This window comes from Convolutriloba macropyga, chromosome 12 (genome assembly GCF_964194025.1).
Source record: "Convolutriloba macropyga chromosome 12, txConMacr16.3, whole genome shotgun sequence".
NCBI classification, from domain to species: domain Eukaryota; kingdom Metazoa; phylum Xenacoelomorpha; order Acoela; family Convolutidae; genus Convolutriloba; species Convolutriloba macropyga.
The window spans coordinates 40141135-40213223 of NC_134479.1; the positions used below are offsets into that span (position 1 = coordinate 40141135).

General features: G+C 36.3%; 2 protein-coding genes across 3 annotated transcripts in view; one reads left to right on the top strand and one right to left on the bottom strand.

The window, feature by feature from the left end:
* LOC142351247 (uncharacterized) overlaps positions 1-2586 on the top strand; it is a 75504-nt gene extending 72918 nt beyond the window's left edge. The window contains exons 11-12 of one of the 2 annotated variants that reach the window (XM_075403392.1): positions 1434-1549; positions 2112-2586. In XM_075403392.1, coding sequence (XP_075259507.1) covers positions 1434-1549; positions 2112-2498 — 503 coding nt within the window. In that variant the 3' untranslated portion in view covers positions 2499-2586. The remainder of the gene's footprint in view (positions 1-1433; positions 1550-2111) is intronic. The other variant, XM_075403393.1, reaches the window with a different exon arrangement.
* Positions 2587-15770: 13184 nt separating this feature from the next.
* On the bottom strand, positions 15771-44659 carry LOC142351150 (protein phosphatase 1A-like). Its single transcript, XM_075403266.1, has 7 exons — positions 44482-44659; positions 43980-44364; positions 39156-39386; positions 34818-34948; positions 30980-31100; positions 21508-21667; positions 15771-17201 (listed from the first exon to the last, which is right to left on the bottom strand). The coding sequence occupies exons 1-7, from the start codon at positions 44632-44634 to the stop codon at positions 17063-17065; spliced, it is 1320 nt and encodes a 439-aa protein (XP_075259381.1). The 5' UTR covers positions 44635-44659; the 3' UTR covers positions 15771-17062.
* Positions 44660-72089: the final 27430 nt, after the last annotated feature.

A 72089-nucleotide genomic window follows, 5' to 3' on the forward strand; every position in this document is an offset into this window, starting at 1 on the left:
CTGTCATATTTTCTGCATAGAAATCATACATTTATACCACACATAGTCTCTTGACTATTGAGTTTCAAGTTCTGTCAGATAAATTTTCAAATAAGATTGCCGATAAATATAACCGTGGAGTTACTAGTGATTAATCAAAAGAAGAATGCGCGTGTTCAGGAGAATTGGATGTTTTTAGTTAAAATGAGAGTATAGCATGAGGTCATCTTGTTTTAACGTTTTATTCAGCTGCTCGACAAAATTGGGGTTCCTGTCGATTTGAATAACAAGGTATCTGCAGCACTGTTTTTGTTGTCAGAAACTCGTTTTTATAAGGAAACGATAATCTCAAAGCAGAATTTTTGGATGAGTTCGTTTTTGTGTGTTTTCAGGGTTTGCTTGTTCATCTCTACAAATTCGTCTGTCTTGTTTAAGACTTCCTTGACTGTCTCATGTAAACTACTTTCCATTCTAAAACAGACAAAATTTAAGTCATCTGCTAACTGAATTTTCCATTGTAGTTAGACTAAATTAAATATCGTTCACTTATAAAAACAAAAAGAGGACCTAAAACAGTCTTTGCGGCACACCGTGATGTACACTTTGACAATCACAAAAGTGAATATGTTTTGCATTTTGTCTGCGTTTAGCAAGAAACGAAGAAAACATTTTTTTTCGCTTCCTGGGAAAAACCATAAAAGTCAATTTTTTAAGGGAAGTTCTATGCGAAATGGAATTAAAAATTTTTGCAAGATCTAGAATAATGGCAACAATTTCTTCGTTTTGGCATTTTGGCAAAACTGTTCAAAAAGATTACATCCATTGTTGACTTTTTTCCGAAATCCGAATTGCTTTTTTTCAATTAATTTTGAGCCGATCATTGAAAAACGTCATCTGAGTCAGAAGGAGGCGCTCAAGTTTTTGCGAAACTCTGAGTTTCAAAAATGGGACGATAGTTTGTACTATCCAATTTATCACCTTTTTTTAAAAAAAAAATGATTTAACTTAGGCTAGTTTCATTTTAGTTGGGAAAATTTTTCCTTAATTCGTTTTTTCACTCATTTAAAGCGAACTGTAGTTGTACGCCTATACCCATTTTTCATGACTTTATGAGAGCAACTGTAATTTCTATTGTTCTCATAAACTCAGGTTAAATCCTAATTAATTTGTTACATTTTGATCAGAAAACTTGGAAAAGCAAAAAACATTTTTTGAGCTTTTCATTTGTATCCCTGCAGACTTGATCACATCTAATCCTTAAGGAGTACATAATGTTAGGTTTTCTATAGCGATATCATTTTGTTCTACAATGGCAAATTTAGAGCCATCTTAATAGTACTTGGGGACTTATTCAACACCCTAGCTTTCATAAAACTTGCATCACTATTGTTGGAAATAAAGTTTGTCGAAAAATTACATCATTTTTGTCAGCGGTGAGTTTGATTTTGTTGAAGGCGACCGGTGTGAGACGAACATAGATGAATGTGTGGATAATGAGTGCAAATCAGAGTCAACTTGTGTTGACGGCATAGATGGGTACACCTGCGACTGTGCCCAAACGGGCTTCAAGGTTGGTAGGTGTTTATCCCATATGTAATTGTTATTGCCAGATTTTGCAAAAAAAAAAATGTCGAACGAAATCTTTCGTTGTGCAGTATCAGATTAATAAAATTATTTTGCAAGGTTCTCATAATACTTTATGTCCTTTTTGGGTCTGCCCCAATAGCTCGAAAGAAGCATGCATTTAATTTTTGGCAAAAGAAATTCTATCTTATTCGATCAAGTAAAGTGATGATTGAATAATATACAATTTTTTGCATAACATAGTAGGTTATAGAGTAATTGGCGTCTTGGGTGAAACATTATACCGCATTGTCAACTAGTAAACTATTTCAAAGAACATTAAATCACAACATTGGGTAATTGAACAAAGCAATAACTAATTTTTCTGGGTTTTCTTCGGACTGAAATAGTTCAGTCATTTGATAAAAGTCGCTGAAATTCGTGAGACTATTATCTTCATAACCAATTATTTGTCTCTAAAGACCTTATTCGAAATACATTTAAACCTTACAAATCAATTTTTGTCGTTGCAACAAAAAATTTTAATTAAATTGTTATGCTGTTTTCAGGGTACATTTTGCGATGAAGAATGTTTCAACGCTTCTGCATGCTCAAACAGCGGTTCTTGTCTTTTCAACTCAACTTTGGACGAATTCTACTGCGATTGCGACTCTGCATTCGGCGGGTCCCTTTGCACCGACGAATTGTCGGTCCCCGATGACGACGATAACTCACTTTCGACTGCAGGAGCCGCTTTACTAGCAATATTCATAATTATTGTAGTAATACTGCTAATACTAGCTGTAATACTCACTGTCAAATATTTCAACAATACTAAAATTTCGTCCGGGTCATTTAGCCCCAAAAAGGAGGAAAATGCCGATAACATGCGAGCCAAACCGTCGGATTTTCCCGAGTTCCATATTCCGAGGGCGAAGCTGGAGAGATTAATTTGAAGGATGTTCGAACAGCGTTATCGAAAAAGTTTGCCATGGTGGGTTTTCTTATCAAAAACTCGAAAAATGCTTTTATTTAAGTTGTAAATTAGTTTTTTGTAAAATGTGCGGCAATTTTTTTGTAGTTTTTGATGTTAATTTCAGTATTTAACCCGTATCTTGGCTAACCATGAAAACCCATGATGAGGTCCGCGACCCCAGACAGGTATTGACAAGACCCACATGGGTCGCGGGCAGTGGGGCTCCATACCGACCACACCCAAAAATAGGTATTACAGACGTTGGCCACCATTGGTTAACATAAGTTTCATTTTAGCCAGAAAAAAGCAGGATATGCGCTAACATGACTGTGGATATGCCAGTTCCGACACCGATCATTGCATGGAAAAAGTAAAACAATTTTAATTTCCTAAAAAAATTGGGAAGAGCTTTGAAAAATAAGAAATGTGATTAAACTGAAACAATTTTTGCAACACCACACTGAACTGCAAGTCAAGATCAGTACTGTGCACGTCAAATTGCAAGTCTACAAGCATATATCAGTACTGTGCACGTCTAAAAACAAGTCTGCAAGTCTGACAAGTCTTTGCCAAGACTTGGAGTACACTTGCAAGATGATTCCATGGTCAAAACCAACTTTGAATTCCAAAAATTTTCGCAACGTGCCACGATTTTTGCATTTTCTCATGTGCACTTTCTCGGGGTGCCTGCCTTTTGATACCAGCTGATACCAAATGAGCCAGGGCAACCCGGGAAGAAGACAGGGCAACCAGAGGCCATATGGGGCCGTTTTCAGGTTTTTCTGGGCAGTTTTCAGCTATTTCGAGCCCAATTTTAGCAGAAAATTGACAATTCTTGATTTTTCAGATTTGTTGAACATTGCTATCATGTCAAATTTTCCTATCCGAGGGAAGATTGTGAAGAGAAACACTGCAGTCAGGGTCCCCTTGCTGGCCCGAGGCCTAATTAGTAGACATCAAGCCGCAATTGAACCCATTTAGGCACAAAGTTTTTGGTCATTTCTGACGGTTTTTTAGCTATTTTTTGACGTGTTCTAGACGTGCCAAGTCTTGGCCAAGACTTGCATTTAGACGTGCACATCTTTGCCACTACTTGCATTTAGACGTGCACGTGTTGGCCAAAATCTGCATTTAGACTTGCACGTCTACTCCAAGACTTGCATTTAGACTTGCACATCTTGGCCAAGACTTGCATTTAGACTTGTACGTCTAGGCCAAGATTTGCATTTAAACTTGCACGTCTAGGCCAAGAATTGCATTTAGACTTGCACGTCTAGGCCATGACTTGCATTTATAATGAAAAGTGTAAAAAGTGACATGATCATAGCTCTGCATCAGTACTGATAAAATACTTGCAATTTGACGTGCCTAGTACTGATCTTGACTTGCAGTTCAGTCCGGGACTGGCTCAAATTGAAAAGGCACCCGGACTAAACTGCAAGTCAAGATCAGTACTGGGCGCGTCAAATTGTAAGTCTTATCAGTACCGATCCAGAGCTATGATCATGTCACTTTTTACCCTTGTCAGTATAAATGCAAGTCTTGGTCTAGACGTGCAAGTCTAAATGCAAGTCTTGGCTCACATGTGCAAGTCGAAATGCAAGTCTTGGCCTAGACGTGCAAGTCTAAATGCAAGTCTTGCAAAATGTAGAGCCGCCTCAATAGAACATGGGGACTTGTTCAACACCCTAGCTTTCACAAAACTTGCATCACTATTGTTGGAAATAAAGTTTGTCGAAAAATTACATCATTTTTGTCAGCGGTGAGTTTGATTTTGTTGAAGGCGACCGGTGTGAGACGAACATAGATGAATGTGTGGGTAATGAGTGCGAATCGGAGTCAAGTTGTGTTAATAGCATGAATGGCTACACCTGCGACTGTGCCCAAACGGGCTTCAAGGTTGGTAGGTGTTTATCCCATATGTAGTTTTTATTGCCAGATTTTGCAAAAAAAAATGTCGAACGAGATTTTTCGTTGTGCAGTATCAGATTAATAAAGTTATTTTGCAAAGTTCTCATAATACTTGAAGTCCTTTTTGGGTCTGCCCCAATAGCTCTAAAGAAGCATACACTTAATTTTTTTGCAAAAATAATTATACAATTGATAAAAATAATATACAATTTTTTGTATTACATAGTAGAGGTTATAGAGTAATTGGCGTCTTGGATGAAACATTATACCGTATTGTCAACTAATAAATTATTTCAAAGAACATTAAATCACAACATTGGGTAATTGAACAACGCAACAACTAATTTTTCTGGGTTTTCTTTGGACTGAAATAGTTCAGTCACTTGATAAAAGTGGCTGAAATTCGTTAGACTATTATCTTCATAACCAATTATTTGTCTCTAAAGACCTTATTCGAAATACATTTAATCCTTAAAAATAAATTTTTGTCGTTGCAACAAAAAATTTTAATTAAATTGTTATGCTGTTTTCAGGGTACATTTTGCGATGAAGAATGTTTCAACGCTTCTGCATGCTCAAACAGCGGTTCTTGTCTTTTCAACTCAACTTTGGACGAATTCTACTGCGATTGCGACTCTGCATTCGGCGGGTCCCTTTGCACCGACGATTTGTCGTTCCCCGATGACGACCATAACTCACTTTCGACTGCAGGAGCCGCTTTAGTAGCAATATTCATAATTATTGTGATAATACTGCTAATACTAGCTGTAATACTCACTGTCAAATATTTCAACAATACTAGAATTTCGTCCGGGTCTTTTAGCCCCAAAAAGGAGGAAAATGCCGATAACATGCGAGTCAAACCGTCGGATTTTCCCGAGTTCCATATTCCGAGGGCGAAGCTGAAGAGATTAATTTGAGGGATTTTCGAACAGCGTTATCGAAAAAGTTTGCCATGGTGGGTTTTCTTAACAAAAAATCGAAAAATGCTTTTATTTAAGTTGTAAATTAGTTTTTTGTAAAATGTGCGGCAATTTTTTTGTAGTTTTTGATGTTAATTTCAGTATTTAACCCGTATCTTGGCTAACCATGAAAACCCATGATGAGGTCCGCAACCCCAGACAGGTATTGACAAGACCCACATGGGTCGCGGGCAATGGGGCTCGATACCGACCACAACCAAAAATAGGTATTACAGACGTTGGCCACCATTGGTTAACATAAGTTTCATTTTAGCCAGAAAAAAGCAGGATATGCGCTAACATGACTGTGGATATGCCAGTTCCGACACCGATCATTGCATGGAAAAAGTAAAACAATTTTAATTTCCTAAAAAAATTGGGAAGAGCTTTGAAAAATAAGAAATGTGATTAAACTGAAACAATTTTCGCAACACCACACTGAACTGCAAGTCAAGATCAGTACTGTGCACGTCGAATTGCAAGTCTACAAGCATATATCAGTACTGTGCACGTCTAAAAACAAGTCTGCAAGTCTGACAAGTCTTTGCCAAGACTTGGATTACACTTGCAAGATGATTCCACGGTCAAAACCAACTTTTCAAAAAATTTCAAGTGAAAATTTTGAATTCCAAAAATTTTCGCAACGTGCCACGATTTTTGCATTTTCTCATGTGCACTTTCTCGGGGCGCCTGACTGTTGATACCAGCTGATACCAAATGAGCCAGGGCAACTCGGGAAGAAGACAGGGCAACCAGAGGCCATATGGGGCCGTTTTCAGGTTTTTCTGGGCAGTTTTCAGCTATTTCGAGCCCAATTTTAGCAGAAAATTGACAATTCTTGATTTTTCAGATTTGTTGAACATTGCTATCATGTCAAACTTTCCTATCCGAGGGAAGATTGTGAAGAGAAACACTGCAGTCAGGGTCCCCTTGCTGGCCCGAGGCCTAATTAGCAGACATCAAGCTGCAATTGAACCCATTTAGGCACAACGTTTTTGGCCATTTCTGACGGTTTTTTAGCTATTTTTTGACGTGTTTTAGACGTGCCAAGTCTTGGCCAAGACTTGCATTTAGACGTGCACATCTTTGCCACTACTTGCATTTAGACGTGCACGTGTTGGCCAAAATTTGCATTTAGACTTGCACGTCTACGCCAAGACTTGCATTTAGACTTGCACATCTTGGCCAAGACTTGCATTTAGACTTGTACGTCTAGGCCAAGATTTGCATTTAAACTTGCACGTCTAGGCCAAGAATTGCATTTAGACTTGCACGTCTGGGCCATGACTTGCATTTATAATGAAAAGTGTAAAAAGTGACATGATCATAGCTCTGCATCAGTACTGATAAAATACTTGCAATTTGACGTGCCTAGTACTGATCTTGACTTGCAGTTCAGTCCGGGACTGGCTCAAATTGAAAAGGCACCCGGACTAAACTGCAAGTCAAGATCAGTACTGGGCGCGTCAAATTGTAAGTCTTATCAGTACCGATCCAGAGCTATGATCATGTCACTTTTTACCCTTGTCAGTGTAAATGCAAGTCTTGGTCAACACGTGCACGTCTAAATGCAAGTCTTGGCAAAAACGTGCACGTCTAAATGCAAATCTTGGCCAAGACTTGGCACGTCTAAAACACGTCAAAAATAGCCGAAAATTTGTCAAAAATGGCCGAAAAAACTTCAAAAATAGGTTCCAAACCATCAAAAATAGCCGAAAAAAAACATCAGAAATGGCCGAATAAACGTCCAAAATAGGTCCCAAAAACGTCAAAAATAGCTAAAAAGAACCGTCAGAAATGGTCAGAAACATTGTGCCAAAATGGGGTCAATTGCTGCTTGATGTCTGATAATTAGGCCTCGGGCCAGCAAGGGGACCCTGACTGCAGTGTTTCTCTTCACAATCTTCCCTCGGATAGGAAAATTTGACATGATAGCAATGTTCAACAAATCTGAAAAATCAAGAATTGTCAATTTTCTGCTAAAATTGGGCTCGAAATAGCTGAAAACGGCCTAGAAAAACCTGAAAACGGCCCCATATGGCCTCTGGTTTCCCTGTCTTCTTCCCGGGTTGCCCTGGCTCATTTGGTATCAGCTGGTATCAAATGTCAGGCGCCCCGAGAAACTGCACATGAGAAAATGCAAAAATCGTGGCACGTTGGGAAATTTTTTGGAATTCAAAATTTTCACTTAAAATTTTTTGAAAAGTTGGTTTTGACCGTGGAATCATCTTGTAAGTGTAATCCAAGTCTTGGCAAAGACTTGTCAGACTTGCAGACTTGTTTTTAGACGTGCACAGTACTGATATATGCTTGTAGACTTGCAATTTAACGTGGCCAGTACTGATCTTGACTTGCACTTCACTCCGGGCATCGATTTCAAATTTGGATGTTTCTTCTGTCTTTGGTTAAAATGATGTCGGAATAACTTTGATCAAGAATAACCGAGACTCAAGTACCTTTCCAGTGCATGAAACTTAGCTTCGAAGCGTTTCCTTTTAGTCTCGGGAAATTGGAAGAATAGAAAAGGTTTTGATTCAATACAAGTAATAAAAACACAAACTCAATTTTTATAGAAGTATTTTGTTTACTAAAGTTTCAGTTCATTATTCAAAAAACATTTATTATGGGCGGACAATTTTTATGCTGCCGAGGTGTGCGTAACTTAATGGTTATTCAGTATTTTTCACTCTGATACTATACTAGATTTACTTTTGGACAACCGATTCATTCTGGACGTTAGTATACCCTATGTCTTTCTTGGCTGATTTCAACTTTCACCAGCGTAACTTGTTTGTCTTTTTTATAGAGAATCATCTTCTCACCAGCTAAATATAATGTACAAATTTCGTTCTTCAATTAGTTTCCAAAAATCCCATATGGAAACAAGGATGTGCGTCTGTAGAGTGAGCAAGAGAAACTAACTCTGTGTACCCTGCAAACCTGATCTTGTTCAGGCGCTTCGTTCCTCAGTTATTTCCCTCTCAAACCAATCGCAATAAATGTAAGCTGTTTAAACATAACCGAATAATGTCGGGCAAATTTTTCTCAAACGACCGGCAAGCGGTTGGCTTCGGTAGTAGCCAGTCGGGACTTAGGGGTGCTAGCATTAAGAGAGGGGTAGCCGGAGTGTGTGTGGGAGGGGGTTGAAGCGATGAGGGTAGGGTTGTGAAGGCTAGATGAGAGGGGGTTCAATTCGCCAGTTGGAGGAGGATTGACAATGAGATTGTTGAAGGGGTGTAATGGGGGGGGGTGAGGCTGATGGAGAGGGGGTGTGACCGAGGAAGTCCAATTTTCAGATTAAGAACCGATATTCACACCATGAAATTTTTGAGACGAAAAACAAACTTAGCCAGAATATTGTTGTCTAATATTATTGCTTTAAACGTTTGAGAGCAATTAGTCAACAAATTGGACTGTTTCTTCATATTATACTGTTTATCCACAAGACAAAGTAATATGTAATTTTTGAGTTGAAATGGGCTTAATAAGTACCCTATGTCAGTTTATAGCTTTAAAAATGTTTTGAAATATGAGCAAGGACTATAGTTACTTTTTAAAGGGCTCTACTTCTTTTCACTCCTATTCATTTAACCCTTCTATCATTTCACCCCTTTATCAGTTCATCCCGCCAATTAGCAGTCGACATTAAGTGTTTTGTCATAATTAAGTGGACAAATTAATCCCACGTTCGGTTGTGATAGTTTCATATCAAGTCCCACGGGCCGCTGAGGCATGACAAAACAATTATATTGCTAATTTAATAATCTTTATTTTATAGAAAGACTAAAATCGGGGTGAAATGATAGAAGGGTTAAAAGATAGAGGGGTTTAATGATACAGGGGTGAATAAATCGGGGTTAAATGATAGGGGGTTAAATAAATAGGGGTGAAAAAGCAGGACACATTTTTAAAGAGCGCTGAGCAAGTCAGTCTTTCGATTGTGCATCATGGTTTTGTACTGTTACCTCTTCAATGTAGTTTTGATGTCAACGTATGGTCGCTCACCGTGTAAAACTTTTTTCGAAATTTACTGGTAAAACATCAGGAAGGAACCAAATCCAATAATAATGTTGATTCCACATTTGGGCTCTTTTCTGTCCTCTACAGATTTAGTGGAAATTGAGTTTTTTGATGCAAGATACTCATTATTATTAAAAGTAAACAGTAGATAGTGCGTATCAAAGCATGAGCCAATCAATTTGTAATCATGTGTTCTGTATGAGTCAACTCGACCTACAAATTGCTTGTTTAACAAAAGCAACTCTAACATCACCAGCCCTGTTTTAAGTTTTGTCATAACTTTTGGATGTTTTCTAGAGCCACCAAGTCTTGACCAAGATTTAGACTTGCACGTCTTGGCCAAGATTTGCATTGAGACGTGCACTTCTTAGCAAATACTTTTATTTAGACGTGCACGTTTCAGCTAATTTTTGCATTTTGACGTGCACGTCGTGTTTAAGACTTGCAATTAGACTGGCAAAAGTCAAAAAGTGACATCATCTGAGCTCTGAATCAATACTGATATAAAACTTGCAATTAAACGTGCCCAGTACAATGGACTCGGCGTTACGTCCGTTCAATCTCATTGTTTTGAAGCGATAATCGTTATTGATCGTTTGTGGAAACTAATCTTTGCACAGATTTCAGCAGACTTAAGAGCATTGTCAGATCCCGTGACGATCTGAAAAGGTGGATCAAACTAGCATAATCCAATTTTTCGTAAACAGTCAACCATATTAGGTTGTTTGTTCAAAAACTATGAATCCTATTTCTTTGCCGTTTTTGTCTATAAACTTTTGCAAATTCTTTTCCAACTAAGTTCTCATTCACTTCAATTTCCTAGAAGACCTCTTGGATTCTTTGGGAGATAAACCAAACAATCTTCTTGCGCAGTGCGACGCAGTTAAGGGAATTATCTTCAAATTCATTTGCACTGGATCTGTTTGGTTGCAAATGTCAGCTCAATGGTACAAACTGTTTTAATCAGGTCCTCTGTAATTAATCGGCTCCCCAATCAGGACTAAATTGATTTCTCGAAACTTCGTACCATCAGGTATGATACTCTTTCAAAGAGAGGTGACGCAGGTCTGTTGAATTTTCAAGTGACTCATTGTTGATTCAGTTGTTTTTCCATCTTCTCTCTAATCGATGATACTTTCTACACAGCAAATTCGCCTTCAGTGCTATCGAAAATTATTCCGTCGTCTTTGGGTATTGCAGCTGATTTTCCTATTCGCAGAAATCAAATTATTGCATATAGTAAAGCATTCGTATTAAACGTGGCTTTCTCTGCTGTTGACTTGCGAGAACAATTCAATTGCACTATTTCTATTGTAACCAAATAAAATGTTCTATTTAAAAAATTTATTGACTTTTGCTTGTACTGCTTTTGGCACGAGTTACTATGAACCAAATTTGAAATTAATAACTAATTTCACATTTCAAATTTCCCAAAAATCTGAAAAATGACATTCAAATTTTTAGGCAGCTTTTGAAATTCGGCAAACATTTGCGATAAATGGTCAAACTACCAAAAAGTGGTCAAATAAACTGGACAATTTAAACTCCATTTTAATTCAAAATTTAACGACGTTAAGGGTATCCAAACTTTTACGAAAACAGTAATATTCTGGAAAAATTATGAAAATAATCAACGGAAAAGACAAAACCCGGACACTTCAGGAAAATCAAAAAGTTTTATAGTTAGTGCCATTAAAACTAAAAACCCGTAATTAAAGCACTTAACCGAAGTTCAAGGTCAGTAATTACTTCAACATTAATTGAAATCTACAACCATGGTTTCTTAGCGAAAAAATGACAAAGTGCTCTCGAACAAAACGCGAGTGCACGGCTTCTTGGCAGTAGCCAGCTGTGAATTAGAGATGCCATCCAGAAACTGTCTTATGAATATTCAACGTTGTTATTCCCTGCTCTATGTCCTTAGATTCTGAATTCTCAAATAAGACTAATTTAGTGCGCTCAAAAAACTATCAATCGGTTGACCAATAAACACTACTGCATTTAGCAACTAAAGACCTCAAAAGCGAAATTGATTAGCTGTTTCTTAGAATTCAGCACAAAAGTTGCTCTTTAACTTTTTGACGCCTGATACGACGATGTTCGCATCTAAAATCGAGGAAGACAGCATAAAAAAGCACAGGTCCCCAAAAAGCTGAAAAATGACATTCAAACCTTTTAGGCAGCTTTTGAAATTCGGCAAACATTTGCGATAAATGGCCAAAGAAACTAGTCAAACTACCAAAAAAAATGGTCAAAGAAACTGGACAATTCAAACTCCATTTTAATTCAAAATTTAACGACGTTAAGGGTATCCAAACTTTTACGAAAACAGTAATATTCTGGAAAAATTATGAAAATAATCAACGGAAAAGACAAAACCCGGACACTTCAGGAAAATCAAAAAGTTTTATAGTTAGTGCCATTAAAACTAAAAACCCGTAATTAAAGCACTTAGCCGAAGTTCAAGGTCAGTAATTACTTCTACATTAATTGAAATCTACAACCATGGTTTCTTACCGAAAAAATGAGTACTCTCAAACAAAACGCGAGCGCTCGGCTTTTTGGCAGTAACCAGCTGTGGATTAGAGATGCTATCAGTAGGGTTTAGGGTGTAGATTGAGGGGCGCTGACTAAGAGTCAAATTTTAAGGTCTAGAACCACCCAGAACACAATGAAGTTGACCCCACAAACAGATTTGGTGAATCTTATACTTAAGATACCACTAGTAAGGCCTTAAACACTAGGATAGCTTCTAATACAAATAACGCTTTCCGGGATTTACCCATTTATCTAGCTTTGAGGACCAAAATTCATGTCAGACAAAAGATTGTTCAAGCGAAAAATCTTTTTTAAAATGGGCACATGACTAATATATTGTCTACAAATTTGGTTTGCAGGCAATTAAAAACTACAAAATGGGAAAATAGAAACAGGCTAAACAAATATGCATGGTCTCAACGCCATGTAAACCATAAGTTACTGACTTAAAACTTATTTAAGATTTAACCAATTATCTAGGTTTTGAGGACCAAAATTCAATAAGTCAGACAGCAGATTGGTCAAGCGAAAAATCGTTTTCAAAAAGGCCACATGACTAATTTAGTTTCTAAAAATTTGGTTTGAAGGCAATTAAAAATTACAAAAACATGGGAAAATAGAAACAGGCCAAAACAAATACGCATGGTGTCAATTCCATGTAAACCATAAGTTATTGACTTAAACAATATAATTTTTCTAATTTTGCACTCAGTTGTATTGCTTATGTTATCAGTTATCTTCCTCCTTTTTAGTTGCGAACATAGTCTGATCACGCGTCATGAAGTCAAAGATCTACTTTTGCGCCAAATTCTAACGCTCTGCAGCTGAATTTTCGTTCTTTAGGTCATTTGTTGCAGCTTGCGTTGATTTTTGGTCAATCGATTTCGAGCGCACTGAATCTTATTTGAGAAGGCAGAATCTCAAGAAATTTAATAGGAGTTAACCACTTTGGAGAATCAAAGCTTTGTTTCTTGAACTGTTCATTAGTGTTCGAAGTTTAATTTCACAATTTGCAACAAGTTAAACTCAGAATTATATTTGTTTGACAGAATTGTCTTGACCAAATCGTTTTCTTCTCAAGAATTTGTATGTCATTTTTTTCATTTAAATATGAAATAATTTACTTTATTTAAGTTTTGTTCATTGTAGTTATGGAAAAAATAGCCAGACGTATTCAACTCACGTATCAGTCCGTCCTGATTTTGAAATACGTCAAGCTTTAAATTACACATTGTGGTCTACATTATTTTGGCTTTTTCCTATCTCTGCTTGATTTGGTATATATTTCAGTCAAGAAGAGGGGCCAGAAAGTTTTGCTCAAACGCACAAAACCGAGCCTCTTTGTTACTAGACATAACTAAATTTTGTATCGCATGATTCTGCTATATAATCATCTTGCAGACAAAATGTTTCCAAGAATTTTTTCCAAGAACTAAAGTCCAGAGCACGCCACTTGGTTCTTATTTTCCAATCAAATGCTTTAATAAATCACAGAAACTAGAACCTTTCTACAGGCTACTTTTCCTGTTAGTAAAACCCCTGTACTCTGGCAAACACTAATCTGATTCTTCGTTATTAAGTTAATAAATTTTTCCCTATCAACTGATCGAGAGAGAAAAAAGAAGCGAAAATGAAAAACTATTTGACTTCTGTTGAAACGGATAATTACAGCATTAAAAAAGCAGAATATATATTACATTTTAATCATCATCAATTCAATTATCAGAGCAAATCGGATATAGTTTTATCATCGCAAACAGTTTCAAGGTCAAGTCCACCAAGGGGGTAACGAGAGGGAATTGGTTGGCTTTGGCTTTTTTGCTCACAATAAACTTCTTGACAGACGTATCAATTAGCCGAATACGTTTCAATTGTTAATCAAATGTCACCAACGTACCACTAATCTGGATGACTACATACGCCAAAAATCAAAATACAATTAATTATTTGAAGCGCAGAAAAAACGAACAATTTGAGAAGCAATAATTTACAACTTAAGTGGGGGAATTTGCTTTTGAGACGTCAAAGTTTTATTCATGAACGAAAGCCAAGATCTGAGGATTTCACGTTCTCTATATGTAGATCAAGCTAGCTCTTATTCAGTTATTTAAGTAAAAATTTTGAACAAAAACCATGAATCCAAAAAAAGTTAATATTTTGTCCAATAATGTTCAAAATTTTACTCAAACACATTAGCTTGAAATTTAAGCCCTGAATTGAGGAAAATAATTTGCTGCAAATGAAATTAAACTCAAAATCGAATTCAGAGCATTTTTACAAGTCAAAAAGTTAGTATTCATTTCAACTACTTTAATGAAAAACAAGGTTAATTTTTGAGACCTTTATCATCAGAATAAAATTTTCAGAACTGTTTTCTTGTTGTTTCATAGTACAACGTCCACACCCAGCCAATTGTAAACACCAAAAAATAAACAAGCAAAGCTTGCAAGTTTTAATAAGAGCATTTGATTCCTTGTAAGAAAACAGTTCCAGTAATTTTTGCTTACTCCATTATCAAAATGGAGCATGCAAATTTGTAAATTTTTCATCAAAATAACAAATCAAAAAATCAACAAATAATTGAAATGTTTTCGGGAGTAAAGTAAGTAATGTATTTGTTCATCAAATTATTATCAAGTGAAAAATTATTATCTTTCAAAGGCTTCTTTGAAATGGCAATTTATTGGGCATTTAGCGAACGGTAAACAACTCAACGACATCGTAAAGTAATTCGCAAAAGCGAAATAAAATAGTTTTCAATTTGGATCTTTGATGAGGGAAGTTAAGGAACAAGACTACAGATATTATGCCACTATCATATGAAGGCTGTGCGATAAATTGGTTAGTCTTCAAGTTAACGTATCAGATCCCCCCAACCCCTTATTACACATTCCAATGAGGAAAATTGGGTTCTGGGTACTATGAATCATGCAACGGCCTGCATTCTTTCGATTTTCCGCCGTTTTCATTAGTTTATGTGGACAAACTAACGAGTTATACCACTGATAATGGTTTGTAGCTTAGGAAGAGTTGTGAATGGCTAATGCAATTTATACAAACCAAGTTTGTAAACAATATCAATTTTAAATAGTCATATTCGACAGTAGGGAAGAAAATAATGTCAATCCGTGGAAATGATGAAAAACTAATTGATCAATTACTCAAATGTTGTTTTTTTTTGGATCACCGTCGCCCCTTACTAGATTACAAACATGTTATTCATTTTAAGTTGATTTCAGATTGCCATCTAAAAATTTTGACGGGGGTCAGTTCGATTGATGATTGAAATGTGTGATTTGCGGACACTGAGATTGACAGAAGGTGGTTGAGACAACGTTAACTTAATTCACAAGATTCTCGAAACATAGCTAGAGACACTTAATATGACCTCAAACTTTCCTAGATGAAGCACCACTCTTAAGCGTGAGCAAAGCTTTCATTTGAGACACTCATTGTTTGCTAACATAAACCCAATTCAGTTTATACAAATTTACGCAGAAATCTGTTACTTGAGTTTAAAAACTAGTTAAAACTAGATATAATATCTGTATCTGATATTTTCGATATTTACAATGAGGGTTCCAGATATTGTTAGCAAGACAACGTTTTCGACCTTTAGCATTTTTCAAATAACAGCAAAATAGACATTTCTTTCAACTAGTAAACCTTGTCGACGTATTTTCTGAGAAAGCTACAAGAAACTGCTTCATTTTCCGGGAAGTAATTTTTTTTGTTCTTTCAGTCTCTGCGATTTAACAATAAGCTGTAACAGCAACCTTCTATTGCAGCAAGACTTAAACAATTTCTGAAAACTGAAACTATGATTTATATAAGGTCTTATTTTACCTGGAGAAAATGAAACAGTTTCGGCTAGATGACTACACTAAGTGTCGGATATATATAATCGAAATGCAAGGTGTTTTCAACAAACTGATTGCGATAGTTGAAGAAGGGCGTTTTCCAATAAATCCCTGAAACAGAATCCCACCTCTTTTCCTTTAATTCAACGACAAAAAAAACTTAGGTCATTTCAGGAGTAATGTGTTATTCGATGGGCGATTTAAAATTAAGTTTTAACGCAACTATAATGTTGCAGAGGTCGAGAAAAGAAGTGATTTTGAGTTTATAGGAACAATCATGAAAGTAGCGAAAGCCTTTTAATGAAGATAGGCAATTTAAGACACTTTTGATCAACAATTTGTTTTGAAATGAAGCAACAAAATGAAAACTTCTATCTAGTAGCAACTTCAGATTCTGAACAACTATTGCCGCTCTCTTCATGTTGACAATCGTATGGACAACGTGGAGTTACCCTGCAACCATTTTTGGAGATTAAAATTTCAGAACTTTAGCAGATGAAATTTGACTAGGTTTGAAAAATCCCAAATACCGTCCAAATTTATGAGTAAAAGGTAGCAAAGTTTTTTCTGCATTGATTCTAGAATGCATAAAGACCTGATTGTCTACAAGAAGGCACAGCACGAGAACTAGTTGCTTTGGTTTGTTTAGTTGTTTGTTGACGATTGTTTGACTGGCTAATATGTGTGTGAAATAATCGAAATGAGAAGTGTACAATTTGGTAATCATTATAGCATCTATTTAGTTCAAACTGATTCAAATTGCACCAAACTGGTGAAAAAATTACTACCTTGATTTTTGCGACTTTAAAAATGTTTTCTGTCTATTCACACAAGTTAAATCTAGTCTTTTGAGATGGAAACGGTCAGTACATTTGCTTTAAAATTTCGATGCAATTTTAAAGCATCTAGTTTAATCAAAAACTAAGGATAAATAATTACTCCAAATTTTGCGCAAAGTTAGCTACTTCCAACTCACAAATCTATATTTAAGCTCTCTCTATTTCTGAATGAAGGTAAAACTAATTCCACCAGTTTTCAGCATATCATCAATTAATTGATTGATAAGTTTTGAATTTTTCAGTCTTAGTATTCAAGTTAATATTAGGGAAATGAGACGAAGTGCTATAGTGGGCGAGACAAAATTGGGCTGGGGTGAAACTGTGGGTAAGGTTGCGGGAGGGGAAGGGGTGTTAGCTGGCGACTTGTGGGTAGGGCGGGGAGGGGGTCTTTGACTGTTTGTGTTTGTTTGTTTGTTACTCTTCGGAGGGTGGGTCGATGGATGGGTCTAGAGTTCCGTTGGACATGACACCTGAGGGATTGTTTCCAGAGGTGACTGTGGTGACCCCTGCCGCCCCAGTAGCACCACTCATAGCGGCAGCAAACCTCTGGTATCTATAACAATCAAAATCGACTAACATCGGAAGAATTGCTCTCGAACGACCAGTGGGAGCTCAAATCTATTGCAGCCTGCTTCTTTAGTAGTGAACTGCCGCAACTTTAGTTCAGCAGCTGATACTTGTGAATATGAAAGAATGTGCATATGAAAGAAAGATCACGCAAAACAAAAAAACGTCAAGGGCGAAAAAGTCACTCGCATAGTCAAAACAGTCACGAAAAAAATTTTGCATAAAAAACATAGCCGGCAGAATACAAGATACGACTCGAAGAATGGTGCAATAAAAATAAGAGCAAGGTAGTTTGCGCGTAGGCAGGGGACACATAGGTGAACATGGGGGGTAAGTGTGCGCGGGTGAGGGGGTAGGTAGTTGGGGGCAAGGGGGTAGGTGAGAGTGTAGGTAGTTGGGTGGGAGGTTAAGCGGGTGGAGGGAGAGTAGAGACGGGGATAGGCATCTGGAATAGGTGGAGGGTTAGGCAGGGGGTTTGAAAAGTTGGCGGTTGGTCTGTTGCTTAGATAGATAATAGGGACTTACATGGGATCAAAAATGCTCGAAATGAAATCCTCACCTTGAATATTACCGGAAGTTCCTAATAACTATACATTACAAACTGACCCACCGTATCTTCACCTTGAATATTACCAGCAGTTCCTAATAACTATATATTACAAACTGGCCAACTGTAAAGTCCAAAATTCGAAAACAGAAGTGAACTTTCAAATACCGAGGTAGAGTTGTTTCGAGAAAGAGGGGTGTCAAATAACGTTATCAGAAGTGATTATAGTCGACTACTAAGAATTACATTTGAAGTAAAAACATATGAAACCAATTTCGTACAATTTTGTTAACTGCCAGCAACTGCGTTCAACTGCTTCAAAATTTGAACAAGACGGCTCGTGCGAATCTGTGCTCAGCAAATAGAGCTGTGCTTAGCACATAATGTTCCAGCATACCTCTCAAGGTTACAAAAACAACTTTGTCAGAAAAACCGTTGTGGGTATCCAAAAGCTACTTATATGAATTTGAGATAATTACTTGAACTGTTGGAAGAACAAAATATGCCATCTCTTTTCGGCAGACATCTCTTTTCTTTGTCACATTCTAGAGAGATAAAAGTAGTACAATTTGAAAAAAAGACAAATTACCATACAAACCACCACACACAAGACATTTTACACACAAAAAAATAACACAAAAAACTTGAAAAGTTTTCTTTTGGTAATGGGTCAATACTCAAATTTCATTACTGTTCATTTACGTATTCAGTCTTTTATCAGGAACGAGCTACGCGTGGACTTTTTGAGGAAATTGTATTGGTATCTAAAATTTTGACATTGAAATTTAATATTTTTAGATTTTTCAAAAAGTGTTTATTCTGATATTTCATGAGAACGCGAAAAAGTATTTTTTAATCTCTTTAGATACATTTAAAAACAAAGTTTTGATTTTGGACTTTCTGAAAGCCGCAATTTGTAGCAAAATTCAGTAATCTTTCTAATTCTCATGTCTGCTGACAGTTTTTGCCCTGTCTCTAATTTTGTCTAACATTTAAAGGACCTCTCTTAAACAAGCTCTTTCTCTCTCTATTACAAACAAATGTCACAAACATTACACACACACACACACACGCATACATACACCCACACAAGCACAAAGACACACACAAATACAAACACAAACGCGGACACCAAAAAAAAACAATTGTTAAACTTTCTTTTTGGCATCTGATTTTAACTCATGGTTTATCACCGTTCGTCCATGCTGATTGTTTTTTTTCTCAAAAACCAAGTGTGGACTTCTTGAAGCATTTTTATCGGTAGTTGAGAAATTTACTTTAAAATTTAAGACGAACCCTTTGAACTTTTCGAAAAGTTGTGTCATTTTTGATGTTTCATGAGCATAATGGGTAGTGAGTTTTTTCAATTCTCGTACACGTGTTTTAAGAGAAAAATAAAACACAGATATTTGGCTTCAGACATAATTGAAGCCGCAGTTTGTAGCAATTATTGAGTCGCCTTCAATTTTTTCAAGATTTCTGACAGTTTTTCTCTCGGCCTCTCGACAGTTTTCTCGACAGTTTGTCTCAAAATTAAAGGAGCTATCTCTCTTAGACTTCTTCTATTTTCTGTGGCTCTCTTACACAAACAAGACACACTTCAAACAGAGGCAACTGTATTGTTAGTCGTAAAGTTGACATTATAGTTCGAAACGAACTTTTTGAAAATTTTCGAAAAGCTTTGTCATTTTTCATGGTTCATGAGCATAATCGGCCAAATCGTTTTTATAAATCTGGCAGATATTTTGTTTCCCGCTAAATTTAATAAATAAACTGAGTTTGAATTTATTTAAAACCGCATTTTGCAGCCAATATCAAACATAGCTGGCAGATTGCCAGAAAATAGCCGCAATAGCTTCGTAGATCTGCAGTCTCAAAAAAAACAGTAAAAAAGACAAACCAAAAAATTTGTCTGTTCATTGAAGGCTGATATGTTATATTTTGATTAAAAATCTGTATAAGTTTTTGCTGCCTCTATTAGCTGCTCTCTAAAAACCTTTATTTAGAGTGACACACACCCATTTGACCTTATCTCTCAATTAAAGTAAACAAAAGTCAATTTCAAAGTGAGGAAATCATTTTTATGAGTGAGGTGAGTCAAGTGTGACCAAAAATTTAATCACGCAAATGAACAAAACTAATTCCACTAAGCGCGAAAAATGACGTCACGCATGCAATTCAGTTGAAATTGCATAAACGAATTAACAAAAAGTGGCTGTGACGTCATATGGTCGTAGCAAAAATCATGACGAAATAAAAAAAAACCAAGAGAAGGCCAATAATAGCCCCAGCTATCGCTGTGCGACTATTATTAAAAGTGAGGAAGTTATTTTTTGAGAGTGAGATAAGTCACGTTTGACCAAAAACTTAATCACGCGAATGAACAAAAAAAAATCGCTCAAATCAGAGTGAAAAATGACGTCACGCACGCAATTTAGTTGAAATTGCATGAACAAAAAGCAGATTTGAATTGGTTGTGACGTCATATGGTCGTAACAAAAATTGCGAAATTAAAATCGCGTAAGAAAAATACGAAATAAAAAAAAAGAGAAGGCCAATAATAACCCCAGCTATCGCTGGGCGGCTATTAAAAAGTTATAATTTTTCAGCAGTTTGCACTCCGTCTATAAGATGTAAATGAACACTGAAAGCAATCCTTAAAAGCTCGCATTTAAAAGCGTTGAGAAACATTGGTTAACCAAAAAATTTATTTTTTGGTCCTTTCACTATTTTAAGAAAGAGTTTGAAATGGGGAAATTTTAATTTTTTTCTGAACTAAAATGAAAAGGAAGTTACTTTTTCTTCTTTCAAAAGAGAAGCTCGTTCTTCATATGAGGAGTTTCACAATAAAAAACTGTTTGGGTGTTAAATTACAGAACAGCCCAGCGACTGTTAAAAATGAGTTCTAAGAGCAATTTCAAAATACAGAAAGAAAAAAATTCTTAAAATTTTCTGAAAAAATTATGTTTTACTTTTCTATGAAACTTTTCAAGCTGACGATCCAAAAACTCTCAAATTCATTTTAATAGAGGAGATTAGTTCGAAATATCTGCTCTGGTAATATAAAGAACACAAATAAAAAATCAAAATCATCTTTACTTTTCAGGTTGAAATCAAAACCAGATCTTGAGGGCTATACGTATTTTTCTTTTTTCTACGGTGTGAAAACAAAAAGTGGAATTTTGGCAGAAAAAACCAGCCTCGCATATATATTCCATTTTTTAAAAAAAAATGGAACAATAACAGATGTTTGTTAAGCTATACTCACAGTCCAATTCGAAAAAAACTCGAAAAATCAAAAACGGTCAAATTTTGCATTACTAACACACACAGCTATAATGCCAATCTCACCTTATAGCTGACCACGTTCGTCTTTACTTTGTTCGATAATTCTTACTCCAGGTCGCTGATAAGCTGGTCATAGTTTCCTGTTATTACTTAATTTAACTAATCTCGCCATTTAGATGGCGGGGCATGTATTCATCATGAACAAATGGGGGATCTATTCTGTTTTGCCACCCCCCCCCCCAGCTTAGTGGGCTTATAACTTTTGCCCCCCCCCCGGCGCACGTGCTATTTATAGTAACGTGCTATATAACACCATATAATGTGTAAATGGGGGTGGGAAAAACTGGGGGGGGGGGGGGGGCACACAGAATAGATCCAAGAATGAACTCCCGTGGTCTCGAAGAGGTGCTTTACAAACAACAGCCGATGAAACAGTAGCGGAACGTGGACTATCTACCTTTGCGATATGATTTCAATAGGGAGGGAGGCGGCTGGATGTGATCCGGCTGCTGAGGAGCTGTCATCCTCACTCTGTTCTGCCAGTGCTGGGTTCTTCTCCACCATGTAGTCCCAGATGAAGTTGCGCTTGCTGTGCACTCCTCCTCCAGGGGGCAGACCTACACAACATCACATACGGGGCTTAATACAAAAACAAACAACACAGTATGCTGTTCTGATGTATAGGTCACGTGACTCTGCTTGAAGTACTCTGCGAGTGTTAGAATTTCGATCAAACTATAGTCTTAAACTTAGTGAGAATTAGAAAGAAAGTTTGACTTACCAGATTAGAAAGACAAGCAATTTGATTTTGATCAAAGAAATTATATAAATGAATCGTCAAGAAATGGTGCTGAGAATCAATATTCGGTTCAAATTGGTGAATCTAGATAACTATTATTAGAGTCAGATTAATTGATGTAAAATCTTCCCAGCACGTATTAAATGATGATGATATCTCCGGAAGTGTGAATGAATTCTTAGAAAAGTGCAAATGCATTCCATTTATGGTTCCCTTTGCGACTGATTTGCAGAAGCAAACCATATTGGGTAACCCTTGCGACCCCCACTATAAATCACGGTGCTAAGATTAGTTTTGTATCTTGACTTTTTCACATTAATAATGGGTATATATACAGCTGATTTTTGAGTCCTTTTTCATCCCCAAAATCAAATCACCATCTTGATCTAATAATCAGATCTCTCCTGTAAATCTCTAAATTCTACTGTAAAATATCATTTTGTTATTCTCTCATTTTTGAGAAATTAATTCTTTTACTTAGTTAAAAACGCTTTTTATTCCGCTTGCGAAAGTCCATAACCCAACAGGTTATGGGCCCAGCAATTTTTTAAGTTATAAAATCAATTTCCAAAACAAAACTAATTTGTTGTTGACAGTCATAATCCTTTTCTGCTTAGTACCTTTTCTTTTCACAACTGTTTTGCCTGCTCAAACTTCAATGGATCAACAGACAGTGAAGCTGCTGACCTACACAGGAAAGGCACAGGACTTTCCAATCTGGAGCACAAGATTTGTGGCGATGATGCAGACGAAGGGACTCTACAAATCACTACTGGGGACAGAGGAGCAACCCAATGAGCCTGCGCCACTGGCCAATGGGGCAACCAATGATGAAAAGAAGAACCACAAGGTGCTGAAGGATGCATATGAGAAGGAAGTTGCAGACATCAAGGAGAAACGGAACAATGTGTGGTGCCATCTGGCACTGACTCTAGATGCAACAACCCTCATGCTGATGAGACATGACTGTGTGGGAGATGATGGCATTGGAGATGGAGCAAAGGCTTGGAAGCTTTTGCAAGAGAGATTTCAGAGTGTGGAGACGCCGACAGTGGTGACTTTAGTGGCACAGCTTGCTCGACTGCAGCTCGAGGATTCTGAGGATTTGGACAGCTTCTTCATCAGAGGACAGGAGTTGCTCACAAGGCTACAAGAAGCAGGGGAAGCAGTCTCAGAGACCCTCTTCAACGCCTTGGTCCTCAATGGTCTGCCAATGAGGTATGAAAGTTTTGTAATACAGGAAAGCTTCAACCCGGCAACGAACTTCACAGAGTTGAGGAAAAGGCTGCAGAACTTTCATGAGAGCACGGTGCAGAGACACAAGGGACAAAGTGGTTCAGTGGCACTGGCAGTGAAGCGTGACTTCAAGAAGGGACCCAAGAAAGGAAACTGCTTTGTGTGTGGGATCCCTGGACACTTTGCCAAGGACTGCAGGAAGAAGGAGACAGCACAATGCAGCAAGTGTGGTGAGAAGGGTCACCTAGACAGGGCATGCAAGAGACAAAGAGATGGAGGCAAACATGAGTCAGTGGCAATGGGTCCAACATTGGCTACACCAGACGAGGAATGCTGGGCAGCTCTTACCCAGTGGAAGACAGCAGGCATGCTAGTGGACAGTGGTTGTACAGATCACATAGTGACGAACATCGATGCGTTTCTGGACTTTGTGCCCATTCAATCAGTGGTCAGAAATCCCAACGGAGAGGCTTCCAGAGTGGTGGGCAGAGGCTGTGTGAGGATCAGCATACCCTCAAACAAAGGGGAATTCCAATGCGAACTCAAAAATGTTCTGTGTGTGCCGGACTATTCTTCAAACCTCCTATCAGTCTCAAGATGCACGGAGTGGGGACATAGCTTCACTTTCGAGAGAGGAAACAGCTGCATGAAACTCCAGAAGGGAACTCGGGTAAAACTAACACAAGAAAATAATTTGTTTTACTTACCCTGCAGCGTTCTAGAATTCAAGATGAGTTCCAACAGCGTGAAACTTGACAGTGCAAGGAAGTGGCACAGACGATTGGGTCATTTGAATCAAGCAGATGTGGTCAGGAATGCACCAGAGACAGTGGGGGAACTCGATGATGTATGCAATGTGTGTGCATTGGCCAAGATCACAAAGACTCCAGTACCAAGAGTGGCAGAGACCCAAGCAGAAGAGAAGCTGGAGAGGGTGTTCACAGACGTGATGGGACCTTTCAGAGTAGAGTCACTGTCAGGGTTCCGGTTCTGCATAGTGTTTGCAGACCAATACACGAAGTTTGTGTTTGTGGACTTGCTTAAGGCAAAGAGTGAAGCACTGGCCAGCCTGAAGAAATTTGTTCTCAGTGTGGGGACGCCCAAGAAGCTGAGGCAAGACAATGCGAAGAGTTTCTCTCAGAGCAGTTCGAGACGTACTGCTTAGATGCAGGCATTCTACAGGAGAAGACCATACCAGAGACGCCACAACAGAATGGGTTAGCTGAGAGGTGCAACAGGACACTGCTGGAGATGGCAAGATGTTTGCTCATTGACTCAGGACTTCCAAAGATGATGTGGGGAGCAGCAATTCTTCACGCAGCAAGGATCAGAAACTTGGTTGTGAGACGAGGAGAAGAAAAATGCCCAGCAGAGCTGATGAGAGGTATAAAACCTAAGCTTCCAATTAGTAAATTATCTATTTTTGGTTGCACAGTCTTCATGAGGAAGAGGGACAGAGAAGTCAGCAAACTTGAACCCAAGGCACTGGAAGGAAAGTTTGTGGGTTACACTGAAGGAGAAAACGGATACCTGGTGTACATACCCAACACACGCAAGGTGATGGCAGTTCGAGATGTGATCATCAAGGAGTCTGAAGTGGGCTCAATCCCTGACAACAAAGAAACGGCTGACTTACTAGATGATGGGTCGGAACTGGGAATCTGCCACCCAGATGATGGTCATCAAGACGATGACAACAGAAAACGACAGGACACATTTACTGCAATAAAGGAGGAGTGGCATGACGCAGGGAGCGTGAATACACAAGAAACAACACTGAGACAAGAGGCCTCGGATGTTGGAGAAACAGCACTAGATGAAGGATCTAATGCAACAAGAGGGAGTCACAGAGACTCAGAGTCACTGGAAGACAGTGACACAGAAGACTTATCACAGTTAGAGACAGTTGGCTTCAATGAAGATGCACTGGAACACGCGGACAGAGCAGAGCCCAGACGAGGGACACGAGCAAGGAATGTTCCGCAATTTTTTGGAGAAGTCAGGACCCATCTTGCTGTGACTGAGGGCGACTATGTGGAACCCAAAACAGTCTACGAAGCCAAGCAAGGTGACGATTGGGACCAGTGGCACCGGGCAATGAAGGACGAGGTCAAGGCACTCCAAGACAACGAGACTTGGAACCTAGTGAGACCACCCACAGACAGGGACGTCATACCGGGCAAATGGGTCTACAAAGTGAAATTGGGACCCAGTGGTCAAGTGGACAAATACAAAGCGCGCTATGTGGCGAAAGGCTTCAAACAAGTGGAAGGACTGGACTACTTTGAGACTTTTGCGCGTACCTGTAAGCCAGAGACATTCAGGATTCTACTTCAGCTATCAGCGAAGCAAGGCCATGTGATGCACCAATTTGATGTCAAGACTGCTTTCCTGCACTCACCAATCGAGGAAGAAGTGTATCTGGAACAGCCACAGGAGTTTGTAAAACGCGGTTTGAAGCAGGCTGCTAACAACTGGTACAAAGAGCTGGCAAACTTCCTACTGAGACAGGGGTTCACCAGAAGCAGGAACGATCACTGCTTGTTCGCAAGATCAGAAGCAGAGGATCACACCTTCATCTTGGTCTGGGTTGACGACATCATAGTAGCATCAAGAAGTATGACAGTGGTCTCTGATGTCAAGAAGGCACTAGAAGCAACCTTTCACATGGAAGACAGAGGGAGACTACACTGGTTTCTGGGTCTAAGAATCAGACGAGAAGAGGGCAAAGTCACAGTCGACCAAGAACGCTACATAGAAACAATGCTTGAGCGGTTTCAAATAGATCAATGCAAACCCTCAAGAACTCCAGCTGATTTGAATTTGAAACTTCAGACAGCACAGAACGGAGACGAAGAAGTGGACCAGAGGATCTACAGAAGCTTGGTTGGATCACTTCTGTATCTGGCCAAACAGACGAGGCCAGACATCATGTTCACAGTCAACATTCTGTCCAGACACATGAATGCACCTACCAATCAACACTGGATGTGCGGAAAACGACTTCTGCGATATCTTCAAGGTTCAAAAGGTTTAAAACTTACTTACACAAAAGAGGCTAGTTATGATTTAGTGGGGGAAAGTGATGCAGACTGGTCTGGAGACGTGAACGACAGAAAATCAACAACGGGCTATTACTTCAAGCTCAACGGACGTGGCGCAGCACTCAGCTGGGGTGTCAAGAAGCAGGCCACAGTTGCTCTTTCTTCATCAGAAGCAGAATATCAGGGCATGGCAGCAGCAGTTCAGGAAGCACTTTACCTGAAACAACTTCTAGAGGATTTTGGCATCCAACAGAAACGTCCAATAGCAATTGGAGAAGACAACCAAAGTTGTATCAGACTCTGCCAAAACCCAGTCATGCACAAAAGGAGCAAGCACATCGAAACAAAGTTTCACTTCATCCGGGACAAAACGGAGGATGGGACTATTTCAATTCATTACGTTCCTACAGACAAAATGGCAGCGGACATCTTCACAAAGTCCTTACCCGTTTCGAAAGTGGAAACATTCAGAGCAGTTTTGATGGGAACAGACTCTACGCAATCAGCTCAAGTCTGAGTGGGGGTGTTAGAATTTCGATCAAACTATAGTCTTAAACTTAGTGAGAATTAGAAAGAAAGTTTGACTTACCAGATTAGAAAGACAAGCAATTTGATTTTGATCAAAGAAATTATATAAATGAATCGTCAAGAAATGGTGCTGAGAATCAATATTCGGTTCAAATTGGTGAATCTAGATAACTATTATTAGAGTTAGATTAATTGATGTAAAATCTTCCCAGCACGTATTAAATGATGATGATATCTCCGGAAGTGTGAATGAATTCTTAGAAAAGTGCAAATGCATTCCATTTATGGTTCCCTTTGCGACTGATTTGCAGAAGCAAACCATATTGGGTAACCCTTGCGACCCCCACTATAAATCACGGTGCTAAGATTAGTTTTGTATCTTGACTTTTTCACATTAATAATGGGTATATATACAGCTGATTTTTGAGTCCTTTTTCATCCCCAAAATCAAATCACCATCTTGATCTAATAATCAGATCTCTCCTGTAAATCTCTAAATTCTACTGTAAAATATCATTTTGTTATTCTCTCATTTTTGAGAAATTAATTCTTTTACTTAGTTAAAAACGCTTTTTATTCCGCTTGCGAAAGTCCATAACCCAACAGCGAGAAGTTCTGGTATTCATCGAGAACAATGCAGCAGTTCGCGATGCTAAGCCGAATGAATTCTACAGAGTCGCGTAAGCTTGCTAAAGCACGAAACCTGGACGTTCTGAAATTTTCATGGAAGTCAACTACTTCCTGGCAATGTTTATTGAAACTTTTGGCATTTTAAAACTTGAATTTCTAAACTAACAGTTATGTAAATTGTGGTGCGTCTCTAATACCAAATCCCAGTTCAGAAGACCTAAAACGCTTAATCACAAATCCATTACACGGGTCATAGCCGCTATTGGCGAGGCAATGAAGGCATGGGTGTTGATCAGGTTCTATAAACACTTCGAAATGCGTCATAAGCGCAATTTAATAATTTTTCATTACATCAGAACAAGGAGGCTCGGTAATGTGCGTTCGCACATTAAGTTCCGATCCCGCTCATCTACATTTATCACTTAATTGTCTACCAAATGAGGGAGAGATAGAAAAAAATAACATATCAACATATCGTTAAACAAACTACTAAAAGAATAAAACAATCTACTCTAGAGGGCCTATGAGACCTGTGGCTACCATAATATGACTACCACAAAAGACGGCAATAAAAATCAAATAGTTACAAATATTAATTACGACCAAAACTCCTTGTCCATTTTTTGAAAACCACTAATAACCAAATCAAAAGGGCATCAGATAAAAATTATGCTCAGAAGATTAACCGGCACTTTTTTGGAAAAAAAACATGGGACTTTTCCTCAATGCGACTTGGCAACAAGTCGACTAGAAATGAGCAAAAAGGGCAAAGTTTATTAAAACAATGCTTTTTTAAAAAAGAATTAAAATCGAACTGATTAGAAACATTACGCATCAAATGAAATCATTGAGAGTCGTTTATACCTCAATAGAGAGCGACTGAGGCCTTTCAATATCCAGAATCAAACGACAAGTACAGGCAAAAACTAAAAATTTGCACGAAAAATTATGCACGAAAACGATGTCCCCTCAATCAATTAAATATTAAACTGATCACTAAAAACAATAAAAATCCTTGTTAGCATTTTTTGAAGGTAACGAAATTTGTAAATCAAATGACGCCCATTATTGTGATACTGTGAAAAGAGAACAAAAACCTGCAAAAAAATGGCAAATATGCTAAAATCACGAAAATTGCTTTCATGAAAACTGGTTGTTCCAAGAAGAAAGAGATTTTGAGGAAATTAAAACTGTTATAAGAGCAAATTTTATTTCAATAGATAAATGATGTGAGTTGTGTATGGAGATACTTAGCTACATTTTAACAGAAAAAAAATTGGCAGATCTCAAAAATCTATCTTTTTTTCATTAAAAACAAATATTTTCAAAATTCATAGCCAACAAAAGCTTTCGACAAAAAGAGTAGACAGTTTGTCTTGCATCTACTCGTAAAATAAATTGCGACTGTTATTAATCACACTAAATCATAAGACTGTAAAATAACATTATTTACAAGCTGAACTAATAAGTTTCACAAACAATTTTACGAAACCACAATTTTGAAGCCATTAAATTTATAAGATATTAACCGCGAGATTACAACATCTTCATTTGCGTCTCCTTTGACCATCATAACGTCTTTTTGTAAAACGACTATCACAAAATGACAACAAAAAAACCACAAAAACTGAAAAGTATCTAAAATTTACAAAATTCTTCGGAAACAAATTGTCTAAGACATCACTTAAAACGTTTAAACAACAGAAAAATTATTGTTTGATTCATCAAAACATTAAAAAGAGCTCTAAACAATGAGGCTAAATTACGAATGTGATACAACATTTTATAATACGAAAAAACGCAACCAGAACAAAAAGGGATAAGTTGAAGAATACTATTACTCTTTTTTAGAAATTTAATTCGAAAGTCAAAACAACCATTAGCTATTCACCGATATTATATATAAGTTCATTTGTCTATCTATAATTGGCCACTGAGACCTTTAATTACACAATATTTGGCATATGACAACAAAATATTAACAACAAAAAAGGACAAAAATAAAAAACTCTACCAATTTCTGCAAGAGAACGGTGTCGCAGCCCTTCAAACCATTTGTTATGAAAACCAAAAATATGTTCATATTGAAAGGTTGTAAATTTTTTTCAGTTAGATTGTTAAATGATGTTACAATTTAAAAAAGAAACAAAAACAACAACAACAAATATGGGAAGTTATGCACAAAAAATCAGAAAATTTCGTATGAAAACTCGTAGTACAAAAAGCAAAAAAACCTTCTGTTAAAACAAGCGGCCTCAAAATTAGTTTGTATTCTATACGGAGGAAAGATTGACCTGTACTTATTGAGAAAAAACAAAAAGTCAACTAAAATAATATAAAAAATTCCCAAGTTCAAAAAATCACAGAAATTTCCTTAAAACAAATACATTTAATAACCCATGAGACATTAGGTAACAACCAAATGAATAGAAAAGGTTCACTTGCACCTCGCACCTCTTGAGGAAGAAATTTAGATCTTTGAGTGGTTAAACTTGAAAATCAGACTGCCAAAAGAATAACAATTGAAGGCAAAAGATAAGAGTTCAGTTAAATTTTACTAAAACTCTTCCTCAAAGCCATAAAAACCCTTTGGTTCTCTGAAAACAAACTGTATCTACATTCGGCCTAAAATTTACGTAAATTGGAGCTGTCATTAACGGAGCCGTGATTAAAAAATATTGTCAGAAATTAACATTAAAAAAACAAAAGCAAAATATTTTGAAAAAGGCAGCTTCAAAATAAAAACCAAAAAGTGTCTGACTCTAAGAATCCATATCGTCGAACCTCTCCCTGATTTGTCGCGCGCCCAGCAAACCGACCAAATGTTCCAAGTGTTTGCGAATAAGACCAATTGTTGCATGCAATTCAAAAATTGAAAAAAAAATGAACGATGCATTTTGTATAATTATCGAGTTAAATCTGCCAAAAACGGCAAAGTTTTAATTCCAGAAGACTTTCATACGGCGCCTAACTGCAACTAGCAATCTTTTTGAGATCAGGGAGTCTATTTTAAGGTTTCTGGGTCCTTAAGACTGGCAAAATTTAACAAAGTGGACCGAAAAAGCATTTTGTTCCATTTTTGATGAAAAAAGTTTGAAATTTGAAAATTTTATTGAAAATTTTAGCCAAAAAATCTTCAATCAAAATATTCACAAACGCTATTCTATCTCTAACGGTAACAACACTCTGCCGTTAAAAATTTTAACTGGTTTAGAACTTTATTAGCGAAACTGTGCCAAATTTTAGCAAAAATTACTGAAAATGTGAACAAAAACAGTCGAATGTTCACAAAACTTTAAACCTCGATAAAAAACGAAAATCAAAAAAATCTTTTTAATTCCGTATTCTACGCTGGACGGGCTGTTCAATGATACCACTCACAATTCTCTACGATGAATATATCGATCGGCCAAAATTGACTGAACAAAAAAACCCAGTTGAGTATATAGTTCCTCCTCCCCACTAAAGTGGTGGTCGGAACAAAAAAGAAACCAATGACTTCGCTGTTTCCCCCAAAGCTTTCTTGAGGGTCACAATCTGATATCCATCTTTAAACGATCAAAAGTTACAAAATGATGCCATTTATGAAATCACGTCGCATTGTTGCCTTTGGTCCAGCGAAAAAAAGCAATTAAAACAAGACAATTAAAACACGTGAAGAGGTAATTGAATGAAAGTGAGATGTGAGTTACCTTCAAATGTGGAGAGTATTTCGAGTACTTCATTAATGGATGTGATTTTGTCTTGGTCCATGAGTTCGTCGATTCTCTTCTTCAATCTGCTGTCCAGATCCTGCTCCGCAGCTACCGCTTCCTGAAGTTACAAAAACACACCTGGTACTAATTAGCCTGCAAAACTATATTGTCAATAATATGATCTTTCCAAATATGAAAATCAAATTGCATTATATACACAATATTATATAGACAAAGAGAACTGCACGTTGACTTACGGCCCTGAGACTGTATCAGTTTATTGTCAGGAAAATTCAAAGCAAGGTCAGAAAAAAAACGATCAAGCTAAACTTGGATGGGAAAGAACAACAAGACCCAAATAACTGTTCCGAACGTCAGTTGAGAGCTTGAAAAAAAGTAAACGATGAAATAATTTTTGCACTATTTCTATGCAAATACAGCTGCCCTCAATTGATTTTCCATTACAATTGCAATTATTAATATGGTTTTGATGAATTGCAAAACTTGACAGGAGATTACATCCTCAATTTAAATATCTTATACCGAGTAACTCGTTGAAACAAAAAATTGAAATTGTTAATTAAAGAACGACGTTTTATCTTGCCGCGTTCAAGAAACTTTGTTGGTTTTTCAAAATGTTTTGTTGGTTTTTTTCAAATTAATTGGGGAATGAGTTGCTACTTTTCCAGCATTCATGATTGATGCTGGCGTTTCCTAGCTTAACAACGGTTCAAGAATATGAAAAAAATACTGTCGAGTAAATGGAGCCATAATTTTATAGCGAAATTTTGTTTCAAAAAATATGCTGCTAAAAAAAAAGTGAAACCATACGTAGCATAAAAATTCGATAATAATTAAGTTCGATTTGGCCAGGAAAGGTTCGAATGTCCAAGGGCTAACTATAAGGCTAACATTTTGTTTCTTATCCAGTTCCCTTAGAACAAAATTTGGTCGCCCTAGCTGCAAAATTTCCAGAAGTGGGATGATGATCATAATGAAACAATATCGATACCAAACCACCAATAAGAAAGAAAGAAAGAAAGAATTAATTTCTCTGATTAACGTGAACAGTTTTGAAGAATTAGAGATGGATCAGAGGTGACCCTCCTAAAGGTGAATCACCTTTTATTATGAGGACCCGAGTTAAAAGTGCAGAGCGTTGATCGCGTTTTACTTCTTTACCTATTTTTCTTAAACTACTTCTGTATCGAAACAGATATCACTTAACCTTAGTGAAGTCTGAAGTTTAGCTAAAGTCTTAAAGGACTGATTTTTGCTCGCGGCTGTTGAAACATCAAGGTATTCTATGAAGACATCATTTTTGACTAGCGTATTGAGTAATTTGGCTCCGCGATATCTTAGAGAATGCCTAACACTCAAAAATTTTGCTGCGGGAACTTCATGCAAGCCGCACGTTGTAGCTCGGGTAGCCATGGTTTTCGGCTGCCTTTTGAAGATATTGTTTAGGTAGCAAGTCGACTGCAATTGCTTGATCGAAAGAAGGGGAATTTTAACAATTCAAACATATAAATATCATAGATGTTTTGTATTCCTGAATCTTCGAAAAGTGAACTGGAATGATACCTTGATCTTTTAAAGAATATTAGCCTGAGTAGTTTCTTTTGTTGCAAGTAAATTGGAAGTAAACGGTTGCGCGAAGTGCAACCGTATACCAATATACCATATTGTATGACAGGTTTGATGTGAACATTGTAATACCGTATTACAACGTCACGACTCACAACGTGTCGCAAACGCGACACAATGAAAATCTGCTCAGAAACTTTTTTTACAATATCCTGAATATGGCTTGTAAAATTGAACCTCTCATCTATCTTTATTCCGAGATAGGTAACGAGCGGCTGCATAAACAACAATTCACCGTCTAATTCTAAAGTGGGATCATTTTTCCAAGAATTTGCAGAACTTGAGTTTTCGAAATGTTCAGTGAAAGTTCATTTTTCTTGATCCACTCAAACAATTTGTTCAGTTCATTGTTAAGCTTTGATTTTTCACCATCATCACAGGTATAAAAACAATTTGTATCATCTGCAAACAAGTAGGTGTCTAAAAAGGAAGAAACATTGGGTAGATCATTTACATAGATAAGGAATTGAAGCGGACCCAAAATTGATCCTTGGGGAACACCACAGGTCACTGGTAAAAAGGGAGATCGGATTGAGAAAGTTCTAAACACTGTAATCAATTTGACAAATAGGATTTGAACCAATCTAATGCAACACCACGAACGCCATAAATCTCCAATTTCGATAAAAGACGTGTGTGATTCACAGTATCAAAGGCTTTACGCAAGTCTAGGAGAATGGAAACATATTCAATACCTGGATTTTGACGGAGCGTTTCGGTGATATGGGCTAAGGCGTGGATAGTTGAGTATTTTGATCGAAAGCCGAACTGCTTCGGGTAGAAAATGTTAAATTTCAAGAAGAAACATTCAAGTCTTGCGAAAACGACTTTCTCAAGCAATTTACTTAGTACAGGGAGTATAGAAAGCGAGCGGTAGTTGTCAATTTTCATTTTTGAGCCTTTTTTATGCAATGGGAAAACATTAGCTCTCTTGAGGCATTCTGGAAAAACGCCTTCACTCAAGGAGCAATTGAACATATACAGAAGGGGTTCTCGGAGAACTGGAAGACTAGACTTCACAATTTCGGCAGAGAGTCCATCGCGGCCTGACAATTTTCCATCTTTCAATTCAGCTACATAACATTCAAGCTCTACCATACCTAGAGGATGAAGAAAGAAGCTATGTTCATTTTCCGCAAAATCTGAGACAATTGTAGAAACCTTGTCGTAACGAGCTAAAGCCAAACTCACAAAATTAGAATTCAGAGCTTTAACGACGTCTTCCAGTTCGCTCAGCAAAGTATTTCCGTCTAGTAAAACAATATTGCTTTGCCTTTTTTCTCTACCACACAAGGCATTTAACTCTCGAAAAAACATTCGAGAATTGTTGAAGTTTCTTAAGAAGGCCCCATAGTATTGCTTCTTGGATGCTTTAACTAGATTATTCACCACAGCACGGTAATGTTTGAAGCGCTGTTCATCAGCAGGTGCTCTGAATCTTTGGAAAAGGCGGAAAAACTTTGCCTTCTCAGGTACGCAGTTTTTTACTGCATTTGTTATCCAGGGATTTCGGGGAGTTTTCCATTCCTTGTAATTGGCATTTCGATTTACAACTAGTGTAAGTTTTTCTTCTAGGTTATCAAACGCTGCATCAATGCTCTGTTCAAGATTTACTAAGAAAATTTCAGAATGAAGATCATTCAGGAACGAGACGTGTGCTTGTTCATCCTTCAAAAAAAGGGAGGACTTTAATTTGTTTTTTTTTTCAGAGGAACTACTTCTTACAGGTATTTGGACAGTTATCGCAAAGTGATCAGATATACTGACTTTCTCTACTTTTGCATCAACTTTCCAATCACTTATGTATTATGTGGTCAATGAGGGTGCTAGATTTACATGTCACTCGAGTGGGACTTTCTATTTCCTGGGAAAAAACCATGTCTCTCTAAAATTGTTAGATACTGTGATACCACTGCATTATAATTCAGTCGATCAATGTTAAAATCTCCGAGAATAAAACAGGGAAGCTTCATTTCAAGAATTTCAAGCTTCATTTCAATAAAAACTTTGCTCAATTTGAATTCCGGGGCCTATAAAAATTTTTTCGGCAAAATCATTAAAGGAGCAACGGCTACAATAATAAACTTGTTACTGAACATGACTTGTGACTACAGCCAGCTGTCATTATATTTTACTTGGATTGGAATATTTTACTTAAACAGATCAAAAAGCACAGATTATATATTACCTGTTGGACTATGGGTGCTGCTGGAAAAGTGATGAGTATGATGCTCATGTTGTCCCTGCTGCCCTTGTGAAGACACGTGTCAATCACATCATTACAAATCTTCTCCAAATCACCTGTTATCCGTAATCTACCTGAACACATATTACATATATTAATACTGATAGCGCGAATCGTTTAGCCTAATTAAATTTAATGAGAGAGCAAAGGTCACATCACTGGGTAGCTCGCAAATTGCTCAAAAAGGCAATTAATTGATGTTCAGTTAAGTATTATTATCAAATCATTTTATTACAAATTGAAGTCAAAACTTGAAGGAAACAAACGACAAAGATACTTCACAAATAAGGGGACATGCAAATAAAACAGCTGGCAAATTGTCAGCAAAAAGCTGCAGACTCGAAGTATCAACAATCTGATATCCGAAAGAATTCGACGCGCTTATTTATCTCTTTTTTGAGGACGTTTTCAAGATTCCTCATCGATTATCCTCTTTTGACATTAATTCCCCCAATAAAACGGAGCAAAAGTTAATTTGAGAGCGGTTTGTCAAGTCTGGCGAAATAAATTATCAAACAAACGAACACGAAACTTTCTGATATGAAGTGAAAGACGTCGCGTCACGACACACTTCAGCTTATAAATGCATTAAAAAGAAAAATTACCTAAAGGGAGCGTTAACAAGTCTTACTAAAAATAGAAATAAAAATACGACACACTTTAAATGAATTTCAGACTATTGCCAAGGGGTTGGCTTTCGTTGTCGCTAGCTGAGCTTAGGTAGTCTACCTTGACTTGAGGGGTCAAAAACAAAGCCAAGGGGGCATAAGTGGTATCAAAATTCTATACACGTGAATTTACGCATACTCATAATCGTTGGTGGATGAAGTGGGAGTCACAAAATCTCTATAATTGCTCTTACATTATGATTTCGCGCCTCCTCAGTTCGGCTGAATATAATTATTAGAGAAAGCAGAACTTTTAGAGCACTAACCGGCAATTTAATGCCCTTGGACTTCACCAATTCAGTCTATTTTTCCAGACGCTCACGAAATTTGTTGATCAGTATATTGGCAGAACCAAAAATCACATAGATGAACAGCAGGTAAAATCATTTTATTCATGGCCATACAGAGCAGCAAAAAAGGACCGTATCAAACGTCAATTTGGTACCATTGTTATGAGTTCTAAATGAGGTGTAGCTAAAGAACATAGCTGGCAGATTGCAAGCAAAATGGCTGCGATAGCTGCGTAGACCCGCAGTCTCAAAAAGAAAGTAAAAAAGACAGACCAAAAAAGAAATTTATTATCTTCATTAAAGGCTGAGATGTCAAAATTTTGATTAAAGACCTGTATAACTTATTGCTGCTTCTAATAGCTGCTCTTAAATAGCCTTCAATTAGATTTATATACACTCACTTCACCTTATCTTTTTGAATTAAAGTAAAGAAAAGTCAATTTCAGAGTGAACAAGTAATTTTCGAGAGTAGGGTAAATCACATGTGACCGAAAACCTATTCACGCGAATGATCAAAAACCTCGTTTCACTAGGATTGTAAAATGACGTCACACACGCAATTCAGTTGAAATTGCACGGAAGAATGAACAAAATGCACATTTGAAGTAATTGTGACGTCATAAGTTCGTAACAAAAATCGTGATGACGAAATAAAAAAACCAAGAGAAGGCCAACAATAGTCTAAGCTATCGCATCGCGGCAATTCAAAATGACTAACCTACTTCACAAAAGGACAAAAATGCAAGTTACACTATTGTTTTACAGAAGTTCCAAACACTTTCATAGGGAACAACTCACTTCAATGTTGTACAAGGTAATGCTGAGAAAAAAATCTCACGCTTGACTAAATGACTGCAACCTAATATTGAACAGACTCACAAGCGCAATATCTGACCGAGAGAATTTATTGCCCTCCGGGCGGAACTTTATCTTATTTTGAGGACGAAAAGTTAAAGGATCAGACAAAAAATCGCGCCGGCGAAAAATTGAATAAAAACCGTGAGACTCAGGAACCGACACGAAGTATACATTTCCTTAAAGCTCAGCCATCAACTCCAAAAAAATGAGCTTAGTAATTATTAATTCTCGTATTCAATTTGAAACAAAAGCAAGAGAAATAACAAAGGCTAACATTGATTTACAGAAAAAAATCTTTCTGAAGTTGCGCCACTGAAACCACTATTGACAAAAATCAACTTGCAGTACAGATAGTCTCTTTTCAATAACCGACTAACATCTGATATTCAAAAAAAGATACAGTGCATTAAGAGAAAACCGAGGAAAAACCAAGGGAAAATGAAAATCTAGAAAAGAATTGATATAATACTGCTTTAAAAAAGCTACCTTACAACCAATCTGGGAATCCTTTAATAAATTCTTTGTCTCGGTCGATGGACTAAATAGGCCAATAATGGCGACAAGACGGTCAACATTTGATTAACGTTACTCCTTTTTTAAACATAAACAACTCAAAATTATAATCCATCAAATAGAAAGATCACGTAAAAAACTAAAATAACTAAGTTAAAAAAAAAATCCCCAAATGATATAAAAATGAAAGATTACAAAAACTGTTAAAAAAGCATACAACAGGGCAAACTGACAATATAGCTGAAAAATGCGCCTAAAAGTTTAATATTCTTGCCAGATGATCAAATAGTCTACCAAACGCACTAATACTGGTGTAATAAATTGAAACACTTAACAAACTTTTATCCGGTGAAGTTTGGCTATTAAAAAAATGCTTTGAAAAGTCCGCACGCGATCAAAAAAATGCTCACTTAGCAAATAATTTATTACACCTAGATTTTTTGCCCGCTTACAATGAATAAACATACCCGGCAGATTGCCGGAAAATAGCCGCCGTTGATTCTAAGAAGCATGATTGGGATTGAAAGCATAGATATTGAAAAAAAAAAATTTTGAACAAAATTATTTTTAAGTCCGATTTATTTTGATGGCATTTCGTAGTTGAACATACTTCTGTTTCTTAGAGAGAGGCTACAGGGGTTACTATCAATACCAATAGGCATCAAAGAGAGGTAACTAATACCTATAGGAACGACGTTCAAATAGCGGGCATCTAAAATTGGGCTTTATGGGTTTATCCCGTTTCTATTTCTGACTTCAATTTTTATACTGACTCTGTTCATTTTGCATTGCTTTGCTGAGCAACTGATGTTCAAAATCACTTTAAGCAGAATGAGAGAAGAGAGAAACTAGCCTAGAGAAGTCAAAAAAATTTTTCGCAAAATGTTGAAAAAGCGGAAAAATGAGGTAAAGCGAAACATTTTTTTTGTTCGACGAAGTATAAAAACATAGCAGGACAAGTCCTGACGTACAATTCAAAGAATTTTCATTGACTAAACAGAAAACTAGACCTAGAACGGACTATGAATGGATTGGGAAAACAATTTAGAAAAAAATCGATCTAAAAAATCGAAAAAACAGTAATAATCAAAGTGAAATTGCCGCATGTGAACAAAAAACCACTAGCGAGAAAGCGAATTTTTGTTCAAACACCGTTTTCTCACTCTACTTTAAATTTAGAGCGAAAAAATTTCACGCCGCAAAATCACTCGCTTTTTCGCTCCACTTCCTGTTTCGGCATGACCAAAATCACTACTTCAATTTGACTTCAGAAATCATAAAAATGTGTGAACAGATCTTAAAAAAAAGACAGCGCCCCAATACAATTCAAATTCTTTGAATTGTAAAAAAAAAGAGGAGCGCTATAATAGCCGGCTGAGAAGATGAGGGCGGCTATTAAACAAAAACCGAACTCAATTCTCTTCTTTTGATTTCTGTTAGACAGATTGACCAAAACACAATCTTTTCACGTGTGGCATTTGACTTTCTCTAAAAAACGTATAATATAGAAGCCACCGGAAAAAAATATATCACCATTACTTCTCTTCACGTCGTGACAAAAGACCGCAGGACTTATATAATTGCTACAACTTTTGAGAGCAATTAAAAACGTAACCTAAAAAAATTAAAGCAAAAATTTCAGGATTGAAAGCTACCCAAGAATCAAAAAATAGTATTCGTTGGTTTTGGCAGCGCAGAATTTCTATGATCTATATTATTCGCAGAAATAGCTCAGATTAGCTGTTAACAGCTCCGCTCATGTATCGCAGCTATGTATGAATTAAAGAATACACAAGTTCAAAGTACAGTTTATGTTAATTGATCATAAGAGTTCCACTTCATTTTACATTTTATCACAGAAATCCCATGTTACTTGATCCTATGAATTCAATATTATTTGATCAAAGAACTTCTATAGCACTTGATCATGAATTGTTATCAAAATCCCTTACTTGAGACAAAGGCACAGAGATCTTCGTTGGTCATTTCGTCCCAGATACCATCACAAGCAACCACAATATATTCATCTTCATCTGGATTCCGCTCCAGGACAGTAACTTCTGGCTCGGGTGATACCAGCTGTTCTACTGGTGCCATCTGGGCATTGTCTTTGTACTCGAAGTCACCCAGAGCACGTGACACTGCGAGGCTTCCGTTTACCCGCATCATTATTACGCTTCCACCTTGAAAAATTGAAAAGAACATTTATCAGGTTCAACAAATTTCAGGAAGCCCTATTTTTTTAGATTCGACAATTGTCTATTGCTGAGTCAACTTAAATAAGTTTTGTTTCGAAATCAGTCAATGAAATGCTAATTACCACTGAGAACTTTTGTTACGCTATCGGATTTCCGGCAGGGTAGAATATATTGAGTCAATATTATTTAATTTTCATTATTAACATCAGTTCTCTAAATAGAACTCAAAGTTTAAGTCTAAAGAACCTTGCGGATAACAACGAAACCATCAGTTCTCATCAGTGTCTTTTGAGCTTTTTTTAGGCAGGTTTCGCTACAACTTTTTGAATTCAATTACTTTGTTAAATGTACACAATGTTGATTTATAAACGCATCAAAAACGATATAAGATGTATCGTATCCAATCAACATAGATGGCAAAGATCCGCGATGCCTTCGTACATCTGCAGGCTCAAAAAGATAGTAAAAAACGGACCAAAAAAAGAATTATTCTTTTCATTAAATGCTGAGATTGTTAAATTTTGATTATGAATCTATAACTTACTGCTGCTTCTATTAGCAGCTCCTAAAACATTTTATTAGAGTGACACACACTCAATTGACCTTATCGCCCTGAATTAAAGTAAGAAAAGTCAATGTGATAGTAATGAATTAGAGTGAGGCAAGGTCACGTGTGGCCAAAAACAATAACGCGAAACAACAAAAAATTAACTTCCCAAGAGTAAAAATAAAGCAGGAGAAGTGCTCAAATACGTTCCAAAAGAATTGAATAAAAAACTTAGAACTACTGTACATGACCAGCAGCTCAATTGAACAATGCCAGACAAAAAAAAATCTCAAAAGTTGAGAAACTAAATAAAAAATAATTGCTAAATTGAAAATCCATTAACCCATACACAACCCTTAAAAAGAGGTTTATTGGCCAACAAAAATAGAGAAAATCGAGAAGTGTGACAAGTACTTGAAAAAACAGAAAATTGCGAAACTAAAAGAAAATTTCTCAATTTCGCGATCTTAAACTGTTAAAACAGCTTTTTGGTTCTAGAATCTGTCCAGTAACTCATCTGTAAGACCTAGAAAATTTCACTGGTCCATAAAAGTCAATAAACTTAGAAAAAGACCAAGAAATGAAAACAATTGCATATTTAAGGGAAATGTTGCTCAATTTGTAATAGCCATAAAAAATTTCATTGGCTCAATATTTTTCAGAAAAATTTAAAAAATTCAATAATTTGCAAAAATTCGATATCCGTTGCCCCTAACATCTATGCATTAATATACTATGAAACCCTACAGGAGATTACTTAGCCCAAGAGGCAAGAAAAACAGAACAGAAGACAAAAGTTTTCAAAAACTTGCGGCAAATTTCACAAAAAATGTTAAAATTCGGGATATTAAAATGTGGAAAACAATTCAATTGCCACAAAACCTATGTATTAATGTATTATGGGAACTATAGGAGGTTTTCTGGCTGCTGAGGCTGGACAAACTAAAAAAATGACAATTTTAGAAAATTTAAAATGTAAGTTTTATTTTTTAAAAATGCTTTGATTTCGTGACATTAAAATTCGTTCCATTACCATACTATACAGTAACCTATTATCAAACCTAGAGGTTCTATGGCCCCTGAGGTTGGACAAACTCAAAAGTGACAAAAATTTGCAAGAAAATTGAAAAAAAAATGCAAAAATTAGTATCATTTTTGTGTTTACATTTGCAGTAACAAAACATATAGCTCATAAAATAGTCATAAAAAGTTATTATATGTTGCAAATGAACTTTATCAACTTCGACAAACCAGACCAAATTACATGGACGAATGAACAAAAAGCAGATATGAACTGATTGTGACGTCATATGCTCGTAACAAAAACTTTGACGACAAAACACATAGCCGGAAGAATTCCAGAAGCGATTGGAAGCATTCGAGCTTCACAAACAACACCGTAACTGCAGCCGAAACCATTAAAAGTTGTTTTAACACTTATTCGCCTCGTATTTAATTTAAACATTTGGCAAAAATTACATGTGATAACGACCAAGATTTGCCATTGAAACAAGCTTACATGAAAATAGTTACGATATAATCAATAAACCATAAAAAGGAAGCCGCAAAAAATCAAATGTTGCTAGATAACTTTGACTGAAAGAAGAAAAAGCTTTCTACTGATCTTGATGCCGCAAAATTTTGTATTATTGGAAACACATCTGGTGACTTTAAAAGGTGCCAAAAATTTAAGAATGCCAAAGCAACAATAGAATCAGAAAAATAAGCGGCTTCAAATGAATAACTCAGCCCTCTGCGCAAAATTCGCACTGGAAAAGCAAAAGGCAGATAAAATTCTTAGAAACTGAAGAATATTCAAAAAACAAACAAACCTTAGTACTGAAGAAAAAAATTCTTTCTTTGGCGTCACAGCAATTACGATAAAAATGAGGTTTGCTTCGCATTGGCTGGAGATAAAGACAAAACTAATACAAGCTGTTGCAAAATTTAAATTATCATGAAAATAAATTAAAAGAAATAGAATAATACTCAAGCAAAATAATCATTTATTAACAAAAACTAGCCTCAAAACAAATCGCAGAAAACGAATAACAGTCAGGTTTTGAAAAGTAGTTCCAAAAAAACTCTTGAAGCTACATTATATTAAATGGAACCAATTTCAAGGAAAAATGAGAAAAATTCTCACTTAACAAAAGCGAAAATAAATTTTCTCTCTGAAAAAAACTGAAAACTTTAAAAGAATGGGATGCTGAAATAATTTCAATAATTAAAAATCATTAATAAATCAGAAACAAAAAACTATAGGTCTTAGGAGATTGCAGGAAAGATACATAGTAAAGTACGGAGAACACTGACACATTGTAAAAAAACAGAAGAAAAAGACTACTTCTTAATTTTTCAAAAAAAAAAACGGAATACAAAAAAAAACAATTTATTATTTAGCTTTTACAGCTTTTATTATAGCTTGAATAATTAAATAGCCATTCTGTTGTTTGCATAGAATTGCCAAAACAAAGATTGTGAACTGAATTACTTTGCAAAATTGTCAAAATGTTATTCGAATTGAGATTATGAAACAAATATAATGATATTCAAAGACTTGACGCCAGAAAAACAATTACTAATAACACGCAGTTAAAATCCAGTGCACAGAATTTTTTTTTCTGGTAATTTAACCAAAAAAACAAACATTTGAGACAAATCGCCGCAGTCGGATTAGTATGTGTACAAATTTTAAAATAAAGAACGAAGCACCTCAATTATAAAAGCGTCCAATTCGTGAACTGTAGAAGGGACGTTGCCATATACACATTTTTTTGAAAAAAAAACTTGTCCACTCAAATATCCAAAAATAAAGAAATTAACCTAAAAGAGTTACTAACCTAAAAGAAGTAACCTAAAAATTTTACTTGAAAATTGTAAAAATGTGTGCCCATTTGTCATTTGAAACGCAGTATTACACTCTCAAAAACGTTGTGGAATCTATTTCAGAAAGCTTTATATTAATGTAGCAACGATGAAAAATTATTTCTGCAAAACAAAAAATAAGCAAAAAAATTGAGCCAAATGGACGAAAAGACCCATATAAACAGTTATCTATAAGAACCATTATTTCAAAAAAACACACTTCAAGGTCGAAAAGTCATTCGATGTCAGAAAACATTTGTTCGCACGACAAGTTTACTCACTTTCGCTTTTAGGAAAAACGCCGTTTGAACCAATAGTAACTCCGGTGAAATAGCCAGTAGTATACCGGAAACTACTCGTAAACTTGTGCAATAAAACTACTAACTTAACCTTCCCTAAGGTTAAGTTAGTTAGGGGGGAGGGGGTAGTTGGGGGATGGGGGTAGGTCTCGGTAGTTTGAATAGGGAGAAGAGACTGTTAAGGAAAGAAAACGTCTCATAATGACCTTTTCACCTCTAGTATTATAAGCAGTTCCAGCATTTCTATGTATTAGTAGCTTAGCTAGTGTTAAAGTCCAGTGTTCTAAAACAGAAGTCAACGTTCTGAAACAGAAGTCAATGTTCAAAAACAAAAGTCAAAAGTTCAAGTCATGAACAAACTTGCGTCAGCTGAAAAAACTGTAGAATCTCAATACTCATCTTCGAGTCGTAAAAACCTCAAGAAAACCAATACTCCTCTTCGAGTCGTAAACAACATCAAGAGGTCAATAGCGACAGCTATCGCTTTGCGGCTATTAAAAACGAATCTGGCAGTTCGAAATCATACTGCAAACGCTCTCCCAGCCAGTTCGCATAAGTCGATGCACAGAAACTGAATTGGCATCACAATTGAAGAGCCACAATTTCATTAGCATAGAGTTTACTGTTTGCCTCTTCATTTTACTACCAAATCAATGTGATATATGAAACTTGACACCAAATATGTAACTCCAATTCTAAACGAGAAGTTAAGCAAATAAGGCCAAGCCGTATGAGAAAAGCTAACACTAAGCAATTAGATGAGTTGACATCGTCTGCTTAAGAGGTCAACGAATTCAAGAAGATGAATCTTGACTAAACATATTCAAATCTCAATGAATATGAATCAAGAGAACGAATACGAACCAGCAGCTTCAATCCGGTTCTTTTCGTCATCTAAATGAGGCTTGTGGTCTCTGGTACTGAAGGCAACATTGCCTTTCTTACAAATCAACGCCCTCGAATCTCCACAATTAGCGAAGAAAATTTTGGTAGGGGATAACAAGCACGACGAAACCGTGGTTCCACTTGATTCTTCTCCGTTCGTTATTGTGGGCGTCTGACGTAACAATGTATCCAGTTCCAAAAAGCCGAGTCTGATCACTTCTCGTATTGTAGCATCATCGTGTTTGTCACTGTCATAATTTTGAAACGCGTCGTGTTTTGTAATAACGTCAAGTAGGTTTGTTGCACAGTGATTAGAAACAAATGCTCCCGCATGTCCATCATAAACTGCGAAAAACGACCAGTCCTAAACAAAAATTTCTGTTATCTATTTCGAATAATAACAGACTATATAATTTTGGTAGAACAGCAAATTTTTGCAATTTTTGGGAACAAACAATAAAACTCGATTTTATGGATATACCTTTAACCCGGAAGGAAGTCCGAGAACACAAGAATGGGCATCTTCCATTTTGGTCCGCCAACCCTGCATTGCTGAAAGACCGAACCGTAAACCATTGCCCTCTCCATTTGAAGTTTCTTTTTCAACTTTTGGTTTATCAAGAAAAACACCCATTGGTATCTACTGAAAAGAAAAGCTATTTTAGGTAACAGTTCAAAAGCGATAGATTAGACAAAATAAAAGTCACAAAACTGATTTTTTTCAAATTATTTTCGATTTGTGACTCCCCCATCTTAATGAGGGCATAATAAAAGCAGCTTCTCAGCAGCACGTGCAATGATTTTACATAATGATTTACGGTATTGGCACGTACTCTATAATTTGAGGTGCAGACCGTACAAGGGGGCACCAAAGGACGGGATCCTTCTTTTATGAATAATGAAAGAATTTGTACCTCGCGCAAAAAATGCAATCCTTCGGATAAGCCTTCAAAATAGTGAAAAATGGGAATACAGATGCACAACTAAAAGCTTTTTTAAGGGAAAGGAGTCAAGTGCGAATCATGCAAAAACTGGTTTCATGCAAAATGCCAAGGTTATCACTGACACAGAATATAAGACCAGCCAGGAGATTGTTTGGATCTGTTCCTATTGTGCAGAAGAAAGTAGAAAAGAGGACACACTGGAATTGAAATTATTCAAGAGGTATGTGGATGACATAGTGTGCACGGTAAAGGTGAACCCTCTAGATTACCGTGAGTATGCAAATTCTCTTCACAAGAACTTACAATTCACTCTTGAGACACCAAACGGAAGAGGAGAACTGGCATTCCTAGATCTAAACATAAACCTAAACGAATATAGAAAAATCAGCTGTCATTGGTATCAAAAATCAACTGATACTGGCATAATCCTAAATTTCCGTAGCTGTGCACCGTTACAACATAAGAGAATTGTGATTAAAGGGACTGTGCATAGGATTTTTATTGCGACCAGTGACTGGCAATCCTTTGATGCAGCTCTTAAAAAAATCAAGAGATCTTGACTGAAAATCAATACCCATCGGAGTGGTCCTCTAGTATTGTTTTGTTAATGAGACGTTGGATAAAATAGTCACGAAGGAAAAGCTCACATCAAAACCACCCCAAAATGAACAACATCTTAAAACAGTTAAAGGTCTTAACAATAGGGAGCCTAACCTATGTTTTTTGTTCAAAACAGAGGAAATATCACGCAAAATTTTGCAAGTACACTAAGAACAACAAGAAAGCTAAGAACCTGCTTGCCCACCCTGAAATCACCTTTTGATAAGAATCTGAAATCCCATGTGGTATATAATGTTACATGTAATGGATGCAGTTCCATCTATGTTGGCCAAACCAGCCGACATGTTACCACTAGAATTTCATAGCATCAAAAGAAGGATTCCCCTGTTGGACAACACCCTGTTGAATGTTGTGGTACAACGCAAAACGTAAAATGGGAGATTCTTGATGCATGTCGCGGGGTTGAAAAACTAATGACAATAGAAGTGATCTACATCAAAAAGCTGAAACCGCAATTAAATACGCCCGATGAGTATCGGGGGCGGGAATTGACATTGAAGTACTAGTTCAAATACAAAAATTTGACTTTTTAAATTCAAAAAATTTTGACAACCTCAAAAAGTAAAAAAAAATGAAAACAGATTGGAATGAAAGTTAAAATCCCTTTTCAGGAAGAGAAGCATTACACCCGAGATTTTTATAAAAACTGGAATGAAAAATGAATTGACTTTTGTGTAATAAGTGTAAATAAAATGTTGTAAATTTAATTTTAACTCTAAATAAATTCAAAAATTCGATGTTACTTTAACTCATTTCTTAGAATTATAGTCAAAGACAAGTTTATATACTTTGTAGACGATTTCATTTAATTTTTTAAATCTGATGTGTAACGCAATTATGGAAAACGTTCATTTTAGTTAATCAATTTAAGTCTTAATTGACAATTACTTCTCTGCATAAAAGCTTATTCCCCCGAGTTTTCATTTAGGTAACGACGCAGCACACCTCAACGGTGGAACTTTTAGTAGAGACTGACCAACACCACTATATGAGATTTTTTTACAGTTACAGAGAAAACTGGTGAGAACACACGATAGAGTAACAAACACACGATTTGCTCGGGTACACTATTGAGCTTAGTTGAATTCACAGTACCAACAATTGGTTAAAAGGAAAGGATCCATAATAAACCTTTCCCATTCACAAAATTTTTCTATTATGGTCTAAAAAAACAAAGGTGGTTTTCTCTTAAGCCGCGTAGGACAATCGAATGGATGAGTAGTGACCTCCTACTTATGAGACATTATTGCATCGTAATTAATTCTGCATCGTATTTAATTTTAAAGACAAGGCACTATAGCTCCTTTAGAGCTGCGTCATGAGAATTAAATTTCTATATAAATTTAGACATCACTCTATCGTAAATAACTTTGAAAAAGGCACTATAGCTTGTTTAGAGCAGCGTCATGAGAATTGGACTTCTATATAAGTTAATTTGTTATGAGTCTAGTCTCCCCTCCCGCACTATGGCACTGCAAGAACTATCAATGTCAGTCGGCCGCTTGGAACCACGGCATCTTCTAACGCATAAAATACCGCTGCGCAGGAGAGCAAACTTATTTTTGTGCGTGTGCATGTTACAGCGTCCGAATATGTTTGTTTTTTCTTTTCAGCAATTTTTTAGCTAGTTGCTTTATAGTGCGTGTTGCGGAGGGTCCTGCGCCGCTCATGCAGGAACACACTAGCGGAACGAAGTTACTCCTCTCTACGTCAGGTATTCGCTGCTCATACCTGAGGCACTACAACAACCCATACATTTGTACTCTTCTACGGAATCATGGGAATACAGACGCACTACTAAAAGCTTTTACCCCAGAGTTTTCATTTAAATAACGACGCAGCGCACCTCAACGGTGGAGCTTTTAGTAGAGACTGACCAATACCACTGTATAAAATTTTATTGCTGTTACAGAGAAAACAGGTGAGAACACACGATAGAGTAACGAACACAAAATGTGCTCGGGTACACTATTGAGCGTAGTTGAATTCACAGTGCCAACAATTGGTTAAAAGGAAAGGATCCCTAATAAACCTTTCCCATCCACAAAATTTTTCCATTATGGTCTAAAAGAACAAATGTGGTTTGCTCTTAAGCCGCGTAGGACAATCCAATGGATGAGTAGTGGCCTCCTACTTATGAGACATTATTGCATCGTAATTATTTCTGCATCGTATTTAATTTTAAAGACAAGGCACTCTAGCTCCTTTAGAGCTGCGTCATGAGAATTAATTTTTTATATAAATTTAGACATCACTCTATCGTAAATAACTTTAAAAAAGGCACTAAAACTTGTTTAGAGCAGCGTCATGAGAATTGAACTTCTATATAAGTTAATTTGTTATGAATCTAGTCTCCCCTCCCGCACTATGGCACTGCAAGAACTATCAATGTCAGTCGGCCGTTTGGAACCACGGCATCTTCTAACGCATAAAATACCGCTGCGCAAGAGAGCAAACTTATTTTTGTGCGTGTGCATGTTACAGCGTCCGAGTATGTTTGTTTTTTCTTTTCAGCAATTTTTTAGCTAGTTGCTTTATAGTGCGTGTTGCGGAGGGTCCTGCGCCGCTCATGCAGGAACACACTAGCGGAACGAAGTTACTCCTCTCTACGTCAAGTATTCGCTGCTCATACCTGAGGCACTACAACAACCCATACATTTTTACTCTTCTACGGAGTTCTTCTGACATGACTTGGCGAGTGGAATGAAGATCTTCACGTCAAAGATATAAAGGCTGAACCTGGAACCGTATAGGTCATTCGCTTTAATGTATAGTCATGCGTTTTCCTCAGTGCTAATAGTTTTATGTATAAAGGAGTTGCCTTGGATCAAATGAGAAGTCGGCTCACCCTCGACATCATAGCAAACGTCATGCAAGATCTTAGCAAAGGTGTCTTGGATCTCGTTGTCTCTCATGTGTGTATTCACAAATTGGAGAGCATGTGATAGGGTAAATTTTTCACCATATGGACATATAGTGGGATATGGACGTATTTCTGATCTCCATGTTATATCTTGTGCAAAGCCCACCTCTATATTCGGACTTCGTCAGTGTGAAACCATACGTTTAAACGTTAGAGCTGTGAGCCAGTTCGAGGCCGATTTTTCCGAAGCCATTTCTATTTTGGCTTTGCTCGGTCTGAAGGCTTTTCTTTAGATTTTTCTTACGCGATCGAAGTTTATTCATTCGTGCCGCTTGTTGGTCGTGCGTTATCGTTTTCTGGGTGAGATGAGCATTTGTTTGATTCTCGTCTTCAAGAGTAACCCATGCGGTCAGTGAAGCGGCATACTCCGTTTAACAATCTTCTGGCTCCTTGATGTTAAGTCTGTCATCCCGTGTTTGTAGCGAATACAATCGCCGTGCGGACTGAGACGCCGGAGAGACAAAAAACGACGGTAGAACGTGCGTTTGGATAATGTTTTCCGCGTCTGTGAAGATAATCCCCGAGTTTGGCGCTGCCCTAGACACGGAATTTAAACTTTGTTTCACGTCTCTTATAATAAGAAAAAAATATTCTATGAGAACCAAATTGAGAATTGCCCCTCCCCAGCGCTGGTTGAATATTGGCCACTCCACTAACAGCATCCTTCCATCAACAGCTCCCCTTGAGGTATCAACAACTAGGCACCTTCTAAGTTTCCTAAAGCTTAAAGCCGCTCTTTAGAAAGTCGAGCAGATTTTGGTTTCTAGATATAACATGTATTTAAATCACATTAGTTCTTCTTTTTTACGCAGAGAGCTTCGATGCCAGTTGTTTAAGCGCTTTTGAAGTTGATGGACGAGTTTGACCAATAAACGCAAAAAAAAAGAGAAAACGTTGCTTTTTCCACCTCAATTATTCTTCGTTCTTATTTGTTCTTTTTTATAGATTCATCATCATCAAAAGCAACACAGAGACTGGCTTCCGGGACCGAATACACTTTTAGAGGAGGGGCTTTCTAAGGGAAGAGTTTTCACTTAATTGACCTACTTTCAGTAGATTTGTTTTACTTGTAGGCTGCGCTACTACATTCGTTCTGGGCAAATTTTTGCCAGCGGGTTGTAAATTTTTACAACAAAGTATGTTTCGTTGAACCTAGATTCACAAAATACGATGGTCTTGATTTCTAATCTAGCGTCATTTTCAATTGTCGTTGATTAAAGAGCAAAGTTTTCCTCTGAAAACTGACGAAGATATGGTTCGATCTCAACATCATGACACATATCATTTAACAGATTTCCAAAGGAATGGCGATCTTCATTAAATCCCATGTCTCCTTTCTGACAATGAATGGCATATGCTATTATCAAAATTTCATCAAATGAGCATAATGAACGCATTTTTATAAGGTCTCAACCATAGCCAAGTTCAATACCATCATAAATACCGCTTTTCGGTACCGGAAAAAGATGCGGCTTCAATGTCCTAGTGGTCAAGTCGCCTGAAGTTTCTCTTTAACCAACTACGTCAAGTAAGCGGATCTCACTTCTTCAAATTGCGCTCAATTGTTGTCTTTTTCCATTTGATATCAACTTTATCCTTTTTCTATTCCATTATTGATCTTGTTTCTAAACTGATAGAAAAAAGAATTCATCCCATCAATGAGCGATGATGTTAAATATTCAGTTGCTAGCGCACTTCCACATTTTTATCGGAAGGAGGACGGCTTCTCCATAGAACAACTTTCATTTTCTGGTTAGTAGAAACTGAATCCAACTATATCAAACAAGTTGAAAACGATTTTACGGATGCTAGTCAAAACAATCAACACATGGCTAATTGAGCGGAAATGAACACCACGGTAATCCGTCGTCTGGGAGAAATCGTAGAAAAATCACGGAAAAATTGCTACCATCAATTGCGGATCGACAACTAAAGAAAGATACTTCAGCGAAGCGCTATCAGATTATTACTTTCGAAGTAAAAGACAAGGAAGACTTTTAGATTATGAACCTGAAAAATTAGTACCAAAACTCAGTAGTTGATAAATCAACCAATCAACTAGCTTCCCACCATTGTCTTCCACTCAATTGTCAATCCACGTGTTTTGGCAGTAAACGTTGAGAATTGACAAATGTTTACATTTGTAATTCCTATCCGTAAGTTTTTTCTTGAGGATTGGTTCAACTCAGAAATTCCTGATTCTGAAATCTTTACTAAAACTTCGTTTAAAGTGTTTGACAGCTTTCAGAAATGATGGAGCATAGGACTTTATGGTGGTCTCCAAATGCTCATAGGGCCCATATAGCCATCAAGATTATAGGTTTCACAAATTAAACTTTCATTTTCGCAGTTTCAATTGCTTTTCTAGAAAAAAAACTGTCTTCATTTGTCATCTACAAAATTTCAAAATCTTTGGCTTACGCTGTGTATAATTCAGAGCTTCTTGTTTCTATTCCAGACTACTACAGAAAATCGAAAGTTTTATTGAATATATTTAGCTACAATACCTTCTATAATGTTTACAATGTAGTATCAAATTTGGCTGGGCTGTTACAGATCACACAATACGGGATCTCTTTATGTATGCCAGTCAAACTTGACAAAAGATATAACAAATCGAAGGCAAAGATATATGCCTAAGACCTGTCTGTGCTATAAGTCTCAATTTAAAATAGTTGGGGGGCTGAAAGTATTTAATTTATAAAAGAGTAAATATAAAATTACAGCTTACTAATTACCAGTTGTGTAGTGATGAAATGGAGGTGAGCTGTTGGGCGATCGTTCACTTGGGTGTTTCTTCAGTTATGTTATTTTTCGAAAAAGAAAGTTATAAAATTAAATCTGGAATTATTTGTCTAAGTTATTAAACAATTTTGTTCGACTATTTTATTGTTAAAGTGAAGTTAAATTTTGAGAAAAATGAAAGCAGTTGTCTGCTGCTTGTTTCTGGGAGTGATTTCTGTCTCTCTAATTTTATTCCGTCCCACTTCGCTGAGAGAAACAATTAATTCCTCTCAGCTCCGTTTGGGCCGATAGGGAGCGAATCACAAACTCACGTTCATAGTGAGGTGCTTCCTAATTTTCCTATTGGCCGAGAAGGCAAGAGAATTAACTCTTTTTTATCTCACGGAAAAATTATTGAAACTCCAAAAAATAATAAAAATCTAAAAAGCTGAGAGCATCAATTATTGATTTCGTAGGCGCCTGTATTCTGCTTTTCCCCTCTTCTAAAACCGCAACAATTATGGTTTTCTTGGGGGCTTTTTATGAGACTCTATTGTCTTTTCCCCTGAAGCAATCTGCTTCATCTTTATTGAACTTGGGGGGAAAGATCTGCATTGCAACTGTCAAAAGCAGAAGTAATTTAAATCAAAAGAAACTGTGGTTTTACAGGCCGCCTACGTTCAACAACGTACATTTTCTATCCTGGATATAAGCGAGGAGATCCAGGCCTAAAGTTGTGTTATTTAAATAAGTCGAACTGAGTTGTTTAAATACTTGTGTACTGGTAGTCTTAACAAGCGTTAGTTTGTTTAGCGCGCGGCGAAAGAATGGTTAATTAGCGCCTAAATACGTTCGCTCTAATGCGGGATTAATTATCCGCTCATTTGTAACGGCTCTCGTAATACTACAGCTCACCCCGATTTTAAGATAGAATAGAAAATGATTAAAAAAAAGAAATATATTGCATCGGATATAATTTTATTGCGCTTGAGACATATAAATGAGTTACTACAAGTTCAGACAGCTATGAAATTAATCGCAAAGGGCGACAATGGTATGCTATAAAATTAATCGCAAAGGGCGATAATGTTGTGCTCTATTATTCAAAAAATTCTGGGGGCAAAATGACTGGGCTTGGTACTGGACTGTTTCCGTCGTCCATGATATCAACAACTTCCACTACTTCATCTCCGTCTTCATGCTTTTCGGTATTTGATAGTTCCTTGATTATCCTTTTTTGTTTTCGGTTCTTCTTCTTGAGTTTCGTCAATTCAGAGTTGAGTTGCTGTACTTTTTCAACCAGTTTTTTGTTCTCCACTCCTAAATTCTGATTGGCTGTAGTGATTTCTAAATGCTTTCTTGCATACACTTTGTTAATTTCTTTAACATTGCTTTCCTCCGTTTTTTTTACTTGCTGGGAGACGATGTACTGCCTCCGCCAATAGTCATCGCTTGTTATTTTCTCCTTTTCACTGTTCTGCATTTGTAATCTTTCAAATCTAATTTGTAGCTCCTGCAATTCGGTTTCTTTAACAAATAACTCCTGTCGGAACTTGGAATTCTCCGAAATTAGTGAAGCTTGGGTGACTTCTTCGATGGCGTCCGCAGGCGTCGGGAAGGCAGTTAAGTGGGCATAGGGGAAGTTGACATACGAGTCCAGCTGATTGTTTCTGGCGAGGTAAGTGTTCTTTTGGGTATCTCTGTCTTTTATTCTCCAGACGTTTGTTGTTTCTGGTAATGAGAACTCTTTCAAAATAGGCAGGTTTTCAGTTTTCGCAAGAAATTCTTCGCCGGTTGAAATGTTCAGAACCTTAACTTTGTCAGAGATTCTGAACCTATTGGCTTGCATTTTCAAAGTGTACTTCAAGTTCGTCACAAATCTGGGGTTCATGGGATTTACAACGTTTTCCCTAATTTTCTGAATTTTCAAGCAATAGGGAATGTCCTTTCGCTCTTTGTCACTAATGAGGTCATCTATATTTGCCATTTTTCTTATCTTCTCTGCGTGACTGCTTTGTTGATTTCCTGGTGCTGGTCTCTTTCGATCGACTATCCAATTGTTTTGCGGATCATATTGACTCGAAGTTGATGGAGGTGCAATGGTTGTAGTAAATGGAGGCTTTGAAAAAATAGGAGGCTGGGAAGAATGGGTTTGTGTTTGTTCTTGTTGTGTTGTCACTTGTTGATGTTGACTGGGGATTATTACGCTTGCGAGTGTGGGTCTGGTAGTCATTGTTAGTGTTTCCTTGTGGATGATCTAAAATTATTTGATTTTGGTTAGCCTGTGTCATCAATATCACACATTATGGCTTCTTTTCAAGTTTGCAATTGTATTGCTAATATAAAAATGTATTCTATTGTAAAAAATGTTTTTGTAAGGTTTTGTTGCTAACTGCTTTACTTAAAAATTATAATGCTAAATGCATTTGTTATTAAAGTTTGGTAGAAAAGTTTTTGTTTTGCTAAATGCAAAGTTAATTTTAATAAAGGGAGGGGGGCAATAATAAAAAAAATTTTTATACTTATGCCAGGCGGGCAGCCCTGGCACAAGTACGTCTTTCTCCGCTGCCCGGAGGTGTGAGTCTTGGGGCGTGCGTCACACTAACACGGCTGCAACGACCCGTGCAGCTGGGGAGACAACCTTGCTTTAGCTGAAAGAAGAAATTTTTCGGGTCGTTTTTGGAAATTTCAGTTATCGTGTTAGTGTTCTGAATTATTTAGGTTCAAAAGCCAGGGGGGCAGGCTGGAGAAAGCTGAGGTAACCCCTTCCCGAGAAAAAGTTACAAGAGAGAAAAAAAGATCGTTTGGGCTGGAGTGTTTTTGGTTTATTAGACAACGTCGTCTAAAAAATTTTTGCAAATGGGACATTTTTTCTGCTTATTTATGCACACTCGACAGAATCGGTGTTCGTCATGTTGGGAAAAATGTGGGTGTTTTGTTATTCCTAATTCTGTTTTCATTTTTTTGCATAAATTGCATCGGAAGTAGGATGTGATCAGGACGGGAAGACAAGGTCGAAGACAGATGGGACATTTAGGGTTTGGGTATCTTTTAAAAAGTGCTTTTCTGCAAGGAATACATACATAGTGGGGATTTTCTTTGGGGAATTGCTTGTGTAGTTTTTCTACAATAACGGTTTTTCGTGAACATATAGGGCAGATAATGTCCTTATGGGGATAGAACCAACGGAAACCGTCGAATAGGGATTGTGAAAGACCCATCGAGTGACTGTTCTCTTATTTTCCTTAGATAGAAACAGGAAAACCTTTGAGAAACTGCAGTAGGATGAGGTTAATAAGGAACGATATTGCAAGCAAGGTAATTAGGATTAGGATAAATATTTTTGTGGATAGGTCTAGATTGATCATTTTTAGTATCTGGAGAAAATTTGGTGAATTGCGGAAAGGAGGTAGTTATTAATAAAAAGGGATATTACCAATGCGCATAAGAGAACAAATAGAATAATAAACAATGTTATGGGTTGCATTTTGTCAATTCAATGAGTAGTGCAGAACTAGGGTGAAGGAGGTGACTTAATCCTGGTAAAAACTGAGTTGAATTAGGGATATCGATTGGATTAAAAATAAAACTAGGAAAAGAAGTAAAATTTTGGATGTTCTTGAACGCATTTTAGATTATGTGGTTGTTTTTTCGCAACGAGGGCATAACTTATAATCTTCTACGCAAAATTTACAAAAGTTGACGGGCTTATGATCACTGTGATGAAACGTTTTTGCAACAGAGTATTGAAATTTTGTTTGTTTGCAAATATCACATTGAAACCAGTTAAAGATTGAAAAGATAACATTAAATTTAGAGCATTTTGGACAAAAATCATAGCCCATATCTTTTATAACATATTGGTAACAGAGCAGACACATTACGTGGGGTAGTTCGTTAGGGGGGTTCTCGTGTAATTTTTTGAAAACAATTGTTTCACGTCTGCAGCATAAACAAATTAATGAGACCGGTTTGGATTCTATAGTATTGGTTTCTTTGTCAGTTGTATTCATTTTTGGAAGATTGTTATTGGAGGGGATTATGGGACTGGTATGGTTGGAGGATTTGGTTGTTGACTATTTTGGGATTTTATTGCTTGGTCTATTACTAATATAACTACTAACATCAAAAAATTGAAAGGAATACTTACAACAACGAGGAAAACGGTTAAAATGAAGGAGAAGGCTGCTGCAATAATCATGAGGGCCATTAATAAAAAATCAAGTACTTTGGGGATAAACATTTTGGATAATTTGTGAAGGTAGTTTTGAATCAAGGATTTTACCACGGGTAGTTTGGGTCAATTGTTTGTTTGCATAAGGGGCATTTAGTAGTGGTGAAGGTCATACACTGCAAACAAATTGATTGTTTTGGGTGAAAATCTCTGAAGTGACTGTGGCAGGTGGATAACTTTTTGATTTCTTGACAAGAATCACACTGGAAATAATGGCAATGACTGATTGTATAAATGGGAGTTACGCAAATGGGGCATTTAGGTTGGTTCCAATATTTAAATAATTCGTTTCTACAAGGAATGCAAGCAAAATGGGGGGGCTGACCATTTGGGTTTTTGTGCAATTTTTTGAATTGACGGCAAGGGATATAACAAACAGGGCATTCAACTTTAGGGGTTGTATCAATTTGAGGTTGCTGAGACGATATTTTCAGAATGTTTCCCATTATAAGGACAAATTAGAAAGATCCGGGTATACGAGTTCTAATCCATGGTGTTCAAGTTCGTTGGGGATAGTTACATTTAAATCTGCAATAGCAAAAAAGAAATTCCAGTGTTTCTCGTTTGGATAAATGTAATAATGATTAATGGTACCTGTGCTTAGGAACATATAAGTTATCTTGATACATGCTTTATATTGTGTAAAACAGATAGTAAACCATCTTTCTGCTTTAACAATTTTAACTTTTTCCTTACCAATGAACAAAATCATTTTATTTTTAACAGTTTGAAAAGAAATGAGGGAAAAAGAACAAATTGATCAGAAAAAAAGGATAGAATTAATGAGCAAGGGAAAAAAATTATTTTTTGGGGAGAGAAAGTTATGTGAAACAATTTACTTTACTGAAGAGCGCCCAAATTGACTGGGAAGTGCTCTTCGATATCGATGAGTGCGAGAAAGAATTCCCAGTGCATCATTCCCATTGTTACTCGAGTAGAACCCTCACATCCACGCTCGTAGTCTGTATAGTGTATAATTATACAGGGTTTAATCTCTGCTGTGGAAGTTTCAATGAAAGATCTCTCGAGGGACTCTACTTTGACTAGGCGCTCACCAAAGTGGAACAGCATTATAGAAGATCTAAATTAAAAGGGATTTTAGAACCATTTAAAGCTTGAGATATATTTATAAAGAATGTCCAATAGGGGGAAGATGGTGTTAAGGTAATGGTTCCATCAGTCCAAGTGTTTAAATATTCAAAATGGAGTATTAATTGTGGGATTACTCTGTTGCTTTTTGTTGTCACAAATGATTTTTCAAAAAATTGAATTTGTATAAGGCAATTTTGGTATGAGAATATCATTGCTGCTTTTAATTGTTAATAGTTTCCAATTCTTTAGTAATGAAATCGTTTTGAGAACAATCACTTTTCGGCAATTCAAAATAAAGATTGTGAGGTACACAGTTTGGGTTTTCTAGAATAAAGAGGAAGAATTTCCAATGAACTGAAAGAGGATTAATACTTATTAAACAAATTTTTTCACTTTGGATTTCTTTGAGCGTTACTAGCATAGTAGGTACAGGAGTTGGGTATGCATCAAAAGATCGTTGAATTCTTTGTAGCTCTACAAATTTATTGTTAACTGCAAATATCATAGTTTAGAATGATACCTAAGCAATGTAGATTGGATGTTGTACTTGAAATACCGAGTTCTCTTTGAATGCTAGAAAAATGGTGAATTCGGCGAACTGAGGGTGAGTAATGAAAATAGTTAAAAGTCTGTAAATATTTGTCATGGGTTTTTTTGCGAAAGTCATTATGCTTATAGCGGAAACATAGTATACGGCTAATAGCTCAAAATTTTGGTTTCCGATTCTGATTTGTAAGTTTCTATTAGTTAAATGAATCATGTTGCTGATCTAGCTCATTTGGCAGACTATTAGGGTCGAATTGTGCTAAATACACGAAATAATTCCAATACAACGAATGAGGGGTTAAAATCACAGTATCGTTTTCCCAAGTGTCCCAAAACTCAAAATTTATAACGATTTGAGGGAAAATGTCTCCGTGATTTTCTTCAAAAGTTTTCTTTATTTGATAAATTGTAACGAGTCTATCTTGAAACAAAAAGTACATTAATGGAAGCGTTTTAGTTGTTAATTAACTTATTGTTCTTCATTTCAAAACTATGTATAAAAGTATGTAAATGTAAAAAAAAGGATAAAAAAGGGTGTGTCAATTATTTCTGAAAAGAGGATTATTGACAACGATTGATATTTATAGTTAATATATCAATCGGATTCACTGCAGCAAAATCGGAGTAGGGGAAGAGTGCAGGCAATAGTTAGATAGACATAGTTGCGATTACATAGTTGAAAATGGATTATAAGAATTAAAAAGCAAGGAAGGAATCCACACATGTCTCTTACAGGAAAAGTCAAAGTCTAATAATATTTTTCTTCAGACGCTTTGAAACAATTTTGTATTCGACTCCAATGTTTACAAAAGTAATTGTGTCATCAATCAGGGCTCTTAACAATGAGAAGTATTGAAAATTTGAATGCGGTACGTCCAAGTCTATAATGTCACTGAAGTAGAAAGATGCAACTCTAATAGTTACAGTAGTTTTTAAATCGGAAAGACTTGAAGATAATATCTGTCCGGTGTATTGTCCAAATCGAATGAATAAAGCGTTAGGCTGTTTTATGAATTTGGGTTGCATAGCATAGCATCCTTGAGGTGTATCTAAACAAGATATTAATTAACTTATAGAGTCTAATACAAATAATTTTTTTTATTTTTGAGACAAATTATTTTTTTATGAAAAAGATGATTTTTTTATTAACAGCTTTAAGGAGGTGCCACCACACTTCGAATGGTTGCATCATTTTGTGGTTGTGGTTGATGTGACGCCAAATTTGGGTATTCTACTTTATTATTTTCTGTATGACAATGCTCATCAATTTTATTTTCTCTTGGTTGATCCTCAACGCATTTGTAAGTTTTTTCTATTGTGCTGTAAGGTTGATAATTACTAAGCGGTAAAAAATGATTGTTGTTCTGCGGGGCCGATGGTATGGTTTCGTTAGAGAATACCGGTGTAAAGAACGATAAGATACAAAGATTATATGTTGCTCCTAATAGAATTTTCCAAAAACCCATTGTTTTGTTGGATATTTTGTGGATTTCGAACGCTCTTATGATTGTTACGATTACATCAGTTAAGAATTTTATGCACAAGAAACAAGCAAAATAAACTCCAATTTTTTCCAGATAAAAAGTGATGATTCCAAAAGTGTCTTTGAACTGGTCTGTAAAAAATGTAGGTGAAAGAAGAGAATCTAGATAAATTTGTCTGTTAATTCCCATTGCTGACGCATAGATATCTTTTTGAGAATAGTCTATGCTTCTTCCTTCTAGAACTTCTCTTGAAATTTTTGTCAGAACAGATTTTGAAGCTTCCGAATGCAAGATATTGTCCCAAAACGATTTAAGTTGATTTGGTGTGTAAATTCCGGCACGTTGCGATTCGTAACCGGTAAATTTTGGAATAGAACTAATAACTCTTGAAGAGAATATTTTTCGCGGTTGTAAAGGAACAGGTGCTGGCATCAAATGGTACCATGAATTTTCATTATCAATATCTAATTGGTAGGCATTTTTGTAGCCTCCAACACAATCTACTTCGTTTGCAAAAGGGTAGGTTTGTCGAGTAATTGGGTCGACGAACATTGTCCTACCATCATAATGAATAGGAATCCTATCATAACACTGTTCAAGAACCTGAAGTGGTGAGTTTCGTTTGGACAGTGGTACAGCCAACCTATGCTACCATCTGTGTCTAAGAACATCGAGCGGTTGCCGGTTAACATATATCCAGCTAAACGATTGTTTTGGATAGCCTGCATTAGTATCATTTGTTTTTGAGTTCGGTCAAGTTCGCATTGTTCTATGACCAAACCTTTCCATGCTTGTTTTATTTGCATGTAATTATGATATATGACAAAATCCATTTTTACCGCAAGGTTAAGATCATAGTCTAACTTGTCTTTGTCTAAGTGTTCCCATGCAACAAAACCATTGTCGGATGTTCGGATCTGTTCATCTGAAGGCTTCCTATTAAACCCATTTACACTTAGGTTATTGTCAGGTTCAACACGAAGTTTATGAAAAAATTGTTGAGTTTTTGTTTTATAAGGTTTGCCAGTCTTCATATTAAATCCGCCTTTATAAGAAACATATAAAGAATCTAAATTTGTTCTGTAAATAAATTCTGGTTTTCCACACACCTTTTCTTTTTCATCAATTACTCTAATTTTTATGTCCATTTCGGCAGGAGAATACGTTCCTGGTCCTTCATAGGGCGTCTCCGGTTTTTCATCACTCACTATGAAATACTGTACGTTACCAAGTTCGTTTTCATGTTTTAGCAATTTTGCGTTTTGTGAAAATCTTTTAGTAACTATACAATTTTCCGGTGCCTCCCAATTGTATGCAAAGGGGTCGAGTGATGTCGAATGACAACCTCCTTCTGAGAGGGCACAAGGAAGTTTTAGTCCTTGACTGTTATAGACAGTTCTGTCATTAAGATCCATATCGAGTACAGTTTCTTGCATCAGGGTTTCAAAAGAGAAGTGTTTAATTTGACCACGATTATCACAAGATGTTGATGATTCACCTTCAAGATCAACTCCCTGGTTTTTATAGGAGACAGTTTTTATTCCATGTTTTATGTCAATTTCCATGTCATCATCGTCAAATTCAGTAACAGTAATTTTTCCAGTTTTATTAGCATTTAGGCATTGTTCGGGTGAAACAATAATATCGTATGTTATTATTGGAGCGTTGTGTACAATTGATGAATGGGAAAACATACCACAATTATAACGAATGAGCATTGCAGTGACTTTGCACATAAGAGCTTTAACAAAGGTCCGATAGGACCGTTGATAAAGTGTTACATGTGTATCAACCATCTGAATGTTTTCGGGTGTAATTTTGCAAGGAGAAACTTGTGTTAAAGCATACATTTTATTTTCTTTCATTTTAGAACAGTCATAATGAATGACCCTAAGTTTGTTAGATACATCATTAATATCCTCAGTAGCGTTAATAACTATAGAAAGAGTACAAAAGTAGAAATGACTTATAAGTAAATAAGAAAAATAGAGTTTTTCAAAACAAGGATATCTTTTCATCCTGTTCTTTTTTAGCGCTTCAAGTCGGGAATTAAGGCTATGAGTTGTAGTAATAGGCACTGCCAGTAAATGCTGACTGGATTTATTGCTACCTAAAACAAAGTTAAGTAAATCCGGCTTGATAGCGTGATGGCGGCTTGGCCGAGCGACTAGAAGTTCGCCTATTATTATTGTTAATTTCTAAAGTTTGTAAATTAGAAGGTCCTTGTTCCGATGTATTAGGGCGGAGAGGACTTAAATTAGGGTCTAGAGGTATTCTAGAATTGTGCTGTGGGCAAGGAGTTGAACTTCTTGTTCGACTACCGCTAGGTAGGTGTGTTTGGACTGGAGGTGGGTTATTACGACCACCTGAACTTGCTTCGTTGAATCCAGAATCGAAATTGGTAGGTGTTCGGTCAGGGTCGAAGTTCTGCACAGGGGAGTCTCTTCGTATGAAATTATCCACGGGGAAATATTCGGTGTTAGTGGGGCTTTGGAAGGAGAATTTAGTCAAAGGACTATTGAGTTTATTCATCTGACTTGTCATTAGATTATTATAAAATGTGTCACAATTATTTTTATCTATACCATACTCTAGGGTTAACTATGGTATAGTTTCAGTAGCTGGGTAGTACTCGACTAGGTGATTTCTATGAGCGACCTTCCTGGTGGCCGGGTTGCTATCTAAAGTTAATTCATAGTTAACATTGGTTAGTTTTTTTTCTACAGTATAAGGTCCTGATCTTAGTTCATTTAATTTTTTTGACTTTCCTAACTCAATTTGATGGTTTTCCATTAGAACTTTTTGTCCCACTTCAAGTGGCTTGCCTAATTTGTGTTTGTTTCTATGTTTATGTGCGCAGTTATTGTTTTCTAAGCTCTTTTTATAAGCGTTATTGTATATTTGTTTAAATTGGTTTTCTCGCATAAGCAACGAATTGTTAATAGTCGGTTTTAGAAGTTTGTCAATTTCGGTGTTTTTTGAAGTTTGCAAGGTATGCCTGTGAAGAGGCAGGTCTTTGCAAAACTCGGAAGAGCATGTGAGTTGTGAATTTCGTAGGAGTCCTAACTTAAGTGACAGAGGTATCTGTGGTTTTTGTCCGAACACAATTTCGTAAGGTGAGATTCCAGTACTAGCATTTGGAACCGTGTTATGAGAAAAAGCAAATTTTGGTGCCAGTTCGTCCCATTTACCTCGAGCTTGTTCTAGAAAAATTCGGAAATGTGCTCCTAGATGTTTGTTTTGGATCTCGACTTTACCATTAGTCCAAGGCGCATAAGCAGTTCGAGGTGCAGGTGTTATACCTAATTCATGAATGTAACTCGCAAAATCTTGGTTCATGAATGCCGAACCCTTATCATAAACAAGTTTTTGTGGTATTCCAAAAGACAAGATGAACTTTTCTAAAGCTTTTATGGTGTCTACTGCGTCTGTGGAACGTACAGGGTATACTTGAATGAAACGTGAAAATGAATCGACAATAACTAAACAATGGTGTTTACCGTTCGATGGTGGATTTAAAGGTCCTTTGTGATCAATATGGACCGTATGAAAGGGGAATGGGACTGTATCAGTCCACTTTTCGAGAGGTGCTGCGTGGATGTCTCTCCGTTTTTGTTTATTTTTTTGGCATTCAAGGCAGTCAGCAATTAGGTTTTCAATCCATTTATACATTCCGGGCCAATAAAAAAATCGTTTTACATTAGCAAGTGTTTTATCTAAACCTACATGACCTGACAGTTCACAATGAGCTAGCTGAAAAACTTTAAAGAACAATGACAGTGGTACACAAATTTTTAAGTATTCAATATCTGGCTCGTCTGTTTGTTGTTGAATACATAAGATGTTGCCTACAAAACTCAGTTTTTCAAAGTTATTAATGTACGACATTATGGCTTTAGATTGTCGGAATTCAATTTTCTTTTCATCTTTGTTATTGTTCGTCCTTAATTGGCGAATTTGTTGTATCACTGGGTCTTTTAATTGTTCTTGACAAATTACCGGTGTATTTAAATCAACTTCTTTAGAGAAGATTGTCAGTTTATCGATGAGTTCTCTTGCATCTTGTATTTTTGTATTTTCGGGAAATTTTTTTGCTAATTCGGTTTTGTCTATACAAGTGCTATTTTTCACGAGAAAAACTTTATCGTATTCTAGAGGGAATCTGTACTCCGAGTCTGTGGTATTAGTTTGATCAATGTAGAGTTTGTCAAAATCTAATTCCGGTGACTGGTTCTCGTTGAACAATTCAAATTCCGAAATTGGGTCAAAATTTTGTTCGGTTATCCCTTCATCAGGGTAGGAATCAATTTCTGTATAATGATCAGACGTTTCGTCTTCCTCCTGTTCTGATACAGGGGTTATTTCATGTTTGCGGTGACGCCTATAGTGGTTAATTGATGAACCATACGAGAAATCTTCCAAAATATTGTTTATTGAGCAAAGTCTGTTTTGATTATTGTCGTACTTTTGCTTTACCATTTTGTCATTTTTGAAAATGAATTTGTCGATACCCGTTATGCTTTGTTTTAGGATTGGAAAAAAATCATCTGCTGGTCCCTTTTCGTTATCACGCAATATGAAGTATTTTTCCTCGTTACCGTGCTCGTCGTAAAAACTAATGTCGTTTGGTATCTTTTTGTGTTTAAGTTGATACTTGTCCAGATCTTTAATTTTTACGTTGCGACTTAGGATGTCGGGAAATGCTAAGTTTTTTCCTTCAGTCCAAATAATTTTCAAGTTCTGGAATTGAGAAATTACTAACTGGTATCTAAAAAACCTGTGAGAGAGTTTTCCTCTTCTACCCCATAGATACATTAAAGGCTTATGGTCTGTGTACACGTATACAGGATGGGGAGAACCAATTAGGTAATGCTCATAAGTTTGTAATGCCGATATTACACCGCAAAGTTCGCGTGCTGTGGTACTCATTTTTTGTTCCTCTTTAGTGTAAATTCTAGAATTAAAAGACACTATTCGTTTCCCTTCTGGAAATTCTTGAACGAGAATAGAGCCTACTCCTATAGAAGAAGCGTCTACATGCACGTGGAAAGGGTATTTAGTATCAGGTATTGCTAAGATAGTATCTTCGCTAATCCTGTTTTTAATGTCGTTAAACAGTTTTTCGTGTTCTGTTGTCCAGACAAATTTAGTTTCTGTGCGGGTTAGGTCATAAAATGGTTTGCAGTCAACATGCAAGTTTTTGATGTACATGCTGTAGAATCCTAAGCAACCTAGAACTCTCATGACATCACGTTTGTTTTCAGGCGACTTAAGTGCTTTTAAATCTGCTACTCGCTTCTTGACTGGTTGTATCCCATCTTTACCTACTACATGTCCCAAGAACTGTACTTTCCTAAGAAAAAATTTAGTCTTTTCAGGTTGAGCTTTCAATCCTGATTTCCTTAAAAGTTCATGCTACTTGTCAATTATTTCAAACATTTCGGTTTCATCTTGCGCTTGCATGATGGTGTCATCAATGTAGGTTATAGCTTGTTTTTTTCTAATTAATGGTGCAAAATGGATAGTCATTATGCGACTGAAGAAATTAGGTAGACCGCATAGGCCGTAAAATCCGCGTTCAAATGTGTATTGCTTTGGACCAATTACAAAACTTACCAGCTGTTTGGTTTCCTCAGTTAGAGGGACTTGGTTATAGGCTGAACAAAGATCACTGGTTGTGAAGAAATTACCTTTTAATCTAGTTAATAGACTTCCGATTGGTTCGAGTGGCCATGAATATCGACTAAGGTCTGTTATTGAATTCAGATATCGGGCATCTATAACCAGTTTTACTGTGTTCCCCTTGGGTAGGATTATGATTGGATTAATAAATTCTGATCCCATTTCTTTATCATTACCCATTTCCCGGATTATACCTGTTTTACACAGTTGTTCCAAAGGGTTTTCTGGTTTTTCCTGATAATGTAATGGTACTTTGGATGGTCTTTGTTTTGTCAAAGTTGAATTAGGTAAAAGTTTAACATGAAACTTTTGTTTTACCTTTCCAACATCGTATTTGTGTTGAGAGTAAGCGTCTTTATTTTTAGTTAAGGTCTTCAGTAACTTGTCTAAGTTTTCGTCATTGATATCAGCTTGACTGAAATCAAATTTTTTGAGAAACGCTTGATCGGTTTTGTCAAATCTGTTAAGTTTTTCTTTGGGAAGTTCAACGGGTCTGATGTTCTCATCAGTTGTTTCTAATTGTGGCTTAAGATCCTTGAGGTCGTCGCTAAAATCTGTTTCTAATTCGTAGTTGTTGGTAAAATCTTGTTGCCTTTTTCGTTTTTCTGTTTTCTTCTGTTTTTCAGGAGTTTTGCCTGCAAAGAAATTTTGAATTTTTGAAATTTTTGGACCTTGTTTTTCGCTAACATGGAATATTTGATCCCAATTAGTGTCACTATTCATTAGGTGGTTTATGAATGCAACGTTGTCAACTACAGAAAATTCTGGGTCTTGTTTAATTTCAGTGTCTTCTAAAGTGTGCCCAATAGGACCCTTTTGGATGACAACCTTGTTGTTTTGAGGATTGTTTAGCATTATTGGTAATTCCTTTTCTTTTCTAAAACACTGAACATTGTAAGTATAAATTCCTTGAGCTTGCAGTTCACTTCCAATTACGAAGGAGGTTCCCTTTCTGAAGAATTCATTCGGAGGTCTAATTGATATTACTCGAGTTGATTTTGGTGCTAATGGTAGTTGCTGGTCAAGAGTTACAATTTTGTAAGAGCTAATGTATGGATAGCTTTTCGTTTGGTATCTAGATAATGTGACGGCTACTTCAGGGTAAGTTTTTAAATCAATTTTTGGAGTGGTTAGGTCAATAGATTTTACTGTAGATTCAAGGAAATCCATTCCCAACAAATTCGGCTTGCAACCATCTTTGGCTGAAACCCATGTGGTAACTTCCACTTGATACTTTCCTTCAATGTCGAAAGAAGTTTTGAAGGTAATTTGACCTAGAGGTTTTAGTTTCTCACCATTAACCGCTAAAGTATGATTTTTTGAAGCTTTCATCTCAATGTGTTGTAATTTACATAGTTCAAGATAAGTGTGGTAATTAATTATAGAGCTTGATGCTCCTGTGTCCAATAAAAACTGTGTTTCTAAGCCGTTATTTTTATTTTTGTCTCCGACGGATTGGTATAAATTAATGTAAATATGTGAGTAACTTGTTTTGTTATCAGTAGTGTTTATGAACGGAGACCTGTCTAGTTTAAATACTCGTCGTTGTGGTTTTCATTATTGTAATAGTCTCTAGAAGTTTCACTGGTAAAGTGAACTCGAGGGCTTCGCCCTTCACTGTTATCTCTTGAATGAGTATTATTGTTTTGTCTAGTAGGTGTCCTATCCCGGTCATGGTCTCTACTCCTATCACGATATCGATTATCTGATCTTGGAGGACCGTTGCTTTGTCTATCCCTACTATTTTGCCTATTGTTATCTCTGTAAAAGTTGTTTCGATAGTTATTTTGTCGTTCCTGTGATCGGTTATCGTAAGAAGATGATCGATAATTGTTTGAAGAGTTTGATGGGTACGGTGATCGATGTCGGTAGTCTGATCTAGAGTTGTTTTGATAATTGGATTGATTTTGGCTATAACTATTTCTCTGTCTGTCCCTAGAATTTCGATTGTCATAATTGTTTGATTTGTAATTTTGTTGACCTGGTGAATGGCTCCTACTACGTTTATAATTATCTGTGAACTTTTCTCGTTGTTGAGGTGGGTTTCGGTTTTCGTTTTTAAAGTCCTTGTACTTAAAGCAGAAAGCTATTGTGTGACCTGAACGTTTGCAAAACTTGCAGAATCTAGTCTGGTTTTGTTTGAATCTGGGATTGTCGTTGTTGTATGTGGCGTTTATTTTATGATCTTTCATTAGATTTGCAATTTCTGTGAGTTGGTTTTTTAACCCTTCTATTTCTATTTTATTGTCGATACTACTTGAGGCAGTACCCGTGAATTCACTGCTAACAGAAAAACTTAAGTCTTTAGTTGCTACATGATCCTGTAATTGTTGCCAAGTTGTAGCTGGGTTTTCTATTAACCGCTGATGTGCCTTTTGCTTGAGTGTAGGTGGCGTTAATCCTCTTACAAAGTACTCCATACACTTAGCGTTACGCTGGTCGTTGTTAAAATCTGGATCTGGCCATCCTTTTTCAACTGCTTTTGTTACTCGGTGTGTATAGCTTTTTATCAACTCATCTGGTTGCCTTTTAACACTCTCGACTTCAATTCTTTTCCTATACTTGTCTTTTGCATCAGTAAAACGGGTAATGAACTGATTTCTAACTTCGTTCCATGCTAAACCTGGTGCTAAGGTTTCAAACCATTGGGCTGCGGGCCCACGCAAAACCGAACCTAACAACGCTTTTTGTCTAGTGTCGTATGCTGCTTGCAAATCAGCATCCGCAGGATCTCTTGTTCCTAGTGAGAATTGGATTTTTCTTTGTATTAAACTAAAGAATTCCTGGGCATCTTCAGATGGATCCAAACCTGTAAATTTCTCTAACGCTATGTCGGGGTACGCAACAACGTTCGCTGCCATGTTTTATTTTAGTGTACGAAAAGAATATTCTATACGAAAGTATTATTAGTTTGGGTAATTAGTGTAGAAAATATTTTTGTTATAACAATTATGTAATAAAACGCTAATACTAAGGTAGAAAGTTGAACTGTTTGTTTTGTGTTATGAATTTTATTTGTTTAGGACCGTTTAATGACTGTATTTTAAATTCAAAGTTTTTGCCGTTATCAGTACTAAAAATTTCAACCCAAGAGTAAATATTGGTTTGCTCAACGGTAAAATTTAATAACCAAGGATAAGTGCTTTCAGAGTGTTTAAATTCAACAGAGTATTGGTGAAATCTGTTTATTTTTGAAAATCTAATTTGTGTGACAAATTCTGTTTTTATAAGTAATTTAACTCTATCTGGTAAACTCGGATCGTCAGGAGAAACGTTGATGTATTTGGGTTTAATGATTTTTAAGATTTGTAAACCAAAAGGGGGAATTTTATTTTGGTGGCTCATCCACACACAAGATGATAACGTTTATGCTAATTCTATCACACTGTTCTGATTTCTTAGAGCACACAAAAGTTCCTTAAAGTTTGGGTTGGTCCACTTGTAAGTTATGTAGATTTCAGTTTCTGTTTCGCTAGAAGAGTGATGGTAAATGCATAAAAAGTTTCTGTTCTGGTCAGTTAAATAATATGAAACTTTGCCTATTTTGTTATGTACTTTAATACTTATATTTAGATCTTGAACGTTTACTTTAATATATGACATATAAATAACATAGAACAATTGTTTTTGTTGTTTTATTAATGTATTTTTGTATGAAATTACACAGAGGACAGTATAAAAACGTTTAGTACGGGATGTTTAGTACATCAGTAGTAGTATTTTTGTAGCTATTATTGTGTTTAAATATTGTTTCTAAAGTGCTTGAGTCTGTTAATGACCGTATTTTAACATGAGACAACAACTTTTCTATGATAAATTTGTGTACAAATTGGGTTAAAAAGTCTAGTTTACTTTCTTTTAATTAATTATTGGCTAAATTTTCTGCGGGAATCTCGATCACACTGTTTTTAGTTTTTAACAAAGTTAGTAAATTCTGAAAATTTGGGTTCTCAGATGAATAAGTTATACAAAAATCAGCGGGAGAATTATGTTCAAGCACGTAGAAAATAGCTAAGAAAGTAATTCCGTCAGTAATAAACCGTGTTATTTTACCCCTTCTAGTGTTTTCTATTGCTGTTAGATTAAGATGTTCTACAATAACTATTCCAGTTTGGTCCATGCACTGTTTAAAACCTCTATTGGTGAAATTTTTATAGTGAAACCGGTTAAAATTGGGGAATTCTCATCAATTTATGTTATTTTCAGGCTAATAATCTATGTTGGGGGGATAAAATTTGGTTTAAAACCCGTTATTCTTTGTTAAATTAGGGCCTTATTGAGATTTATGTGGTCAAAACTTCGTTAATATTTCCTAATTTTTTGTAAAAATGACGTTAATATGGCTATTTTCTTGAGTATTATTGGTTAAAATTGGATAAGAATGATGTTTTTAAGGCTTAAATGTGATTAGTATTCGCTAAATTATTATAAAAGTGACGTTAATTTTGTTAAAATCTGGTTAGTTTTTGAGGATTTAAGTCAAAATAATGTTTATTTGGTTAAAATTTGATTAATATTACCCCACCCGGGTCAAGGAATTGATAAAACAGAGTGAATATCCAACTAAGGAAGGCTTAAATTTAACCAAAATTGGGTTAGCTAATGTGAAAATGCAACAACGTGTGCTTAAATGTATAGAAAATTAGATATAAATTACACTAAACACGTATTGGGGGGATGAATTCTGGTTAAATTTACGTTAAATTGTTTGAAAATGCTATATTTTGGTCAAAAATTCAGTAAAAATTAGACATATGTTACACTAAATATGATTTGGGGGGATGATTTCTGGTTAAAAATCGGCTATTTAGTGTGAAAATGCTAAAGTTCTGCTGTGAATTTGGTGAAAATCGGCTAAAGTTTAGTTTAATTAGGTGTTGGGGCGGTGAAATTTGGATAATTTTTGGTTATTTGGATTGTATATGCTACAATTTAATCATAAATTTGGTCCAAATCGGGTCAGAAATAGTCTAAACAAGGTTTGGGGGGATAAATTCTGTATAAATTTCGATTATTTAGTGTGAAAATACTAAAATTTACCCATAAATTTGGTCAAAATCGGGTTAGAAATAGACTAATCAGGTTATGGGGGGATGAATTTTGTATAACTTTCAATTATTTAGAGTGAAAATACTAAAATTCAACCATAAATTTGGTGAAAATTGGGTTAAAATCAAATTAAATATGTTTTGGGGGGATAGAATCTGGTTGAATTTTGGTTATTTAAGGTTTAAATACTAAAATTTAACCATAAATTTGATGAAAATTGGGTGAAAATTAGGCTAAATAGGTTTTGGGGGGATGATTTTTGGTTAAATTTTGACTATAAAATGTAAAAGTACTTCAATTGTTATATAAATAAACTAAAAATTGGACATAGATTACCCCCACCCGGGTCAGAACAATTTTACAAGAGCAAAGAATCAGTTGCCTGTTATTATTTTAGTGTAAATTTACTGTATTTCGGCCGTAAATTTGATATAAATTACTCTATTTGTTTGTCTATTAGTGTGCTTTCACTTCTGTGGTAGTGGTTATTTGACTATTTTAATACGATCGGATAGAAAAACAAAAATTCAGGCGTGATTCTTTCCTCTGGGCGCACCAGTTATCAAATTTGGCTGGGCTGTTACAGATCACACAATACGGGATCTCTTTATGTATGCCAGTCAAACTTGACAAAAGATATAACAAATCGAAGGCAAAGATATATGCCTAAGACCTGTCTGTGCTATAAGTCTCAATTTAAAATAGTTGGGGGGCTGAAAGTATTTAATTTATAAAAGAGTAAATATAAAATTACAGCTTACTAATTACCAGTTGTGTAGTGATGAAATGGAGGTGAGCTGTTGGGCGATCGTTCACTTGGGTGTTTCTTCAGTTATGTTATTTTTCGAAAAAGAAAGTTATAAAATTAAATCTGGAATTATTTGTCTAAGTTAATAAACAATTTTGTTCGACTATTTTATTGTTAAAGTGAAGTTAAATTTTGAGAAAAATGAAAGCAGTTGTCTGCTGCTTGTTTCTGGGAGTGATTTCTGTCTCTCTAATTTTATTCCGTCCCACTTCGCTGAGAGAAACAATTAATTCCTCTCAGCTCCGTTTGGGCCGATAGGGAGCGAATCACAAACTCACGTTCATAGTGAGGTGCTTCCTAATTTTCCTATTGGCCGAGAAGGCAAGAGAATTAACTCTTTTTTATCTCACGGAAAAATTATTGAAACTCCAAAAAATAATAAAAATCTAAAAAGCTGAGAGCATCAATTATTGATTTCGTAGGCGCCTGTATTCTGCTTTTCCCCTCTTCTAAAACCGCAACAATTATGGTTTTCTTGGGGGCTTTTTATGAGACTCTATTGTCTTTTCCCCTGAAGCAATCTGCTTCATCTTTATTGAACTTGGGGGGAAAGATCTGCATTGCAACTGTCAAAAGCAGAAGTAATTTAAATCAAAAGAAACTGTGGTTTTACAGGCCGCCTACGTTCAACAACGTACATTTTCTATCCTGGATATAAGCGAGGAGATCCAGGCCTAAAGTTGTGTTATTTAAATAAGTCGAACTGAGTTGTTTAAATACTTGTGTACTGGTAGTCTTAACAAGCGTTAGTTTGTTTAGCGCGCGGCGAAAGAATGGTTAATTAGCGCCTAAATACGTTCGCTCTAATGCGGGATTAATTATCCGCTCATTTGTAACGGCTCTCGTAATACTACAGTAGAAAATTTTATTTTTTCCTCCATTGTCTGGACAAATTGTTGGTCTACCTTATCATTTGCATGGAGATTTTTCAAACTTATAACAGAAACTGCCTTATTTCAATTTGTGGTTGAGACATTTTTCATTTCGTGATCTTGTTCTGTCCATTATTGATAACCTATTGGCAACAGCCCCCAAATGTCTGTTTTCTGATCATTACCCCATCTACTTATACTTTAATTTTTCCAACCTATCCATACATTTCCATAACTCTCTTTCTAAGTCTTCTTTCAATGTCCGCACATTCAATAGCTCACTTCTCTGTTTGATCTATTGTCGCAGAATAACTCTATCAATCCTGCCTATTCTGAAACCTGGTATTGCCTGCTTATTAAGGCGTTTAAGAATTCAATTGAAACTAATGGTATCATTAGATGCGAATTGCCACTGTTTTACACATTACACAACATTTAAACCAGAAAAGGTGCACTATATTAGAAAGCTTGCCAGATACCCTTCAATTCCATTTTATATAAAATATCAATGACTTCAATCAATGCCTTGATGTATTGACACGGAATTTTTTTCAACGACTTTGACCTCAGGGATACAAGATATTGTTGCAAATTACTCTAAATTGTTGGTTTTAATTCTACAGTGCCATATGTAATCTTTTGGAAAGTGAAAATTTTCCTTCGAATTGAAAGAAAGCGCTAGTTTCAAAAACTACTTTGCTTTTGTCCTAACCAATAAGACTAGAAAATCAAATACTGCTCCTTTGGGTCAACATCTTCTTATTTTGCGTAACCCTATTATTTTTTTGCTTGACATCATTCGATATATCATGGCGTATGGTGATTCTAGTTCTACTGGTGCTGATAGCGTACATATGTTCCGCTCCATCGCAACGCAGACTTTATTTCTGCTCGTGTTTTTGATCTATTCAACGGCGTTTTGCAAAAAAAAGAATCTTGGTCCGACTGTTTAGGAAAAAACTTACATTACCCCCTCCACAAATCGGTGCAAACTACAGACCAATGTACCTTACCCAAAATTAGGTTTCTGATTGAGAATGGGCAGAATGGTTTCACAAAGGCACCTAGTACTGTGAGCTAAATGATAGAATATCTCGAATCAGTTTCTTC

What these genes read in the sequence shown, in the direction of transcription:
- LOC142351150 (XM_075403266.1), bottom strand. Translation starts at nt 44,634, where the DNA reads ATGGGTGTTTTTCTTGATAAACCAAAAGTTGAAAAAGAAACTTCAAAT. An exon ending in TCTCTGTGCCTTTGTCTCAA is followed by an intron (nt 34,949 to 39,155) that starts GTAAGGGATTTT and finishes ATATGTGTTCAG; the next exon opens with GTAGATTACGGATAACAGGT. An exon ending in CAGCACCCATAGTCCAACAG is followed by an intron (nt 31,101 to 34,817) that starts GTAATATATAAT and finishes TTGTAACTTCAG; the next exon opens with GAAGCGGTAGCTGCGGAGCA.